The 58,795-nt window shown below is 38.6% G+C and overlaps 2 protein-coding genes across 2 annotated transcripts; one reads left to right on the forward strand and one right to left on the reverse strand.

Moving 5' to 3' along the window:
- The first annotated feature begins 24,789 nt into the window (after positions 1 to 24,789).
- Positions 24,790 to 42,061, forward strand: LOC107770005 (uncharacterized). Its single transcript, XM_075251557.1, has 20 exons — positions 24,790 to 25,078; positions 25,190 to 25,259; positions 26,794 to 26,836; positions 27,352 to 27,429; positions 27,556 to 27,640; positions 27,826 to 27,908; positions 28,267 to 28,324; positions 28,461 to 28,570; positions 29,588 to 29,646; positions 29,799 to 29,895; positions 31,099 to 31,134; positions 32,087 to 32,223; positions 34,087 to 34,157; positions 34,253 to 34,306; positions 35,817 to 35,959; positions 38,125 to 38,265; positions 39,397 to 39,621; positions 40,632 to 40,691; positions 41,149 to 41,466; positions 41,619 to 42,061. Exons 1-20 carry the CDS (start codon positions 24,916 to 24,918, stop codon positions 41,736 to 41,738), a joined length of 2,151 nt encoding a protein of 716 aa, XP_075107658.1. The 5' UTR covers positions 24,790 to 24,915; the 3' UTR covers positions 41,739 to 42,061.
- An 833-nt stretch (positions 42,062 to 42,894) lies between these two features.
- On the reverse strand, positions 42,895 to 45,165 carry LOC107831471 (galactoside 2-alpha-L-fucosyltransferase-like). The gene is made up of 2 exons (XM_016659234.2): positions 44,572 to 45,165; positions 42,895 to 44,470 (listed from the first exon to the last, which is right to left on the reverse strand). Exons 1-2 carry the CDS (start codon positions 44,813 to 44,815, stop codon positions 43,011 to 43,013), a joined length of 1,704 nt encoding a protein of 567 aa, XP_016514720.1. The 5' UTR covers positions 44,816 to 45,165; the 3' UTR covers positions 42,895 to 43,010.
- Between the last annotated feature and the right edge of the window lie 13,630 nt (positions 45,166 to 58,795).

Genomic DNA, 58,795 nt, shown 5'->3' on the forward strand with positions numbered 1-58,795 from the left:
TTTTCATCATTAAATGATTATTCTTTGTTCTTTAAATGTACAGGAAAGCTAATATCTATTCTAGCTGTGTATGTAGATGACATTCTACTTACTGGAGATGATTTGGAAGCAATTCAGCATATCAAAGGTTTTCTAAATACTGAATTCAAGGTCAAAAATCTAGAAAATATACATTATTTTCTAGGGATGGAAATTCTGTGAGAAAAAGAAGGTTTCATTGTGAGTCAAAGAAAATTTACCTTGGACATGCTGCAAGAATTTGATGTCTCTCACTTGACTCGAGTTAGTTCTCCTCTTGATCCTTCTTCTAAGCTTCAAGCTGATGATGGTCAACCTTTGTAAAATCCCACAGTGTTTCGCCACCTAGTTGGGAAACTGAACTATTTGACTAACACTCGTCCAGACCTCTCCTTTGCAATTCTTACTCTCAGCCAATACATGCAGAGATCATGTCTCTCTCATTCCACTGTTGCATTGCGAGTGTTGAAATATTTGAGCTCAGATCCGGGACAAGGGATTCTTCTCTCAGCAGCACCGTCATTTTCCTTGCTTGCATTCTGCGATGCCGATTGGGCCTCTTATAAGGAATCCAGAAGATCTGTTAGTGGATTTTTTTATCACACTTGGAGGAGCACCCATTTCCTGAAAATCAAAGAAACAAGTGTCAATTTCTTTATCATCTGCAGAGGCAGAATACAAATCTATGAGAAGAGTCACTGCAGAACTTACTTGGCTTGTTCGACTTCTTGAAGTTCTCTTTGCACTAGTAAATCTTCATATTCCTCTTCACTCTGATAGCAAAGCAGCTATTCATATCGCACGTAACCCCGTCTTTCATGAACGCACAAAACATGTGGAGATTGACTGCCATTTTGTGCATCAACAGTTCCTTTCCGGCCTAATTACCCTATCTGTTATTCCTTCTAAAGACCAATTGGCGGATCTCTTCACAAAGCCACTTTCAAGGGTTTCTCATTCAGAGATTTTGAGCAAGTTGGGGGTCACAAGGTTACCCTCCAACTTGAGGGGGATGTTGAGAAGAAGAAACCCCATTCTAATTCTAGGATTCATGGACTTGTGATCAAAGACAAAGAAGAAGAGTGAAGGAGTAAGGAAAAGAAGAGGAAGTGTAAAGTGGTCTTCTGAAGAAGTTTCGATACATTTGATGTCTGAATGTCTGAACATCTTTTGTTAAAGACTCACAATTGGGCCTACAAAGTTATTGGGCCTCTGCATTACTTTTGGGCTCACTAGAGTAATTTGTTCTTTGGGCTAGCTGAAGATAAGATTATATTTTTATTTTATACTTTTCTTATTTTTGTAAATAGCATGTGAGTTTGTTATAGGATGGATAATAGAATAGGATACAAGTGTATAGGTAGTTATAACTTAGATTCTTTTGCTGTAAAAAAATAGTGCACAGTACCAACATGAATTCAATTGGAAATACACAAAAATATTCTCAAAATTATATTTTCTTCCCTCAAAATCTGACATTCAGAAAAAAAAAAAAATAATATTTTTATATTTGTGTCGTATTTTCTTCATACAAGGGATATAAGTGTTTGATTTTAAAATATGAAAAACTATCTGTTATTGAGTCATATTACAAGCAGGGGCGGAATTCTTTTACCCAATGTCATACATATAATACGACAATTTTAACAAATACAATATATAGCACAGGAGTGACACCACTTAATGCAGTACTCCTCTTGGTCTAGTGGTGTAGTGCTTGCCTCATTTCCTTGAAGATCAAGTGTTCGATCCTCCTTGATAGCTATTTTTTGCCAAATTTTGAAGCTTATTTTGTTTGAAAAAAAAAGTAGGTTGAGCAAGATTTGAACTCCTGACCTAAAATTCTATAACCACCGGGATATCACGTAATCTTTTTTTTTTTTAGTTATGGAGAAAATAAATAATAAGTAATTAGTGTCACATTTTTTTTTAAATATGACACTGCCTGCAACAAGTTCTGCGTACCCCCGTGACTACAAGGATGTTTAGAGTAATTTAGTAAAAGTCAATTAGTTGCACTTTGCAAGTCCAATTGTCAACTCGATTGTTTAAACATGAATCTCCAACTCATGTCTGGTTTTCCAATCTTGGCAATACGAGTAGCATAACTTATTTCTTATAAATAGGAATTTTGGAAGAAATCAAAGGTGAACATAGAAGTAAATAATGACGGCTCGATAAGCTCTTATTCATACATGACATACTTGTACACTCTTCTCTTATTGGGTATAAAAGATACTACGAGATGTCTTGGGTATCTCTGAGGACTTGAGCTAAAGGATTGTTTATTGTACATCCTATACTTTACCCAAAAAAATAAGAGTATTATTTAATCTTTTTCTTTGTAAATGTATATTCTATTATCAATTAAAACTTCGAAGTGACATTGTAAAAATATGTGTGCTAAACATTGAAAGAATTATTTAATAGTGTTGACAGACAAACTTGGCTTTATATTAGTTAAGTTGGTAGTGAAAACTTCGAGAATATTTTTGGTTATTTTAGAAGTTATAGAAGGCCAAGAAAAAAAGTTTGGGTTTTGAGGTTTCACAACACAATGGGTAGAAAGTGAGAACAAGCATTCTAACAATTGACCACGAAAAAGAATAATAACAATCACGTATTGAATAAAAAATTATATATTTCTTGAAAATTTGATAGCTGAATCAAAGATAAAGATAAAGATAAATAAATCAAGTTAAACCCAAACTAAAAAGTAAGAGTGATGGAAGAAGAACTATCATCTTTACAATATACTACGTAGTAGTAGAAGATTCTAAATAAAGAGATATTTATATAAAATACACATATAACAAAGTGTATACGGTTAAAACCGAGCCCACCCAAATTTTCTATCTGACCGGGACCAGGGAGCTGCATCGGAGGTCGGCCCCATAGTGGATCAGATCGAGGTACGAGGACAAAGTATCAAGTTTGGGATTCGAGGTACCTATCGAGATCGAGGCCAGCAGCAATCGAGACCGAATAAGACAGGCATCGAGCAAGATCGAAGATAACATAATAACGGAAAGGCGAAATATCCGTGAATGATTGAAGATCATGGCGAAAATCTCTGAACGAATCAAATTAGGAACGGTTAATTAGCTAACCATGAGATTTTCTTCTGTAATTAGAGTTATACCATAAGTAGAATTCCTCTACTATATAAAGGGGAGTATTAACCATTTGTAAGATAGATTGTTCTCGCATAAAAAAGCCAATATAACGCTCTCTCGTTAGTTTATACTCTCTTGTTCATCAGCTTGCTTTATTTTTAACTGCTTTGGTATCAATCAGTTCGAGGGCACCCTAACTCGAGGGTTGAATTCCATTTCAACACTGGTTCGCTTTACTTTATAGTTCATTTCCGTTATTAATCTTCATATTTATCAATTAGTATTAAGTGAAATCACGTGTCCTTGGAACCATATTATAAGTTTAATTGTTATCCAATTTTAAGGATAAATAGTTTGGCATCCACCGTGGGACCAAGGATAATAGTGATTGCTTAATAATGATTCCGATAACACACACTGCTTTATACTTGTTCTCGTAAGAATCTTTGTTTTCAGGATAAACATATCAAATTCACAAGCAGCGCCTACACACGGTGACAACAACCTCGAATTTCACGGAAAAAATGACAATATAGCCGCCTCAGGGATCGAGGCGCCTCAGGTTAACCTCGAGGGAGCACCAATTGCAAATCCCATTGATGCCTGTTCACATGTCAACCTAAATGCAAATTTGGGCATTGATCCCGAAGGTAGCGTACGCAGGGAAGTTCGATTAGGTGGTCGAGGTACGCAGGGCGGAGAAGATGGTGGAGTTAACCTCCAATTGATATTCGAACTATTACAGGCTTAACAAGCCGCTATAGTACAACTACAAAATCAGCACCAAACACCGAGTAGGATTGAACTAGAAGTCGTCCACAGGACCGAGCCTGTGCGGAAAGGTCGAACGCCAACGAATTGGGGATTGACCCCGCCATTATGAAAATGCTTGAGGAGCTCACTAAACGGATTGAATCGGTAGAAAAGAAAATCAAGGCAAATGACAAGAAAGTAGAGACATACAACTCCTGAGTTGACCAAATATCAGGGGCACCGCCGATTCTAAAGGGTATGGATTCAAAGAAATTCGTACAGAAGCCTTTCCCTCCAAGTGCGGCTCCGAAACCCATTCCGAAAAAATTCCGAATGCCAAAAATTCCTAAGTATAATGGGACCATCGACCCTAATGAGCATGTCACTTCTTATACGTGTGCAATAAAAGGAATGCCTTGGAAGACGATGAGTTTGAATCTGTTTTACCAAAGAAATTTTGAGAAATCTTGTTGAAAGGAGCAATGATATGGTACCACAATTTGCCGCCTAATTCTATCGATTCCTTTGCCATGCTTGCATACTCCTTCGTAAAGGCACATGATAGAGCAATAAAGGTTGCAACTAGGAAGTCAGACCTCTTCAAGGTGAAACAAAAAGATAACGAAATGCTGAGGGAATTCGTATCTCGGTTCCAGATGGAATACATGGAACTACCACCGGTCACAGACGATTGGGTTGTTCAAGCCTTTACTTAGGATTTGAACGAACGAAGTTCAGTGGCATCACGATAGCTAAAGCATAATTTAATTGAATATCCAGTGGTAACCTGGACCGATGTACATAATCGATACCAGTCAAAGATCAGGGTCGAGGATGATCAATTAAGGACCCCTTCTAGTTCCGTTTATCCAAACATGCCCGTCAGCAGAACTCAAAGGGATATCGACAGAGAACCTCGGTCGAATAGAGATCGGTATCAACCATACAACACAGATCATAGGAACAACAACCTAGGACACAATCTCATCCAAAATGATCCAAAGAACGATCGAGGACAGATCTCTCGAGGGCTCATGAGAAAAAGTGGCTTCGATAAACATGTTGATCCCACAGAAGCACCACGATTATCAGAATACAACTTCACCATCGACGCATCAGGTATTGTGTCAGCCATTGGGAGAATAAAAGATACTAGATGGCCCAGACCCCTACAAACCGATCCATCCCAAAGAAACCCCAATCAAATATGCAAATACTATGGTACACGTGGTCATAGAACCGAAGACTACAGACAACTAAGGGAGGAGGTGGCTTTTCTATTCAATGAGGGTCACCTTCGAAAATACTTGAGCGACCGAGCTAAGAACCATTTTAAAGACAGGGATGCGAACAAGAAAAATGAGCAGGAAGAACCACAACACGTGATTCACATGATCGTTGGTGGGGTCGATATTCCACTAGGGCCCATGTTCAAACGCACTAAAGTATCAATCACTAGGGAAAAACGAACTCGAGACTATGTGTCAGAAGGCACTTTATCATTCAATGATGAGGAAGTAGAAGGGATCTCACAACCCCACAATGATGCTTTGGTAATCTCTATCCTTATGAATAAAATTCAGGTTAAACGTGTTTTAATTGATCCAGGAAGCTCGACCAATATTATTCGATCGAGGGTCATGGAGCAGCTCGGCCCGAATGATGTGCAAGATTAAGATATCCTCAGGCCATGGCATGGTGTCTCCCAGCTATGAGGATGATGCATTCGGACTATGACGCCTTCGGACAAATTGGCTATGTATCAGCCCATGAGATGCAGAGATATGATGCTTGAGATAAAACAAGACAGAGCTTAGTCCTATGTAGAATCGGGAGCAGAGCTTAGTCCCGAGAGAAGAGAATAATGCAAGGTTTGGAGCAGAGAAACATTTGTGGTTATGAAAGAAAAGACAATGTTTAGTCTCATGCAATGAGAAGGCAATGCTTAGCCTTGTGCAGTTGAGGAGGCATGGCTTAGCCTCATGCAAGATGGAGACAGTGCTTGGTCTCATGCAAGGGGAAGGCAATGCTTAGCCTTATGCAGTTGAGGAGGCATGGCTTAGCCTCATGCAAGATTTGAGACAATGCTTAGTCTTATGCAAATGGAAGGCAATTCTTAGCCTTATGCAGTTGAGGAGGCAGGGCTTAGCCTCATGCAGGATGGAGGCAGTGCTTAGTCTCATGCAAATGGAAGGCAATGGTTAGCCTTATGCAGTTGAGGAGGTAGGGCTTAGCCTCATGCAGGATGGAGACAGTGCTTAGTCTCATGCAAATGGAAGGCAATGCTTAGCCTTATGCAGTTGAGGAGGCAGGGCTTAGCCTCATGCAGGATGGAGACAATGCTTAGTCTCATGCAAATGGAAGGCAATGCTTAGCCTTATGCAGTTGAGGAGGCAGGGCTTAGCCTCATGCAGGATGGAGACAGTGCTTAGTCTCATGCAAATGGAAGGCAATGGTTAGCCTTATGCAGTTGAGGAGGTAGGGCTTAGCCTCATGCAGGATGGAGACAGTGCTTAGTCTCATGCAAATGGAAGGCAATGCTTAGCCTTATGCATTTGAGGAGGCAGGGCTTAGCCTCATGCAAGATTTGAGACAATGCTTAGTCTCATGCAACGAATAAATAATAAGTGATAGTGGAGTATTTCTTAGTTGTGGATGAGTTCGGTAGCCTTGTTGTTGTGAAGACAGTGATTCTAAGGTGCGCACGTACTGGCGACTATCTCTTGTTCCTGCATTCAAAGAAAAATCGTGAGTTTTGCAAGGAAGGTTGGTTCGTGCCTTTGTCTGCTCCGCTCCGTGTTGGAATCTTATTCAAGTTACCATGGGTAGCATCTGGCTAAAAATAAAGTTTTTGAAAAATATGCATGCATAGTTATTCAAAACACAGCAATGTGTAATTTAAAAATTGATTAGATGAACAAATAACTGCGACATTGTTAGAGACATTACGACCCTTTGCCATAGAATTTTGAGGGTCCTCCTCAAAATTCTGCCCTAGTTACCTAAACAAATCTTTGGTTGTTCCGCATACAGTGTCGTTGGCTTAACTTCCTTCGAAATTTTGAGGGTCCTCCTTACAATTCTGCCCCAGTTTCCGATTATGGGGAAAATGGAAATTTTATTGAATTGTGACTGAACCCACAAGGCTGCCTACATATCCCCTCTTAAACGGGAATCAGGTCAAGCGTAGTTCAGTTACATTATAAGAAGAAATATAAATAGTTTAAACATAGTATCTTTTGACTGCATCTGAGTTGATAGGCTTTGGCCAAATTTCTCCATCCATTTCTGCGAGTATGAGTGCTCCTCCTGTTAGTACCCTGTGAACCATATAAGGCCCTCGCCAGTTGGGTGAGAATTTTCCTTTGGCTTCATCCTGATGTGGAAAGATCCGTTTCAGCACCAGCTGCCCTGGTGCAAACTGTCTAGGTTTGACCCTTTTGTTGAAAGCTCTGGACATTCTATTCTGATAAAGCTTACCATGACACACTGCATTCATTCTTTTCCCATCTATGAGGTCTAATTGTTCATAGCGACTTCTTACCCACTCTGAATCACTGAGTTCAGCTTCCTGTATAATTCTTAGGGAGGGAATTTCTACCTCGGCAGGAATGACGGCTTCAGTACCGTAGACCAATAGGTAAGGAGTTGCCCCAGTTGACGTGCGGACTGTGGTCCAGTACCCCAATAAGGCAAATGGTAACCACTCGTGCCATTGCTTGTGGTTGTCTACCATCTTCCTCAGTATTTTCTTGATATTCTTGTTTGCGACCTCCACGGCTCCATTCATTTGAGGCATGTATGCTGTGTAATTCTTGTGCTTGATTTTGAAGGTCTCGCACATAGCTTTCATTAGGTCACTATTGAGATTGGCAGCGTTGTCGGTGACGATGGACTCTGGAACCCCAAATCGACAAACAATACGATCTCTGACAAAATCTGCGACGACTTTCTTGGTTACAGCTTTGTTGGATGCAGCTTCAACCCACTTTGTGAAGTATTCTATGGCCACTAAAATGAACATGTGCCTGTTTGAAGCGGCGGGCTCGATTGGTCCAATGACATCCATTCCCCAAGCGGCAAAAGGCTAAGGTGCACTCATTGCATTGAGTTCATTTGGCGGCATCCGTATCATATCTGCTTGTATTTGGCACCGATGACATTTCTAGACATACCTGATGCAGTCTATTTCCATAGTCATCCAAAAATAACCTGCGCTCGGTATCTTCTTGGCTAAAACAAAACTATTCATGTGTGCTCCGCAAATTCCATAGTGTATCTCTTCGAGCAGTTTGGAAGCTTCCTTGGCGTCAACACACAGCAATAATCCTAAGTCTGGAGTCCTTTTGTACATAATCCCTCCACTTTGTAAGAAATGGTTGGACAATCTTCGGAGCATGCATTTTTTAGTATGATTTGCATGCTTCGGGTACTCTCATTTTGCCAAGTACTCCTTGATATCATGGAACCATGGATTCCCGTCTGCTTCTTCTTCAACATGAGCACAGTAAGCCGGCTGATTATGAATCCTTACCGGAATGGGGTCGATGAAATTCTTGTGTGGATATTGTATCATGGAGGACAAAGTGGCCAATGCGTCTGCGAACTCATTCTGGATTCTCGGGACATGTCTAAACTCTCTCTTCATGAACCTCTTCATCTTCTCTTGCACATGATATAGATATGGTAATATCTTGGTATTCTTTGGAGCCCATTCTCCCTACACCTGATGTACCAACAGATCTGAATCGCCAATTACCAGTAATTTCTGGATATTCATGTCAACGGCCAAATTGAGCCCCAATATGCAAGCCTCATATTTTGCCATATTATTGGTGCATGAAAATCTAAGTTTCGCAGATACCGGATAATGTTGACCTGTTTCTCACACCAAAACGGCTCCAATACCCACTCCTTTGAAGTTTGTGGCTCCATCGAAAAACATTCTCCACCCGTCGTAGGCTTCGGCGATATCTTCTTCTACGAATGATACTTCTTCATCAGGAAAATACGTTTTTAGTGGTTCGTATTCTCCTCCTACATGATTTTCCGCAAGATGATCCGCTAATGCTTGTCCCTTAACCATCTTCTGAGTCACATAGACAATGTCGAATTCACTCAACAATATCTGCCATTTTTCCAGCTTCCCTATAGGCATGGGTTTCTGGAAGATGTACTTCAGAGGGTCCCTCCTTGATATGAGATATGTGGTATAGGCATAGAAGTAGTGCCTCAGTTTCTGGGCTATCCAGGTCAAAGCACAGCAGGTGCGTTCCAGCAAAGAATATCGTGATTCGTAGGGTGTGAACTTCTTACACAAATAGCATATGGCATGTTCTTTACTTCCCGTCTCGTCGTGTTGTCCCAAGACACAACTGAAAGCCCCATCTAATACAGAGAGATAGAGTAGCAGTAATCTACCATGTTCTGGCGGGACCAGGACTGGCAGTGTGGACAAATATTCTTTGATTCTCTCAAAATCTTTCTGGTAGTCTTCAGTCCAATTGGTTGCGACATCCTTCTTTAACATTTTGAAAATCGTCTCACATATCATGGTTGATTGTGCTATGAAGCGGATGATGTAATTAAGACGTCCCAAGAAGCTCATCACGTCTTTCTTGTTCTTTGGAGGCGGCAAATCCTGGATAGTCCTGACCTTTGATGGGTATAGCTCAATTCCCCGGTGGCTGATGATGAACCCTAATAAATTTCCAGCAGGAACTCCAAAGACACATTTTGCAGGATTCAATTTCAATTGTACCTCTGAAGCCGATCAAAAAATTTCCTCAAGTCTGCTATGTGATATGTACTCTTCTTGGATTTGATGATGACGTCATCCACATATACCTTTATCTCCTTGTGTATCATGTCGTGGAATATAGTTGTCATGGCCCTTATATAAGTGGCCCAGCATTCTTCAGACCGAACAGTATCATTTTATAGCAGTACACCCCTATGGTGTGATAAAAGATGTATTTTTGGCATCCTCTTCATCCATCCAGATCTGATGATATCCCGCGAAGCAATCCACAAAGTATTAGAGTTCATGCTTGGCGCAATTGTCGATCAGTATGTGTATGTTGGGTACCTGGAAATCATCTTTGGGACTTGCTCTGTTTAGGTCCCGATAATCGACGCATACGCTAATTTTCCCATCCTTCTTCGGAATTGGAACGGTGTTAGCCAACCAAGTTGGATATTCAACCACTCAGAGAACCTTAGCTTTGATATGTTTGGTGACTTCTTCTTTGATTGTCAAACTCATATCTGGCTTGAACTTTCTAAGCTTCTGCTTTACTGGCGGACACATTGGGTTGGTAGGTAGTTTATGAGCTACTATGGATGTGCTCAAACCGGCCATATCATCATAGGACCATGCAAAAATATCCTCATATTCCTTCAGGAAATGAGTGTATTCTTCTTTCTCTGATGGTGACAGGTGAATGCTTACACGTGTTTCCTTGACTGTTTCGGAGTCTTCTAGATTAACTGTTTCAGTCTCATCCAAATTGGACTTAGGCTTGTTTTCAAAGTTTTCCACTTCTCTGACAATTTCCTCGGACATTATATCCTCTTCCAGATCCTCTAAGTCATTATCCTTATATTGCGTTGTCTCATTACATGTCACAGTCGTAAGTTCATCGGGGTAGGTAATAATAATGTTGTAGAAAAAAATAAGGTAAGAATAATAATAAATACTAAAAACATCAATGCATTTAGATAAATCTTGAAAACGTCAAACAGGTGTGGCTCGATGACCCGAGCAATTATTTCAAAACAAAACATGCTTAAAACAAAATGCTGAAAACGTCTAAAATGCTCATAAAAATTACTTTTAAAAATAAATGATGCTAATTGCCAGGCTACCCAGGAACTCGATGGGCCCTTGATGGTGCAGCAGTCCAGTTCTTGAGAATAACTCCCTTCTCCAAGGTCCGAATAATGAGGCCTTCATCCTCTTCCTCCTCAAATATCGCACTGCAATCCATGTCTCCATCATCCAGAAACAGATTCCTTATACCAGTTAGAACTTCATCTTCTTCGGACTCCCACATCATGTCAGCTTGGTGAAATGACTGGCTCAAATGTGGTACTGGTTGCTCTAGAGGGTAACAAGTATAACGCCGTGGTGGCGACCAATTCTAATACTCGTGCCAGGTATATTTATACCCAAGCCCAAAAGTTGTGCCGTGACGCTTTAGCTGTATTGGTTTGGTGATCCCCTGGAGATTCTTGCCGAGACCTTTGCCAGGCTCATACCTTGTCCATGCCAATATTCCTTCTATCTTACTGCTCTACCATTTGTCCTTTTCAATTGCGTTGACGCGCTCGATGCGATGGTATGTTTCTCCACCCAACTTCCTTCTATTCCCGATGACCGGAATAGTTTGACTGGTGTAAATGGGATTACTTCTGTCCCCATGGATGATCACTTCCTGATGGTTCCACTCAAACTTCACGACCTGATGTAGAGTAGAAGCTACCACCCCAATGGCATGTATCCAAGGTCGTCCTAACAATAGGTTGTAGGTAGCAGATATGTCCAACACTTGAAACTCAACATCAAACCAGGTTGGGCCCATATGTAGGCTGAGGTTGATTTCCCCAATTGTGGCCCTTTGAGACCCATCAAATGCTTTCACATTCATACTTCCTGCTCGTATCTCGTGCAGGCTTTTACCCAATCTTTTCAGAGTAGTTAGTGGATATATGTTAAGACTCGAACCCCCATCTATCAGGACTCTAGCAATGAACTTATCCTCAAATTGTACTGTGATATGCAGTGCCCTGTTGTGACTTAGTCCTTCCGGTGTTAGCTAGTCTTCATGAAAAGTGATCTAGTGGATTTCCAACACTTGTCCCACCATATTGGCTATCTCTCCACTGGTAATGTTGTTGGGTACACAAGCCTCATTCAACACTTTCATCAACGTATTCCTGTGTGCCTCAGAATTCTGCAGTAGTGATATAATGGATATCTGAGTCGGGGTTTTGTTCAAAAGATCAACCACAGAATACTCCTTTGCTTGCACATTTCTCCAAAGATCATTCGGGCCAGTTTCAATAATGGGCTGCTTGGAAGCATCTTCTTTATTTGTTCCCCCCAAATGCTCGGGCGTGTAAACCTTACCAGTTCTGGTCATACCTTGTGTTGCACCAGTTTCTTCCATTTCCTCCTTTCCTTCTTGCTTCGTAACATAATTCCATGGTATAGCTTTAGACTTATAAGACGGTGTAGGTGCTACCATCACGGTGAAGGGTGTTGTTACTTCAACCTCAAACGGAGTTGGTGTAGCTACCTCAACTTCAATTGGTGCCTGAGTTTGTACCATGATATGAGTGAGAGTGACCGCAGGTTTCTTTGGGTCATCACCTTCTCAAATAAGCCCAATTGACCCTTGCAGGTCCCATTCTTCATCGGTTTCTATCACATTCACACCCTCGCCCCTATGATCTGGGAGGGGATTATTGCGGATGTTAGGTGTAGCCTCCTTTCCTTGTATGACCTTGGTATCAATTAATGTATGTATCTTGTCTTTCAAAGTGCGACATTCGTCAATGGTGTGACCTTTCATGCTGGAGTGGTAGGCACATATTTTATTTGGATTGACCCATTGAGAAGAGTTTTCCATGGCAACAACGGGAATAGGGGTGACATATCCAGCAGCTTTCAGTCTCTTATATAACTGATCGATAGGTTCAGCAATAGGGGTATATTATCTGGGCGGCCTGCGATCGAAATTTGGTCTAGGTTTCTGATAGTTTTGGCGGGCTGGCAGGGAGTAATAGTATGCGGGTTAGGTGTTATAGGTATGGTAAGTGGTGGCAGGTTGTTAGTATCTGGGAGGTGAAGGCTGATATGTGGGTGGAGGTGTTTGGTATGTGAGAGGAGATTTTGGACCTTAGGCTACCATCACGGCCCCTACTTCTTTATTCTTGGATATACCCCCTGACTGCAAAGCTTTATTCATAGCATATAATGCCTCAAAATTAGTTACCATTCCGCTCTTGATCCCTTCTTTAATCCTTTCCCCCAATTTGATTATGTCTGAGAATTTGTGATTCTCGATAACCATTAACCTTTCGTAGTATTATGGATCCTGAGCTCTGACGAAGAACTTATTCATTTGTTCCTCTTCCAGCACTGCCCTTACTTTTGTAGCTTCAGACCTTCACCGAGTAGCATACTCGCAAAATGTTACCGTTGGCTTCTTCTTGAGATTTTGAATATAGATAACGTCTGGTGCGTTTTCTGTGTTAAACCTGAACTGATCCATGAAATCTGATGCCATGCCTACCCAATTAACCCATTTATTTGGGTTCTGACTGATGTACCAAGACAGGGCATCTCCAGTGAGGCTTCTCATGAACAACTTCACGCGGATTCTTTCATCCCTGCCAACTCCTACAAGCTTGTCACAATATGTTCTCAAATGTAACTTCGGATCACCTGTTCTTTCAAACATCTCAAACTTGGGAGGTTTGTAACCCTCCGGCAGTTCTACACCTGGCTGAATACACAGATCTTCATAGTTCAAACCCTCAATGCCTTTACCCCCTTCGACACCCTGGACTCGGCTTGTGAGCTTCTTAAGTTCCTCTGCCATATTCTTGATAAGCAGGTCCTTCTCGGCGGATTCTGGTATGTATGGGGTTTGTTGAGTGGGGTGAGGTAGAGTTTCTACGTATATGGGGTTATTTTGGTGGATACCGGAGATTTGGGTGTAGTAATGATCATTGGTTGAGTTCTGCGGATAGGGAGTAGGTTGTAGTGTATTTTGAGGAGTATGGTAGGTAGTAGCTTGTGGATACTGAGTCGGAAGATATCGGTGTTGAGGAGGAATTGGCACTGGTGGAGGGTTAGGATTTTGAGGAGGTATGGCGTATTGATGAGGTGCGGGAGGGTTTTGTGGATGTTGGTTTGGTGTGTTTTGAGGAGGTGCTGGGTTTTGGGCGTTCTGTTGGTTAATATCCGGGACGTTTAAGGTAAGGGAGAGGTATGCCAAGTTGCAGACCTGCTCAAGTTTCCCTTGCAATTCCAGTTTTTTCTGCTCCAACTGTAGAACTAAATCATTCTGTGCCGGAGTACTCCGACCATCTGAAGTTTTAACATTTTTAGCATGCGCAGCGTTATCTTTCCCGATACTACTCATGTCATCCATCTTAGCCTTTCCCTTACTTTTAGGATCGCTTGGAGGAGGAGTGGGCGGAGGGCCTCTGGGTCCGGTATGATACGCTGACGATGCCATTATGTAAGAACCAACCTTAGGGGATGGGAATAATCAAAACAAAGAAAAGCAAAAAGGTAAACAAGTCAGTAGGGGATTTTGGAAGGATATTTGCAATATTTAAACATACATTGCGGAATTATAAATTCGCGTCCTAATTTGGGGACCTCATTGTGCTTGGGGTAGGCCTAGCGACACATAGATTTGGAGAAACTTGATGCCGATAACTACCCCATTTCATTAATGTAATAAATAGATCAAACCTCTAAAATGACAATAATTAAAAGAGTTGCTAGTGGCATTTGCCTTATTATAATAAATTTCTAAAACGACTCTAGAAAAGAAAATAAACAACAATTCTATTCTATTTGGTCCAGGAGGGACCCTCTCCAAGCTTGTCCTTCTTGGCCCCATCGATCAGATTCTCCAGGTCGCGCATGTCCAGCAGCAGATACGCACTTGCTAGGTGTCCTCCTTCATTGCCCTCTGCGTTCTGACAATCCACAATCTTTTTCCTCATCTTCCCTTCAAGTTCCATCAAACCCTGCTCTAAGTACTCCAACCTCTCTGTTGATTTTGTAGTAACTTCCCTCCATTCATTGATTGATTCCATGTCTATCTTGTGTTGTTCTAAATGTCTGGCTTCAGACTCAAGGATTCTCTTGCGCAACCTCTTGTATTTTACTTGTGCTTCAGCAGCATCGTCTATGAGCTTGTTTTCTCGATCGATCCCTGGCTCGACTTCTCCTGCTATATCACCATCCAACCATGATAGGTAGAAATACACATGACCGGCGTGGTACCGATCTAGTTCGATGGTATCCTTTTCCACAATAATCTTCAGATGCCACATGTGTTGGGCCACACACTTGAATGAAATGGCATCACCCTGAAAGTCTGCTTTGTAGTGAACCATCTTAGAAACTCGCGGTATGACTTATTTTCTCCCAGCCTGTCTCATGACCCTGATAGGAGGATAAGGATAGATACTCCTCAACCCGATCAGCACTAATTGAGGAACATCCCTGGACATGATGATGAACTCGCTAGTAGGGAACCACTCGACCATCCAATGGACCTTGTCATCAGTCAAATTGCTAAAGAAGTGTACCCAATCCACGACGTTTTTCGGTTGTGCAAACCTGTCTGGGATAAAAGTCATTCTTTTTGGATGGTGAAAGGCTATGTGGTCATTCCATGGTCGCCGCGGGAATTCCTGACGGTACTATCCTCTTTGAAGATGCTCCAACAACCATATTTTCAGTAACAAATTACAACCCTCAAAATGTCTGAATCCCTTCTTACATCGGTCCAAAGCTCGGTATATCTCTGCCATGATCATTGGGACAATAGTGTAAGTCTGTCCCTCAATCCCTTCCATTAAGGTCTTGGTAACCATAGCCAAACGAGTGTGAATCTTGTCTCCTTGAATTGGAAATACTATCATACCCAGAAAACAGACGATGAACACAAAAACTCGACGATGAATCCAGCCTAGGGAAGTGATGGCAAACTCATCATGATAGATACGGTAGGATGTGATGTGCCAATAACGCTCGTAGAGGAAGTCGAAGGGTATGTAGGACTTCTTTAGGCAGACTAACTCGTCATTCTTTTTCAAACCCATCATTTTCAGAAATTCCCTAGAAGTACGATTTTCCGGTACCAGCAGACAAGGGCTATCCCAGGGTAGCCCGGCAAAACCTCTTATTTCCTCAAGAAGGGGAGTCATCTCTATATTACCAAAACGGAAAACAGCCCTCTTTTCATCCCAGAACATAGTAGCGGCCTCGATCAGTACATGGTTTGGCTGAATGTCCAGCAAATAAGGTAAATTTCCAAGAATTCTTTTCACATGGTTCTTGTCGCTTGGCGAGAGATTTTCCCACCAGTCTAGCAATAGAGGTGAGATACTTCGGACTATGCCGAACCTGGGGACGTCGTGCCTCATTTCTGCAAAACAAATAAAGTTAGCCCTTTCCCCCTCCAGGTTTGACTACTTACACATTAATGATTAGCATATCATCACGTTTTCTCCAAATAATGCACATATCATGATCGTGCCCGTTGGGATTATGGAAATCCCGATGGACTTTGGACAAGGCATTCCTTAGAGAGTTATTATGCGGACAACATTCTAACGCATCCTAGGTTTGGACATGATGCATACACAGTTAACATCAGAGTAGGGTTTTCTATAGAAGTCTAGACCGGTACCCTCAAGCGAACAACTTGAGAGGGAAAGGCACGGAACCGTCGACTGCATCGCTGATCGACTAGTTTTACCGCAAATAAGTCTTTCCAAATTTAAAAAGGGTAATATAGGAAGAGTGCGGACACTCATCAAGTGCCGCTATGGTATTAATTGCGCACGAGTGGAATATTATGCAGAGCATGTAATTATGCAAAAAATAAAACAACACCTCGTCAAGTATTTTGCATGATGAAAGCGATAAATGTGGTATTTAATAAATGTAAAGACAGGAAAGAAAGAAAAACAAAGAAGGAGTTAGTTCGCATAATGGAAAAATTATAATAAAGCGGTAAAAAGGATAGTGATTGGGAAAGACATAAAGATTGAAGCCAACGAACAAGGTTAAACGAAAAGTTGCATGTAAATTCATGTAAAAAGGGAAAATATGGAAGGGGTGTGCATGTAGCAAATAAACGGTGAATTTGAGAATAAAATAATAATGACACGCTTATCGAGGGAGACTAATTCACATTGACCAAGTTCATTATGGTAAGAGCCTAAGGATATCCCCAGCAAAGTCGCCATGCTGTCGCGCCCCTTTCTTTCTCGCGAAATCGTGTTTCGACGTTTGACAACTCTTTTAAAAGAAAGGGTTATTAAAAGAGAGAGTCGCCACCTAACAGATTAAGGTGTGTTAGGGCACCTATTTGCAAATGACTCAGGTTTACTAGTTTGCGCCACCAAAGATCGGGTAAGGGCTCAAATTACCTCGAGGAGAAGGTATTAGGCACTCCTCGAGGTCCACAACGGTGGGTCCCGGCCGAACTCAAATCATGTGAATTAGTCTAAGAGGAAAACAAATAATTTAGACAAAGAAAGAACTATTTTAACAGGAATGGGGGGGGGGGTTCCTATGTTTTTTTAGCCTAAAGGATCATTCCGTGCAACATAAATAATACTTCATAACTCTCTCAAGACGGGGTGTTACTCACATTATTCAGCGGGCACAGACTATCATCTCCTGCTACCCGATTACTATCTTTAAGTTGTTTACCTAAAGCGCTCTATTTGATTCTAAGTCGTACCCTATGTGTGCACTACCCGTCCCATACCTATGGTCCAGGAGGCATTTGGACCTCTATTTCAGGGTAGTTCTAGACCTTAACTTAGGTTGCTCAAAAGGAGAAAACTAGGCGACATACAAAAATAGTTAGGACTTTCAAATAGAAACAAGTATGGGCTTAAGTTACCCTCTGCATTTATACATCAAATGCATGCCAAACTGATTAGCATTAACAGGTTTTATTAATTGCAAAATCCTATAGGCAGGATATCTATGTGATATTGACAAACGAGCAGACAGTCGTATACAAAGTCAATTTCTTAATGTGATTATTAGGACCTACAAAGTTTGCCTACTGATTTTAGCATGATATAATTAAGCCTACCAGCATGGTATCTAGGTGTTTTGTGCGATAGTAAATAGTAGCCAGTCACAGAAACAGACCTAAAATTATTCGTTTTAATCCTACAGGCATGTTTTCTAGTGAGGATAGCAGCACAGTAAACAAGCATAAATAACAATTAAACAGATTCAGGCGTGCATTCTATAACTTGATCCAGTTTCAGCATTATAGGCATGATTTCTATAATCTGAGCAGTTTTGAATCCTATAGACATGATTTCTACAATCTGAACAGTTTTTGAATCCTATAGACATGATTTCTATAATCTGAATGAAACAGTATGCAAGCAGGAATTCACACACACATTGGACCATACCATTTCTATAGGCATGGTTTGTAACGGAACATAATTGGAGCCAAACATCGAGCCTATGGACATGGTTGCTAACACATAATGATCGAACACAATAAGACACTTAGAAGCATGACTTATAACATATAACATCCAACATTACATCATTAACCCTATAGGCAGGATTTCTATCCCCCCCACCCACTTTATAGCAAGTATAAAATAAGAACCCTTTCCCATTTTTACTAATACCCCAGAATTGTTATTACAAATAATTATTACCGACCAGAATTTAATGAATGAATTACAAGGTAAGTAAAACTATAAGGAGCCTACAGTAGGCCCAAATACACCTGGACAGGCCAGGCCTTCAACTCACAGTAGTTCCAAAAACCCATATTCATAGATACACAATAACCAGTAGTGAATGATTCACCCATATTTCAAGGATAAGCATACAGAACCCAAATCTCTAGTGTGTCAGAGTTCCCAAGGGCTTCAGGAACCCAGGGCAGTGCTCACACTAGAGAAAATGATCAGAAACAGTTCAAGGAAGACTAGGGACCAAATCCTAGTGTGTTAGAGTTCACAAGGGTCTCACATGAATCCTGAGCAGTGGCTCACACTAGGGAGGCCAGAGGACAGAACCTAAATAGCTTTGGCTTTCAGCCAGCAAAGAATGAGGATTCAGGAGAGTAGGATGGGATTAGGGGATACACTTAAGGACAGAATCACATATAGAGCATGTATAAATAAATAGCAAACATATTTGATCCTAAGCATACTTAATTAAGTTTTTTAAGAATTAACAAAGTCACATGCTAATAAGGCCAGTTCATAAACATATTCATAGTGATAACAGAGACTTCAGATCAGGCTAAGTCCTAGAAAGAAAATACATTGATTAGCAGTAGGAACTGATTAAGACAATCTAGTAGAGGTATCATAACATAGTGTGAATAGAACTAAACATGCCGTAACAAGTTCAACAAACAAACATTATAAATCTATTAAGGCACACATCTATACATGGCTAAAGACATATGAAAGCATGTTTAACTCTAAAAGATAGTCCTCAATAACACAGAATTAGGCAGATTTCATTAATCAATTCAAACTAAGTTCGACATATCGTAACTACAAGTAAAGAGCAGAAGATTCAATAACTCACCGGTTATGATGAAACAGGGAAGAAAAGAATCCAACAGTGTAGCAAATATCACCAAACATAAGTAGAACTTAGAAATTTCTGGCCTTGGCTTTCAGCCGGCCAGGAATCAAAGCACAGAGTAAAATTACTCTAGAGAATAGGAGTATACAGCTTTTGTTTATAGTAGTGAAAGGATCTTTCGAACTTAGAACCTCTCTCTTTTTTTTCAAAGGGGAGTGGGGAGGGGTTTAAATAGTGCAGAGGTTAGAGCATAGAAATAGCTAATTTAAATACTAAAGGCAAGTACTTAAATCAGTAAAATTGAACCCTAAATTTTAGGTGAAGATACACAAAATCAGTAGGAAATAAGGTAAAGAATCATATAGGCATATAATGAACAAACAAAAGATTATTATAAAAAAGGAATACTGAATCGAACCAGATTTGGTTCAAGTAAAAGGGTCTGAAACCCTAAGTTAGGTAAATCACAAAATAGGCAGAAAATAAAGGCAAGAATCACATATTAACATAAAAATAAACATAGGTAAGAAATTATTCAAAAAGAAACCTAGAATCGAACCAGATTTGGTTCAAGTAAAAGGGTCTGAAACCCTAAATTAGGTAAGTGAAGGGAATCGACAAAAATAAGCAGATTCATAAGTAATAGAATGAATATATGCGAAAAAATACTAGAAATCAGAGTTTGAACCAGTTTAGGTTCGAATCAAAGAAAAATATGGAACCCTAACCTTTAGGGTTTAATGTGAATCAATGAGATATGAGAGAATCGTTACAAAATAACGTGCTTGGACTCAAGGTTGTCGAGATTCAAGAGAAAAATATAGATTTGAACAGAATCAAAGCGGGGTACTTGCCATATTTAGGCAAGTACCTAAGTTACTCTGTGACATAGCACCAAATAAGGGAAAACACCGAAATGGCAAGGGAATAGGGAAAGAATCCCATTAGGAACGGGATTTGGGGGGATTTGGGTGAGGCGGCAGAATTAGGGTTCATCAGTAGAGGGGAAATAAGGGCGGTGGGTTTAGGGAAATGAGGGTTAGGGTAGAGAAGAGGGAGATATAAGGAAAGAGGGTGGTTATTTGTGGGCCGTTGATCATCTTTGATCAACGACCGAGATTTAAACGGACTGGGGTCGGGTTTTAATGAATGGTTAAGGGTAATTGGGTTAGGAGTATTGGGCTTGGGCTGGTTTGGTAATTTTGGATAGTCTTAGGTCCGAAATTAATTTAAAAAATGGGGCCAGATTTTAAATACCCAAATTTAACCAATAAAATAATTTGTAAAAATAATAGATAAATAATAAAAATATCATTTGTGCATAAAAATGATTGAAAATAAATATTCAACATTATAAAAATATAAAAAGGTTATGTTTGCATAAATAAAGTAATTATAAGTACATATAGGCTATTATTGTAAAAATATGTAATTTTAGCCTTTAAAATGCAAATATAATTATAACAAATATACTAAAAATATTTAAAACCTAATATGGGTGTAAATTATGGGTTTAGATGATAAAATAATCATAAAAATTATTTGTAAGATAGTTAATGGGTATTTATATAATAAAAATGCGGAAATAAATTGATTTAAAGTCTTTAAAAATTATGAAAAATACTTGTATATGCTTGTAAATCAAATGATGATGCATATGCACTATTTTAAAAGTATATATATATATATATATATATATATATATATATATATATAATTTGAGAGAAAAATTGGGTATCAACAATAGTTGAGGATGAGGAGAAGTATATGGAGACCTTGGTGAAGGTGGAGAGAAAATGTCAGATACCTCAGGCTCTAAAGAAGTAGATGAGGAATGATCATTTGATGGAGGTGAATATATAGATTATGTGGTGAAGGTTGAACTTGTGAGGTTTTGTTCTCAACAAAAGGAAAATAGGATTCATGAAACTTCACATACCTTGACACAAATACTCTTCCCGTTTCTAATTCCAGTAACTTATATCCCTTCCGATGAAGGGGATACAAGCAAGACACAAGTTGTTGCCCTTTCATCAAATTTCCCTCTTCCTTGAGCTAGTGTTGAAGCATAACAAAGACATTCAAAATTCCTTAAGTAATCATAGTTAGGCTTCTTTTGAAACAAAACCTCATATGATATTTTTCCTTTGAGAACACTGGAGGGCATCCTATTAATAAGGTGTGTAGCAGTTAGGATAGACTCCCCCCAATATGATATAGGTAGTTTAGATTGGAACATTAACCCCCTTGCAATCTCTAAGAGGTGTCTATGTTTCCTTTCAACAATCCCATTTTGTTGAGGAGTTGCTACACAAAACAATTGATGCAAAATTCCTTGAGAAGCTAGGAAAGTAGCCTCTTGTGTACCTTTTCCCAATTCCATTGCATTGCCAAATCTTATTACCTTGACGTGTACATATTAAATTACCTCTCAACCATAGACAGAAAGGATTTAAGCATAGGAAAGGCATTGCTTTTTGCACTTAACAAGAATAGCCATGTTCTTTTACTATAGTCATCCACTATAGTAAGGAAATACCTGAAACCATTATAAGTATTTGACCTATAAGGTCCCCATGTGTCAATATGAATGAGTTCAAATTTATGTTTGGACCTTATGCTACCAACAGGAAAATGATTTCTGGTATGTTTCGCCTTAGGAATAACATCACAGATAAAATCAGAATTTGGCTTACAATGAAGAAAATCTAAATGTTTCATTGCTGAAAATGGGAGGTATCCCAATCTTACATGCCAAAGATTAAAATCAGTAACAACATTAACTTGAACTGGACTAGAAAAGGAAACTGACTTTGAAATGGAATTTCTTCCTTTTGGAATTGAAAATACATCACTATTAAACACACCCTTAGACTTGACACTATTTGGCTCCAATAAATAAAGCCCCTCTCTAACTTCACCAAAATCTTGAGGACTCTTCATTGAAAGGTACTGTAACACACACTCAACAGATGTGAATAAGACATCATACTTGAACTGAGCACAAAACCTATGAACTGACAATAAATTGTATTTGAATTCTGGAACATGTAGCACATTGTTCAGAATATGACCAAGCATAGTAGAGATACTCCCTATATGAGTAACAATCACCTTGAAAGAGTTAGGTAAAGTGATATTTAAAGGTACATGGAGTGGAGTCAAAAACAAGAAAGAGTTTGGATCAAAACACATATGCTCTGAGGCACCTGAATCAATGATCCAGGTGTCTGATTTTAGACTGGTAAATACTGAACCTGAGTATTTTAGAATAGTACAAGCAACTGCATTAGCATTGATTCCTGCATTTCATGCCTGTGCTAGCTTTGCTTTCTTATACTATCGTATCATTTCTGCTACATGTTCCTTGATGAGTTGCTGTCCAAAATTGTTGTTGTTGAGGTCAGTGTTTTGTCCTGCTGAATTTCCATGCTCCTCGTGTGTCAGCACTACATTTGCCTGAACTTGATTCTGATAGCCTTTGTGGTTTGTGAACTCAAAATCTTCCGGGAATCTAATAATCCTGTAGTAGTCTTCTTGTGTGTGTCTTGTTTTTTCACAATAAGTGCAAGACACATTTGGATTGTACTTCTTCCTCCCTTTGAACTTCTGCTGAGGCTTAGCAAGCCTCTGTCCTAAATTGTTGAAATTGGGTGCCATGGTTGTTCCCTTTTGTGTTTGGTTTCTGAGTCTTTGATAATTCTTCCCCTGTCATGTGATCATGAAAGCTGGAAAATCAGTTAGAAGTTGTGCATTAGGTTGCTTGCCCTCTCCTGCTGCCATGAATGATATTGACTGAGAATTATGAGCATTTGCATAAACTTCTCTTTGATTTTTATCTTGTAAGAGAAGTGAACAAGCAACATCCATGCTAGGTAAAGGATTTATCATAAGAATGTTTCCTCTTGCTTGTGCATATATGTCATTTAGTCCCATTAGAAATTGGATCAATCTCTGATCTTCTACGGACTTAGTTAGTTTTGCCTTTCCTTCACAAACACAAACACAAGAGCAACATATGATAACATTCAAAGCATCTAATTCATCTCATAGTCGTTTGAGCTTAGTAAAGTATCCTGTAATATCACTGTTTTTCTGTGCTAATCCTGATAACTCTTTCTGCAGATGATAAAGCTTAGCTCCATTGGACCTCCCAAATCTCTGCTCCAGGCTGTCCCAAAGCTCCTTTGCAGTTTTGGAGTAGATTACGCTATCTGCAATATCCTTTGAAAGAGCATTTAGGATCCAAGAGATGACCATGTCATTCACACAACTCCAGTGCTCATATTCTGGGGATTTCAGATCTGGAGATTGACAAGCTCCATTGATGAAACTAAGTTTCTTCTTGGCTGACAAGGACAATAGGATGGATCTTCTTCAGCCTGGATATCCTCTTCCGTCAAATACAGTATTGATTAGTGTCATACTAGGGGAATCAAAATTGTTGAGGTGATAAGGATGATTGACATTATAGATTACTGATTTAGCAACATTGCTCGCATCACCAGTAAATGTTATGGTTGTTTCAGCCATTTTAGATTACTGATTTTGAGAATGAATGTGATGTAATTTTTTTGTTGATGAATGAACTGTTGGATCGAGTTCGCTGCTCTGATACCATGTTAGATTTTTTAGGGAAGAAAATATGATTTTGAGAATTTTTTTTGTATTTCCAATTGAATTCATGCTGGTACTGTACAATGCACTATTTATTTACAGCAAAAGAATCTAAGTTATAACTACCTATACACTTGTCTTCTATTCTATGGGCTATCCTATAACAAACTCACATGCTATTTACAAAAATAAGAAAAGTGTAAAATAAAAATATAATCTTATCTTCAGCTGGCCCAAAGAACAAATTACTCTAGTGAGCCCAAAAGTAATGCAGAGGCCCAATAACTTTGTAAGCCCAATTGTGAGTCTTTAACAAAAGATGTTCAGACATTTAGACATTGAGACATCAAATGTATCGAAACTTCTTCAGAAGACCACTTTACTCTTCCTCTTCTTCTCATTTACTCCTTCATTCTTCTTCTTTGTCTTTGATCACAAGTCCATAAATCCTAGAATTAGAATGGGGTTTCTTCTTCTCAACAAATATTATAATTCCTTATGTAATGAAAATTTTACAGAAAGAAGAGTTGATCTAATTAAGTAAATTTAAGATAATTTGAATCGAAACAATAAATATATAAAATATAATAAAAGCTAAAAATTCTTATATGATAAAATATTATTTAATTGTAATAATTTCAAAAGAATTGTATAATTTGTTTAAAGAAATACAAATAGCTTATATTTTAAAAGTGGAAGAAAGTTATTATTATTAATAATCAAAACTAAACACATAACACATCCTAGTAAAATGAAAGTAGTACTCCAGCTAATATTTGTATATGATTTCTACAATAAAAGGGGTCTAAGTGTGTGATTTTAAAATATAAAGAATTATAAGTAATTTTGCGATATTATAAGGATGTTTAGTATAAGAAAACCCCGAACTCGAACTCCGAATATGATACGGAAAATACTTGGCCCGACAATATAAAACTCGAATCAAACCGTGTCCTGATCCGAGACATCATTGTACCAGTAGTCAGTCGGCCACTGCTTTTAATCACATTCCCAAGCCCCAAACAATTCCTCCGGTTGTCCGAAAAGCAGAGTTCGATAATGGCGACGTCCTCTGCTTCTAGGGTTCCTGCAAAACCAGCGGGCACTTCTTCAATACTGTCGATGCTTAAGGCATACTCTATCCCTTTTATACTTTTCTGTGCTTCACTCTTCTATCAGTTAGTCGTAATTCCTCGTGCCTTTCCCCGTTCGCATTATGATGGTGAGTCCACACTCTAATTACTTCATTATGAATCCTGTAGATTCTTTCTTTTAGTTCTTTTTCTTACTGTATGCTGAGTTGCTTTTTTGAATTATGGCATGATTCTTGTAGCATTGGGTATCAAATCGCAAAGTTCAATTGAGGAAGTTAATCAGGCGTACGAGAAACTCTCTTCAAAGTGGTACGTCCTTTTCACAGGCATTCCATTGTTACATATTTATATAGTTCTTGATTACCTTTTGTTATACCTGTCAACATATATTGGACACTTTGACTTAGTCGCGGGACCGGATATCAGTGTCATATTAAAAAATATATACAGTAGATATACTTTTTATTCCAACATTGCTTCCTCTATCCTTTGTATGAAATTACTTCTTTTTTGGTTAATTCCACAAACACAATAAAGGATGGAGTTTAGACCCTATGGCCCCTAAAGGTTTCAATTGGACATAGGTACCCTGAAAGTAGAACACAAATATTTCCTGCTTGAAATTTTTTCTGGTAATTTGAGTGATTAGTCAACCTCATTAAGGGGTGTTTATGTCTCATTAGAACCTTCAGGGGTGTCGGTGTCTCCAAAACCCATACCTTAAGGGTGTGTGTGTCTGTGTGTGAAATTAACCTCATACTTTATACAATATTCATCACATAGGTTTACTGATTTTGCTGTCGTGAAACTTATAGATGCTCAAATCTTATCTTAGTCTAGACGTCTTGTCACTCTCCGAAGAATTCCTTGAAATTCGTCAATGGCCTTGTTGTTAAATAGCTGCTCTTGTTTGGATTTGCCTTTGTGTTATACTTAAACTTGTTCTAGTGGAAATGGTAGTCTTAATACCAACTACAAGGTTGTTCTTGTCCTTTGCCACATTATCATTTTCATTGCTAGTGGTTGTTCCCTCCATTCCTGGAGCTTATTGAAATGGGCCTCTTTATCAGTCTTTTGAAAGCACTTCTTTCTATGAAAGAGGAGTATTTCAATCTCTATCTCTCTGAAACATGTCACAATCTTCGCTTTTAATAGAATCTTATGGATGTAACATAACCACTACTCATAGAATCTTGTGCAAATTTTGCTTTTACTCCGTATTAGTGCATTTTACACAATCAGCAACTTTAGTATTTTCTGCTAATGGGTCACCATAATCTTTAAAAAAATTAATCCCCGCTAGATGCCCTTATGTAACCCGAGTGTGTTCTGCTCAGTGAAAAAGCCAGTTAATCGATAAAACATAGCTCCACTATGCCACTTCTTAAAAAGTGAACGAATGGAAAGAGAAAGAAGAGACTCTGTTATGCTTGTAAATTTATCCCTTAATCTAAGCGAAATGTTAAGTTATCGATGCTTGGTTTAAAAATTGTAACTTGAGAATCCTACTTCATTCGTACTTACAAAAAAAAAATTGTAAGTTGACGTTTATTTTTGGAAAATTTTATTTCCATTTTTTGCCAATGAACTGATAAGGTCCACCAACGTGATAATGTTTATAATATCCTTTTGCTGGGATGAGGTGAAGTAGATATGACTCGTGAACATTATATAATTGTTTTCCGTGAGATATGTGCCGAATGTGCTTCGAGTTTATTGCACTTTCACTTTTCAGCTATTCCACATCATTGCTGTCAAATCTAGTAATTGAACACCAAGGAAAATTGATTTGGATTTGTTTGTTGGATTTGATTTGCTGGAAATAAAATGGTATTATTTACAGGAATTTAGGCGTTGAGGTTCCTTCTACCATCGATTTTATCAAGGTTAGTTGTCTCATCACTTGCTAATTTAGTTTGCTCCATTACTGTATCTTCATGCTGACGTCCTCTCCCTAGTCTTTTCACATTTTCTTTTTGATCCGAACATGGTTTTGTTTGTTTTGTTTTTTAAAATATTATTTTCTTTTGACATAAAAGATTTGCTCATACCAACCGTCCAAATATTGCCAGATGCTTTATCCAACAGCTTCTTTATCATTATGGTTGTTTCTCTTATTGCTAGCTTGTACACATTCAATGCCTTAACCATGGTATTGCATGCATTTAGATCTGCAAGACACATCTTAGCATTTTTCCTAGTGCCATGGTATGTTCATAGCTGTTGCCTTTCCTGTGATTATAGGTCTTGATGTTTCTATTTTAGACAGCTGTTAAGTGGTCGATTTTACTTACCTGTTGCCTGGCTTTCTTGCACCACTTATCATTACCAATTTTCTTCACTTTTTCCTCCATACCATGAATTTTTCCCATGGCATGATTGCTGCATAATTATTTCACAGGCTCGTTATGCTTTTGAATTGCTGACAAATCAAATTTGGAAGGGAGATTATGACTTATTCGGTATTGATGAGCAGTTCGTAAGTTTTCTTTTCTAGTTTGTACAGATAATTTAGTACCAAAAATGGGAATCTGTAGATTCTTTCACGTTTCCTATTAATCTGTTCTGTTTTATTTTTTAATATATCTTTTCTTTGGCAATTCAGCATGTTATTGAAAAGGCTAAAGAGCAGTATGCCGGGAGAAGTATTTCAGAAATCAGCTTTCCTCTCCTGGAGACATTTTCTTTTGGTTTGTAACACCTCTTTAGATAAACTTTTGCTAGGCAAGCACTTCCCCCGCTGCCATCCCCCAACCCCCCAGAAAGATAAATCAGAGATAATGTGATACTACCAGTGATTTTAGTTTAGTTTTGTTCTTTCTAGATTCACTATCTATGCTTGTCTGATGCAGATTTCTCTATCTTTGTATGTTAGATCATGAAGACCATGCTTTTGATGTTATAAGCTCTGAGAATTTTCGATCCAAGCTTGAAACTGACAAGGCATTGTTAATTCAGGTTTAATATATGTGCTAAACTGGAATATTTCTTACTCTTTTGAATTCTTATGCATCTACAAGTTTGTGTCTTCATTATTCATCCTCTGTGTATATAGAGTTACACTGATTTACCTAGGCATACTATTTTATCAACCAAAATATACTCCCTCGTTTATATATCCGGGTGTTATGAAGGGTTAATTGCATCATTTGATAATATTGTTCAATAACATTCCATGAAACTCTTTTTGGCATGACGAGCATGTATTACTTCTATATGTATAGTTTCTCACAACTATATACTCTTTCATTAGTTAATTTTTATTTTTTCCATTTATTTACTCCTATGATGAACGTTGACCAAAATTCTTCTCTAGATTTTTTCTCCGGGGAGTGTGCGATGTGCTCAATTTTCAAACAAATGGAAGAGAATTGGTAAGAGTTTGAATATTTTTGTAGACATTTATTTCCCATCTATAATTTGCTGATGTTATTTGGTGTATTTCTTTTGTACCCTGCTAATGTTATTTGGTGTGTTTTTCCCATTATTTCTTCTATCTTGTCTCTTCAGTTACTTTGCTGGATGGGGTCGCAGATACTGGAGTTATTGATCTTGCTGATGTTCAACTTGCCACATATCTAGCTGAGAAAGGACCTGGCGGACTACCATTTTTTAGACATGGAAAGTATTTTAATAAACAAATGTCAATTTTACTTTGTCATTCCTCAAAAATGCTTCTACAGAATACTGCAGTTGTTAGATCATATTCTGCTAAAATACAAGCTTGGAACGCATTTCACGGAGTTCATATTTATGGCTGATATTTTATTCTTCCAGTGAAATAATCTACAGAAATGTGAGATTCAATTGGTAACTTAATAATGAAATAAATATATATTTTAGGGACTGAATGAGATGAGAATTAGATAACTGTTATGTTCGGACTGACATAAGCCTGGTATTTAAGTGGAGAAAGGTAGAGGGGCGGGCCCGTTATCCTCCGAGTTTCAAACCGTGCCTCTGGCCCTTGGGATTTTTGGTTGTCTTTTGCAAAAAAAGAAAAAAAAGGAATTAGATAGCTTTATGTGGTGTTCAGCAATTTAACTGCAGCACTTGACCAGTAATGGCTGCTAGTAGGTTCTGAATCATGTCTGCTATAATTTCATTATAGGAGGGATGTGATGGACTTGAAGTACTGAGCTCATCGAATTTGGAAAAGAGTACATATGAAGTGGCAATGCAAAATGCCTTTGCAGTAGTAAGAAGATCTGGAGATATGAAACTGAATAGTCGGTGGAGTGGCCTTATCATGATTAACTCTTCCCTAGATGCTATATTGTGTAAATTATACATTTGCGCCCAGTGAGCTATGATTTCTATTTTTGCATTAAGCGAAAACGGTAGGAGAAGATTTCAGATACACTAATCTTCTGCAGCACTCAGCTCACTAGGTCTAATATTCGGTCACTAAGAACAAGGAACCGAGATTGAGGAAAATATGATAAATTTTGATTATATACATGTTTATCTAGGACTTGCCTCTGTTTTTCCTTAGCTTACGATTTTGATAGGGGTTATCTCGTCCACCAAAATCAATTTGAATTGCAGTTCATTATGCTTTGACAGATTAACTGACACTGATGCATGAATTCCCCATCTCTTCACCCTTTTTAACTTGACTTATTGGTTTACTTACAGGAATTCCAGCATTTGTGGCTTTCCCCCCAGGTTGTAGAGGTTTAAGGTGCATGTCTAGGTGAGTTTCCTTTTCTCACCATTCTTCATGTTATTTTCTTGTCATCCGGACATGTATTCTTGGTTGGAGCTCAAAGCTAGAGTGTGGACTTACTTTGCTTTGAACACAATTTCCTGCTAATTGTATTTTGCTAATGATACTTGATAATCTAGGTATGAAGGAGAACTTTCCATTGATTCAGTTACTGATTGGGTTGCGACGACCATTCTAAGTTTGCCACGTATTCGGTACTACTCAAAGGAGTCAATGGTACCATGAGATTTAGCTTTCATCTTTTGTTTTATTCTGCTGTCATTGCATAATTTGGCTGATGGGGTGGGTTAATGTGTGAAAAAACTGAAAATGGCAGTTTCGTCGGATCTTAGGAACAAAGATTTTAGCGAGCTTGTTTTTTAGGAGTGGGCTGGTTTGGTCAAACTTCCAAAATTTGCTTATTTTGAGAAGAATTTGTCAAAGTAGATTTATCAGAGAAGCAAGTGTGAGAGAGTAGCAGTTTGGGTTTGTCAATCATTTGAGAACTGTCAGTAACCCATAAAAAAAGTGTTTTTGTCAGTATTAGAGAAACAATTTATATTTGACCAATCTTTCAATAAAGTGTTTTTGAGCCTCATATTACGAAAAAGCGACAGAATAGGTTCACTTTTTACAATCCATATTACTTAAACCGATAAACAATTTTGGATATTTATTATGAAAAGACTTTGTTATCATCTCAAAAAAAAATATTTATTATGAAAAGACTTTAGTTAAATCTCAATTTTATTTAATTAAATGTAAAATATTAATAAAAAATACAAATCAATATAAATATAGTTATTTCAAAGTCATAATTGCAATACTTTTAGTCATTTAATATTCATTTGATTGGTAAAGCGTATGTCTGTATAATTGTTATTATAACTGAGATACATACAGGTAAAATAAAGAGGGATAGTTTGGCAAATGTTAATTTTTGGTAAGGGTATTTTTGTCCTGTAAATTAATTTTCTATGCTGCTTGTGCTTTCAAGGAGAGGTTACAAATTTTTATTTCCAGTCTGCTGCAGAAAAATTAGTTTAAGCTACTACCTAGAATACTTTCTTAAAGTTTGGCCAAACTCCTTAATTCTTTGAAATAATAATCAAGTCCTTAATATTTCAAAACTCCTTAATTCGTCAAAATAGTTGAGTACCTTTTTTTTTTTTTGAAAATAAACCATTTCTTGTCAGGGAAAAAAAAACTATTTCCTGTCTCCCAAAAGCTTGGCCAAGCAGGCTATTAGACAACTGTGTTTCTTCTCTAGTTGTATATCGCGAGTTTTTCCACATTCACATCACTTGTGTCTGGCAACTTCTAGATGGATCAGTATGCATGCAAATTTTGTGCTTAGCTTGTTGATGATGGACAAGTTTTGCAAGCTTTAATACTTGACTAGCTTTATATATTCTGATTCACAGCTTCTTTTAATTTCAGGCACAGGATTTTCTGCTGAAAAGCAAACCTCACAAGGTACAACTTTTGACAGTCTTCCCAACTACTTTAGTTTAAAAAAAGAAAGAAAACTAAGTGATGAGAGATGGGCAGTTGCTGCAACTTATGATTGACTAGCTTGATTAACATGCACACTAAAGTATCTGTTAAGGTTGCCCTTTTTTTTTACCAGTTCTACTGCATGTATACTGATCATATTTAACAGGTCAATTACAATGCAATTATCAAAGGTCATAATCACGTACTCCTCTATCTGTGTAAAACCATCTTGAAGAATGAAGGGCATCCCATCATTAACTTTTTTTTCTAGTTATAAGATGCTAGTGGTATTTTTTGAGCAAAATAATGGGATGATGCTCAAACATCCTCCTTAAAAGGCGATCAATAAGTTTTTTGAAGTATTGCCATAACAAATCACCTTCACTATGCCGTATCTTCTTTTAGAAAGTGATCACTGTTAAAAAATAAAGATCCCAAACAGCACTTTTCAAAGTGTCCTCTTAGTGTTTAAAATTAAAGTTAAATTAAATCCCAGTCCCTGAAAGGAAGAATATGCTTTATGCCTTTACCATTGTTTCCTAGAAAGTGAGGGAATGTTATGCTGTGCAGCTTCTTTTTAACTAATACTACATGGTTTAAATAACTGCTGTAGCTGGCATTGACTAAGTTGTCATGTTCTTTGATTTGTTCAAAGTCTCTGTCACAGGTTTTAGTATTTTGTATGGACTGGCTGCACACACACATTGCTTTGCATATAGCTTTACTAGCTTCTTCTTCTTCTTTTTTTTTTTTTTTGATGAAGTGTAGCTTGACTAGTTGTATTCTATGCAAGAATATACGCCCTGCTTGAAAATGTGAGGATATATTTCCATTTACACTAACATGTTTAGTACCCTGGTTCTGCCATGTGTACTTGTTTTAGGCCGCTTGCTTAGAATTTGACAGGTTTCTTATATTTCTTAATAATAAGGTCAAGGTCATTTTCTTCTCTCAAACTGGTGAACGGGCAACTCCATTTATTCGTCAAGCTGCTAAGAATTACTCAGCCTATGCTACATTCGCATTCGTGCTATGGCAGGAAGGAGAATCTTCATTGTGGTGGAATATGTAATGTACACTATTTTTGCAGTTTCATTTCCCGCTAATTTCTGCACTAGTTTTGCTGTTTCATTTTCCCGCTAATTTCTGCATTTTTCCTTTCCCGTCTCATGTTAATTTGTCTTTCTTTTTTTTTTTGGAGGGAGAGGGGTTGGTGAATAAGTTCTTGATTTCTGCTTCCCTTTTCTCCTCAAATCTCCTTCCTCTCCCTCCCTTATCGTCTCTCTTAGCTTTGTTGGTTTCCATTTTCTTTTGACTTTTCCTCACTGGGTGAATTTGAACAGTTTGGAAGTTAACTGGAAGGGATCAATAACTGCCAAATCATTTGACAACTGTCAAATCATTCTAAATTTTAGCCTTTTTTGGGTACATGTGTTACAGTGTTAGCACATGTTAATAACATGGAATTTTTTTTTTTTAATTTACATCCAAAAGTTGAGTATAATAGTTTTTGGATATAATAAGGTGAAGTTCAAACTTGCTAAAAGTTACTCTATTTTGAACACCAACACATTTACTTTTTGGAAAAAGGGCAAGAAAGACATATTCAGGAACTACAAAAATTTCTATAAACCACGGTTGTTTTATGGATTTGAACTCTATTTTTTTTTTGGTTGAAAATTGTAGTCAAGGATAAAAGTTGCTCGAGTACCCCAATCTTAATCATTTCATAAAAATGACATGAAGAGAGTACAATGTTTCTTAATTTTCATATGTTATTGAATTTGTTTGATTTTTTAACTTTTTAAAAGTTTCTTAATTTTTATAAGTTGAAATACCTAAATGATGATATCCTCATATTTCTTTATGTGGTAATGATTTAAAATGGTTCTAAGTAAGAGTTTACAAAAAGAATAAAGTATAGTTTATTTTCTTTTTGTTGACTTCAACCTTTAGAAGTTTTTCTTTAGCTGTAATTGTAAACCATACACAGGTTAATACTTCTATTTACATCTTCCACATTCTTTCAGAATGAGTCTCATTTTGGATTTATGTTAGAGTAGGTAACTTGGTTCTACTATCTTTGAAGGATGTTCATATCTACTTCTTTATTCCTAACAAACAATCAACTTGGCTTAAATCTCAAACTAATTGGGGGATTGACATGGATCCTCTATCCTTATGCTATATAGCCGATCATTTATTAACTTTCTTTTAAAATTTCACAAAAATATTCGAAATCTGTTCTGAATCTTTTTTCAGTTAGCAATCTGGTTGGCTTTTTATTACAGTTCAACTTGTGAGTGGGGTTGTTTTGTCGAATACAGAGTAATGCTATAAATAACAACTTTTGTTGTGGAGATCCAAGTTTCTCCACATGATATATGAAACCTGAAAATCTTGTTGTTTATAGTTCTGTACTGTATCTATCCATATGAAATAACAGAATTCCTACCTATTAAAGTGCAGCAACAGAATTTGAGCATTGATTGCTGTGGACAGGGGTGGTTAAATAGTACCTTGAGGTACTTTTTGTTTTTTTGGGATAAGTTACCTTGAGGTACTTCGTAATTGATGTACGTAGCTTAATAAAAGAGGAAGACATTATGTTCATTGGATAAGTCAGCCAATATGCAGCATCCCATAAAAGACTATTTGTACACTAATGTGTGGAACTTCCACGACGTGATTTGAGCTAGCTAATTCATGTTCTCCAGGCAATATTCTTTTCTTGTAGGATTGATTCCTCTTCCATGCCTAAGAGAAAAAGGAAAAAAAATAAAAATAAAAAACAATGGTGAAGCAAATAGAGCTCTTTGTTGTGAAATGCTGAACTTTTACTCGGTTATTCTTTTGTACTTCTATGCTCTGCTCCCTTGATAATTTTCACTTAATGATGATGTAAGATAACCTATTGTCCTATCTATACAGGTTAGGGGTCGAATCTGCCCCTGCCATCGTATTTCTAAAAGAAACAGGTGTCAAACCTGTTGTTCATCATGGCAAGTTCATTTTTCTCCTCATTTCTTATTGTATATTCTCTAATAACTTCTGGTGGCTGTGATAAGTTACGTGTCTAAGATGTTTATGATTGTAGGCTATGTCAACAGTTCATTGTTTGTGGATATTATGGAGAAGAATAAAAATCAAGGTACTTATCTTTTCTCCCTTTTACCATTGTATTTGGCTATTTCGTCAGTTTCATAGTTAGTGTACTGCATAAGTGAATTGAACACGTATTTTTTCATAAACTGCTTTATCTGATATTATTTGTGCTGTGGCTAATCAATTTGAGATTTTAGCAAATACATTCAAGTCAGCCAGGTTTATTTTGTTCATGTTACTCTAGTGTCAGCAATTATTATGTTTGAGCATTGACACTCATTTTAGATTGACTTAGCAAATTTCCGTCTGGAGTTATCCTTTTTATTCTTGTTGAATGTTATGGTTAGTGTTTCCAGTATCAATAGAGGAGAATACTGCTTCAAATATAAGTGTTTTTCACTCATTAATTTCAAGTATATTTCCTCCAAGTGATAAGCCACTTTACCAAGAATTCTTTTTGGTAATTAATGCTTATTATTAGAAAAATCATTTTGGCTAGAGCTGCCAGTAGTAGAGTGAAGATAGAAGACAATATAGAAATTGAAGTTTTAAAATCATTGTTATATCCTGCTTTGTGCCTTTGTGTGTGCTAATTTAGAGTGTCATGTTATGGCTTTAGATGGATGGTTAGTGTAATTTACCCAGATGCGAACAAGGAACTATATTTTATTACTAGTTCATTGAAGTGTAGTTTTTCATGTGACCATAGTAGTTATTGCAGTTATTCTGTACATATTGTATGCATAGTTGTGGCAATATAGCTGCTTCAAGTTTTACCAACATGCAAATTGGCGTAGGCACTCACAGCAGTATGAGGCATAAGTGGGCATTTTCAGTCTAAGTTGCTCCGACATGGTAGTTTAGGTGCCGCACCCATGTCGACACGACACTAATATGGGTGTGGGTATGGCATCCGTACCGGATCTGATCAAACAATTTTGGGTACTTTGACCACGACGGAAGGAAAAATTCGAGACGAGATACAATTTGATTCCCGAAATCAGAACCAAAAATAGGGTAAATTTGAAGAAAATAGCATACCTTATCTAGGAAATCAATCCTTTACTTATCTACAACTTGAGAATAAAAACGAAATCCACACTTTATAAGCTATACGTAAGTATTCCACAAAAATTCTCATAATTTAGAGATATTTTTATATTTTTGAATTATTTTTAGCCGTATCCGGCACCCGTATCCGTACTAGGATCCATATCCCCGAATCTTAGAATTTACATCTCGAATGATCCCGACCTCTAGATCCGCACCCGTGTCAGAGCAACTTAGTTTTCAGTTGACAATATGCGGAAAGACGAATTCCAGAATTTGTGTTGTGATCACAATTCAAGGATGGTTGTATTTGTTTTTATATGTCTCGAGATCTCGGATTTAGCTGGAGCAAGAAATTAAGATGCCAGGTTCTTGTGCTGTAGAATGCAATATTGAAACATGGCAAAAGACTTCAAAATATTGTGCCTCTACTAGTTGCGTCTTACATTCTTTTCTGAAATAGTATTAACATGGATCTTGCTGGTCTTTGTTTCATACTTCATCAGTGCTTCCACAATTGAGGAGTGTAACTTCGACGGAATTGGGTTGTGATGCGCGGGGCTTTTCACGTGCTGGAAAGGATACGAGGGTATGGTATTGTGTTGTTTTAGCTGGGAGGTATAGCCAGGAGCTCAATGAAATGCGTGAAGTAAGCTCTTTTTCCTAGTTCATTTTTCTTAATTAAAGCTTTAGACTGTCATTTGGCTTCAGCCTTTTTACTTTCTGTCTTTCTCAAGGTAGGGGTAAGGATTGCGTACACACTATCCTCCCCAGAACCCACATGTAGGATTACACTAGGTTTGTTGTTGTTGTACTATCATTTGGCTTATCCGTCTTATAGCCTGTTTGGCCAAGCTTCAAAAATCAGCTTATTTGAGAAGTGCTTTTCTCAAAAGTACTTTTGGTGAGAAGCAGTTTATGTTTGACTAATTAATTTGAAAAACACTTCTGAGCAGCAATTAGTATTTGGCCAAGCTTTTAAAAAGTACTTCTAATATCCTGTTTGGCCAAGCTTCTAAAATCTGCTTATTTTGAGAAGTGCTTTTTTCAAAAAAATACTTTTGGTGAGAATCGGTTTGTGTTTGGCTAATTAATTTGAAAAGCATTTTTGAGCAGTAATTAGTGTTTGGCCAAGCTTTTGAAAATTATTTCTAAGTGTATTTTTCTCAAAAGTGCTTCTCATAAAAGTGCTTTTGGAGAGAAGCTACATTTTTCTGCTTCTCAAAAACCTAAGTTGCTCGAACTCTTCACTTTCAGTGCCGCACCCGTGTCGACACGACGTGGGTGTGGGTATGGGTGTGGGATCCGTGTCGGATCTGGTCAACCGATTTTGGGTACTTTGACCAAAATCAACGGAAAAATTTGGGACAGATACAATGATTTTTGAAAACAAATCAAAAGCTAGGGTGATATGGAAGAAAATGGAATACCCTGTATATATAAATTTCTATGTCAGTCCTTTTCCTTTTATCTCCTTCTAAAATTCTACTCTTGTTCAATATTTTCTCCTTCTCAGAATACCTTGTAAGTTTTCCACATAATGTCTCATAATTTAGACATATTTTTATAACTCTATTTTTAAATAATTGAATTATTTTTTAGCCGAATCTTCACACCCGTATCCGTACCTGGATCCGTACCCCCGAATCTTTAAATTTGGATCATGAAGGATCTGACCTCTAGATCCGCACCCGAATCCGAGCAACTTAGTCAAAAACTGCTTCTGCTTCTCCTCAAAAGCACTTTTTTTCCTTCTAAAAGCTTGGTCAAACACCTCAAACATTTAGCCAAAAGCACTTTTGGCCCAAAAAAAAAGCTTGGCCAAACAGGCTATAATTGTATTCTTCTCAAAAGTGCTTTTCAAAAAAGTGCTTTTGGGGAGAAGCTATTTTTTTCTGCTTCTCCTCAAAAGCACTTTTTTTTCTTCCAAAAGCTTGGCTAAACACTTCAACTTTGAAAAAAAAGTACCTTTGCTTTTGGATTTTGAGAAGCTTGGCCAATCAGGCTATTAGTTTTTAGTTGGTTTATCTTTTCATCTGGTTTTAGAAAATCTGAACAGAGATTAACCGCAGATGCTGTGGGATAATGTGATAGAGGAGGAAGAGGGGGGTGGGGGTAGACTTTCTCCGTGTGAGAAAGAGATGGAGAGAGATTTTGGCACTAGTAATATCAGAGAAATCTGATGAAGCCCCTCTCTATTTCAGCAGTTTTGCCACTGGACTCATATACTTGCACTTTGGTCCACAGGGTGCCCGAATACGGCCCGAATGAAAGACCCAAGCCTGACATAACCAAGTCCTAGTCAGCATATGCACTTTTATGAAGTTGATGCCATGCCAGGCTACCTGGAATCCTGGGTCATACCAAATCTGAATTGGCTTGCTATGGATCACCTCATAAGACATAGAGCATGTGCATCTCCAATGATTAGCTCTTCCTTAACATTTCTATCTAATAACTTTGAGATGAAAAATTAATTAGAATTGATAACACTTCATATACAACACCTACAATAATCTATCAACAATGACATCTACTTGTCTGCATCTGCATATTACATATGCCTTCTCTTTTTAGTTGTCCTATATAAAAGCTTAAGATGTATTCGTTGGGATGCATTTTTCTGGTAAATTGCTCCAGCCCTCCAGGGCAGGAAGAGACTTTCCTCGGGCCTGAAAGACTTCTCATTATTACCACATACATTGATTGATATGGCTTCAAATCTTTTTTCACATTAAGCTACATGCATAAAATGTTAGATTGCTATGAATGTATGTTGCATTAGCTGATGGTGTGAATTACCTATCACATAAGACTGTTCGCAGGGTTCAAAAAACTCTTTCAAATGATGGAGAATTGACTGCAGTGGATCAAGATCCATCATCTGCACCAGCTCTGCTTGCACTAAAACAGAAACGACTGACATTTACCTGGCTTGATGGGGAAGCACAGAAAGTGAGCACCTCTTCTTGAATTTTGGCATTGCTTTGGTTAAATAGTGGTGTAATTACATTTTCTGTACCGCCAATAGTTTTTTGCACAATAAATAGCATCCCTTTTTTATTTTATAAATCAATCTATTAATAGCATACCTATTTCGTGGTGAACACGACCAGTAGTTGTCGTTTGACAGACTGTCAGAGTCCATGAAAAACTACAGAAAAGCATGCATGTAGAGCTTTTTTAGAATTTATTGTCTAGAGGGACATTGGCTTAGTGGCATACCCATTTCGTGGTGAATATGACCAGTAGGAGTTGTCTTTTGGCAGACTGACAGAGTCCATCAAAAACTACAGAAAAGCATGCATGCAGAGCTTTTTTAGAATTTATTGTCTAGAGGGAAGATCAAACTCCTACAACCTGACAAGTGTGGGTTGCTCTAGTGGTGAGCACCCTCCACTTCCAACCAAGAGGTTGTGAGTTCGAGTCACCCCAAGAGCAAGGTGGGGAGCTCTTGGAGGGAGGTAATAAAAAAAAAAAAAACTCCTACAACCTCTCATCTTAGATAACTTAACTAGGCATCTTTAGTTACTTGTTTGTGCCGATTCAACCTTCCATCTCAGATTCTTTACACCTTTTCCTGAAAATTCCAGCTCTAGTGGCACTTCTGTAGATTTACAAATTCTTGTGCACAATTTTGGAGAAGTTGCAGTAACGATGGTTTCATTTTATTTAGCTATTAAAGCATAATGGATATAGAGGATTCATGTAGCTCGGCTCCAACTAATTTGAGATCGAGTCTTAGTTAATTCATTAGCTGGTACGCTCTAATTCTAGTTGGTTTTGGGATCCAAACCTTGGTAAAGCTTGAAGAATCCTTGTGGTTTGAAAAACCTTTTGTTCCTTAATCTAGTTGAGAGATGCTCCCTGAACTTGATGTGATTCATATAACTGTCTTTCTTTCCCTTGTATGCTATTATTCTTCTAATTATAGACTTTAGTTATATTATCTAAGCATGTAAGATTTGGCTGATTATTTTGTTACTTTGTGGAACCCATGAGGTCCATCATGTTGGATGATTGTTCTTTGAGCAAAACTATGATTTGCTGTCACGTTGAATGCTAATAGCTTCTCCTTTTGTACAGAGTTTCTGTTTCTTCTACATTAATTCAGAAAATAGTTATGAGACCTGCGGGCCGAGGAGGGATATAACAGACATAGCACAATTGTTTATTGTACGCTATGAGAGGAATGGTACAGAGGATGTCGAAAAGCAGCCAACCAGCAGATACTCAGCATTGTACAATGTTGAAGCTGATCCTGCATCTCAGCTCGTGGCAAAATACAATGGTTCTAATAAAATTGAAGAGGTGAGTAGACTGACAGGCTCCATTAAATTTTGATAGCAAGTCACATGATGGATCTATTTCCACATTCTTCTGTAATCGAGTATAAACTCGTTAGTTTATCTATTAAATGTTCCATGACAGCAACACCAAATTATGTAAACAAAACATCGTCTCCCCTGTTCTGTGGTGCAATTTATTTTTCTGTTGAATACAGCCTTTATATTGGACAATCTATGACAGCCTTCGCTTGTGCACAAGCGGGTGGTTCGTCCCTCCAAATTGTAAGAATTTCAGTTCAATCCATTGCAAAAACACAAGTAGAACGAGAAAGATAGGAGATGGAAGCAAAACCACTTCTGGTTGCAATTTCTAAATCTCCTTCCATGGTTCTCTTCGGTCCACACAGTGACGGGCAGTCCTTTGATATTTGCTTCTAATTGAGCATTTATCTTTCTATTTTTTCCCTCCTAAACTATCCCTTTCCCAGTGGTTTTCTTTCTTTGAACAAAAAGTACATGGTTATGTAGACACGTTTAGGAGACGAATTAATTTTGGAAGTTGGAGCTAAAGGGTCGTTTCCTTTCCCTCATTGATGATATTGATCACATGTTTGATTCATGATACCACTTTTAGATAGTTAAGCAAGGTCCCTCATCAGGGAAAATACGTGTTGTGAAGCCGGATTAACTTGTTGGAAGTTCTGTTCTTGCACAACTCTTTATTACTAGGACATGCAAACACAATTCACTCATTTCCATCTACTAAGACTGCCTCATTTATGGTCAAAACCCTCCTTGTAGAACATGCAAGTAATATGCTAGATTAGCAAATAACGCTTGGCTCTCGAAACATTTGCCCTGTCTGTATTTGACTCAATTATCAGCATACATGGGAAATAACCTAGATAGGAAAATATAGCCTATCCTGAGATTTGTTGGACCTTTCATTCTTGTATTGAGCCAGCTACTTGTATGAGAATGTTCATGATCATTATACCTGAATATCTAATGTATTGTATATTGGAATTACAGATTGTACAATGGATTTCTGAGATAATCAAAGATGGCGACTCCAAGAGTCTTCCTTCATTTGTAAGTTAATTTCCAAAATTCTCTCTGTTGAAACCTATTTGCTTTAATTGACAAAGGTAGTTTAGAGGTTCTAAAAATGGATCTTATAAATGATGACCCCTCCTTCAAGATTTTAAGCCCTATTCATGACAGCAGTTGCCAGTTGGTTGAAGATGGTTCACCCGAACTTGTGCTTGCACAATTTCTTTTACTCTTTGCAACTAATCTCTATGTAATATTGATCTATCGCTCACTTGAATGGAATTATGGATACTAGTCTGGAAGGTACTTAATCAACGAGGGATGAGTGGTAGCTTTTAATATGTATTAGATATCGATATCATTATGAGATAATGGTTTCTCATGTTATTCAAGTATTCATATGTTGATTGCAAGGATGTATAACTGCAGAAAGCTGTCTTTAGCCCTTTTCTAGATTCCATCTCTAATTCTGTATCTTTATACCATTTTGTTACAGAAAACAAGGACTCCTGAATTGGTTCCGGAGGATGCAGATTCCAGTTGGTCATCTTGGTCTCAAGGAACCGTTGGCCCTAGTGGAGGATTTAATCATAGGATCAAAAGTTTCCTAAATAGAATTCACGATTACAGTGGTGATCCAAGGGTTGGACCCTTTCTGCTCCTGGCAGCATTAATCTCATTTGGTAGTGTTTGGCTGAGGAGAAGTAAGGTAGCTCAGTCAAGCGAACCAGATCATTCGAGCGAGAGATCCAATGAGCCAGAACATTTGAGCCGGCAGACCAGGGAGTCTGATCACACTCAGCCAAGCGCAAAGGTAGTGATACAATGTACCTAAAACTTGCTCTGGGCTAGCCCATGCAAGCACTCGGCCCTAGGCTATTTCAGTTTCTTCCGTAAGCGATCTTCTTTTTGACCTCTTTGAAAATTACGTAACATCGATCCTTTCCACGTTCTATCTCTTTGCAGGACGCAACCACACGAAAGCGAAGAAATCGCCCAAGAAACGATCTTGTTCCACCTTCTATGACTGACGTGGAACCGAAAGATGCTTGCGAAGTGGAATTTTCAGATTCTGATACTGGCTAGTTGGATTCAAATAACTGCTGGCTGTTTTATTAGCACAGGGTAGAAGCTGAAATTTGTTGCGAGCAGGCGGATGACTAACAACAACCTCCCTTACATAACTGGTTGCCTTGCAGGCATCAATACCATATACATTGAGATCGATAAAGTTTCTTGATGTGTAAACATATCGGTAGTTTAGTTTTAATTTATGAACAGAGAATTGATAAAATAGTGACCAAGATCATATGTCACGACTGAAAAACATTACTGCAAAAATATATCACGATTCTGATAGAGTAAAGTTCATTATAATATTTAGAATCTTCCATTTTCTTGCTTACAAATTGTTTTGTTACGTACATTGTTTCAATACTAATGCAGCAAAGTGTCTACAAAACTATAAGGACGTAAATCCTGATAATATTGAGTGTAATCCATTGTCTGTCGTACAGTAAAGAGTTTGCTAATAACCTTATTATTTAAATTCCATTGATGGAGGTCCTCCTATATCATTTGCTTAATTTAGAATTTAAGGTAATAGTGATATTATTTATTTGTGTTGAGCCTCGCTTTTTCCATCCATTCGTATTCAAGAAAAAAGAAAGACATTTAGGCCTAATCCCTTGATAAGCCCAGGCCGCGCGCAAGTAGTAGGAGTGCCTTGGCAATCGATCATCTCTCCAATCGGTTGGTAAGGTAGATTTTCATAGCTCGAGTTGATGACTGCTTCTGTGATGTTGAGCTCATCTATTTTATTTCAATTTTGTTTGTTTTCCGAGTTCTGGTTCTGGGGGTGAAGATCCTGTTTATAACCATTTCCAGATCCTAGTTTTACCAAATAAGGATCTGGCTTTATTTCAAATAAAAACATCATCTTCTAAGTCCAAGGCTTGGTAAACTAAGCATGCTTGTTTGCAATTCTTGATGTCTTATACTAATTAAAGGGGAGTGCAATTGGGAGTTGAGGAGTATTATGGTTTGTGTGTTGCTGTATGTTGGATTTGGAATTAACAGTTATGTTATGTTTTTGCCAGTTGCTCAGAGAAATGCAAAGTATACAAAGATGCAGAAAAAAGTACGAATACTTACCATTAAATAAAATATAAAAGTCCACACATAAACAGAAATTTATGGTTTAACTTTCATTAAACACTGAAAAGTATGATTTTATCTCTTCTGCTCTCTAAGTTGCATCATTGCCTGTCATCAAAAGAATCGTATCAATGAAAGAATCTTGTAATAAAGTTATAATTATTAGTCCTGCAACAATTGTGTTTCCCTTATTCTACCATGTTACAATTCACCATTCTGATCAAATAGCTTCAAACCCCAGCTCATATCCTTACAATGTCTCACATGAGGAACAGCATTACCTGTGTTATAACTTCCTGTTTTCTTTTTGCAGTCATAATTCGGAGGGGAATGATAACATGGCTCCAAAGACATATCGCGAAAACAAGGCGGATTATGTACTGTCCCATTCTCAAACTTGTACAAAATCCAGGGCTTCAAACCTCCAAGACCCTGAGCTACATATCCAAAAGTAGACCATGCACTTGTAACCAATTTGTCAGTTAAGCTCAGCAAATACATCTCCGCCCACGCCTTCCTATCGTGCATCAGCTTCTCAGTTTGTTGATGCTCCTCATGACTTGGCTGGCAAACACTAACAATCTCTCCTGTTACAGTAGGATTTTCCCAATACATGTTCCTAATCTCCTCGAAATATCTTGGACTAAGAGATGTCATCAATACGCTTATAGTCTTCGTCTTGCCAGATGAATTGACTATAGGCTCATTCAGGTTAACCCGTGGCAGTAGATTCTCCTTTGTTGTACAAGCTAAAATCTGATCCAATACATACTTAAAATTACCTACACCTAAATCAAAAACTCTAATTTGAATCCCTAATTTTTCATCTGCATTGGCCAAATAAGCTTGATAGTACCCAGTAATAAGCCCCCATACAGAATTTGTGGGATGAAAAAGGTACCTACCTAAAAAGTGGAACACAGTTCCTTTCTCTGGAAAAAGATTGTTTAACTCTTGCTCAAAAGATGGGATCAAGAAAAGAGCAGGGACATAATAGTTATTTGACTTCACAAATAGCCAAGGGATTTTCTTGAGAAAAGTTTGGTCAGTGTCACAGAAAAATAATTTATCTTGAGCATCATAGTCATGATTTAAATGAAGGTACATGAAGGGATGTATTCTAGACTTATTATTTCTCACCATATAACCATAAGAAAGTGGAGATTTCTGATTAAAGGTACTAAACTGATCAAGTATGGGAAAATCTGAGGGAAGCAACCAAGAAACTTGAGGAAAAGGTTCACAGAATAAGTCAGGTAAATTAACTCGGGGATCAACAAGAAGGACTCTATTTGTGAGAAGAGCGTAAAGGAAAGCAGAAGTTAAGGTTAGTATTCTGTTCCCTAAACCACTAAAGGATACCCAAATCACATAATTACAAACTGAAGAACCAGTACTGTATTGATCACCAGATTTTATAAGGTCAACAGTTTTGTTATATAATTCTGTATAAGGTCCGCATTGCTTGTGAAGTGCTTCATATCTTCTTAACCTCGAGATAAGATAAGACGAAGGCTTATGGCGCAGACCTTTGATATATAAGAGTGATTCATACCTACTCAGACAAGATGTTTCATCAAATCCAGAAGGAAGAAGGCCACCTAGTAGTTTATCTTTTTGCACTATCACTGGCCGAGGAATATCATCTTCAGAAACTGTGGCTGGAAAAAAGAAGAAGAATAGAGTAAGTTTATTTACTACTAGTAATATAAGTGAATCAAAAAGGTAAGGATGATGGAAAAATAAAGAGGAAACGAAGTACCTTTTGAAGGTTTAACATCAAAAAATCTTGCTTCAGCCAAAGTCCACAAGCAATCAGAAGGTAAGTTCCCAAAAACTATGGCAACTGATAATACAAGAGTCAGAACCATCAAACAAACGACGAAAAAAGCCATAAGAGTCATAGGATTGAGACCCCATTTCGATTCTGCAATCTTTAGAACGACACTGGATTCTCGATCAGAAGAAACTAGCTGATCATTGGAGGTTTTCTTGAATCTCTTCATAGTTACTCTGAATCCTGAACCAAGGGTATCAATCAAAACTGAAATACAAAGTTGCAAATGTGCAGAAAAACAAAATTGGCATGTAGTATAATGTGTTTTTTCTAAAAATAGAGTAAGAAACAAGGTATTGGTTGCAGTTCCTGCTCATGTCTTGGTTGATATGCAAATGCAAATTAAGACGTTGGTGGATACATTATGTGCCAAATTAATCATTCTTTCTTAATTACTAGTATTAATTACTGAGGATTGCTTTCCTTTGTGTGCAGAGTGCAGTTCATCTTGCCTCTTATCGGTATCATTGTAATTGCTATTTCCTTATTTGCGAGACATAGGCTTTCCTATGCTGGTGCCTTTTCATTTTGGCTATTAAATTTTTTGCTGCTTTTGATCATCCAAAAAATGAGGGTCAAATTTGGACAAACATAACATATGTGGCCTTCGTCTTTGACCTTTTATATTCGTTATGCCATTCAATGCATTACTATTCCAGACACATTTAACTCTGAATGAATATTTGGTGATCAATAAATTATAATTCGAACTACGTCCATGAGAAATTATAAATTATCTATATTTATCTTTCTATTTATTTATATATTATATTAAAAGTGGTAAGCTCTAAACTAAAAAATTAAATTACCAATTTACTCTTCTAAAAATTAAATACCATAATTACAAAAAACTATGAGTATAAACCGCCCACCCAACGTTTGGTACTCTTTTGCTAAAAGTCACAACCATTCATTCAAAAGCTATCTTTTCAAGTCTTTTTTTTAAGCTACTGTCTTCTCAAGTCTGATTTATATTTTATAATCACTATACATGGAGTAAACCGTGTCTTCTTAAGAGAGCTATGTCTCAACTTTAATTGTTAATCTGACGTTGATTGGAAGGAGACGCCAACGCCAGAGGTAAATGTTTTAAAAGCCAATCGTTCGAGGCTGAGAAGGAAGAAGTGAAAGTGGACATCAAAAGATCAAAGACGACACATGAATAAAAATATCATGAAAAACAAAGCCATGAAATTGTTTCTAAAGTATTCATAAAAATACGTGTGTTGATTAGACTAACCACTAAGAGATAGATAGGCTCTTAGCTCTTTAGTTCTCAAATCTTCACCGGTGCATCCGTATATTAATGGTCAAGGGACATGGCTAAAAAGCATATGGCATAAATGACAGCATCAAAGTAATGGATTAAGAAGAAGAAGAAGAAAGTGAAAAATCAGGTTCTACTTAATTCCTTTACTTATTCTTTAATTATCAATTGTTTCTGATTTATACAATTCAATATTTATAAATGTTAGAATTATGGTCATGGTCTCATAATTATTTTGTGTCTTGCATGCATGTTATAATTAAAAATAACTTTGTTAGTATAACAAGACAATTCTAATAAAGTATAGAAAAGTTTTATAGTAAATCTTTCGTAACATAAATAGCTCTAGATTATGGACGTGCGACGAAAGATATTCTCATATTACTTATCACTCTGCTATTATCTTCTCCTTGCTCTTGCTGATAAGATCTTCTATATATCTGAGAAAAATAAAATCACATCTATTTTCAAACTGTTCTTTGAATCCCCATTCACTATTTTAGTTTGTTGCAGCCCTGATATTGCACGGGCAATATACTTTTTACAAATTGGGATAATATATTTTTACTATCCACACCAATCCATCCTGAACGTGGTGGTTAAACTCTATTGTGATAGTTGAATCATTTCAGAAAAGTAGAGGGATAAAGCAACACTAAAATTCATCTTTTTGGTAAATGTATCAATTTCTTCTATACTTTTCTCTTTATCCAAATCCTATTTTATATTTTCAGATCTTATAAATATTTTTAATTGAGTTTTTGGTGCCTTTATCTAGATCCCATTAATTAGTTAAATAGGGAGAGAAATGAGAGCTCCTGGCTGCGATAAGGTTATTTTAAAGAAAGAACCATGACCATTGAAAGTAGATATCAACCTCTAAGATTTTTTTTTGTAAAACAAGACATTGAATAATTCTGACATATAGTTCAGGAGATATATGAACCTTTTCTTTAATATTATCTTACATGATTTTCTACTTTTTTCCAGTAGATATAATCAGTGGCGGAGCCACATTGAAGCAAAGGGTGTCAAGCGACACCCCTTCACCGGAAATTAAACTATTTTGCTAGATAAATTTTCTTATTTTATGTATATTTATTATACGTTGACTCCCCTTGACTTTTCGATGTATCTAATTATTTATATTTTGACACCCCTTGATGAAAATTTTGAATCCGCCACTAGATATAATGAATATGATTCATTATGCAATTCAACATTTCATATTCACTAATAAGTTTAAACTCTAATACTTTTTAATGTAGAAAAATAATTACTTATAGGTCTATATATGATGAAGCTAAAAAAATTGTGCCATGACATCTACATTAAAATAAGAAAGCGAAGTTTGAATATTCCAGAAAAGAGCGAACAACCTTGAGATCTAATTAATACCAAGGCGTAATTTGATATTGTTATGACCGAACAATATTAAGAACATATAATTGATCAAAGAATGCTACTTCCGATAACGTCAATTGGATTGATAAATATGATGGCTAGAAGAACGAAGATAAAGTTGGTCGTATAGTATTTTTTTTTCCTTCTTTATTCGTGAAAGTTCTTAAGTTTCCGCGAAAATATTAGATTTTGACATATTTAAATTTGTAAATATAATTTATATCTAACAAAATTAAATATTTCTTGAGTATGTGCACATTAACTAAAAAATAATATGATATACACGTGCAACGCACGTGCAGAGAAACTAGTAAATTATAAACGAGTTCATATTTTACAATTTGAACCACATCAACGTACACATTTATGTTGGGTCATTTTGAAAAAAAAAAAAGAGACCGGCAAGTGAGGCTTACTCAGTTGGTAAAAGCACCTTCACTCATGATCGTTAGATTCTGGGTTCGAGTTACGTTGAAGGGGAACCGTGAAAACACTATAAATCCTATTTTTCGGAATTTGTCGATATCCACATTGGAGAGATTTGTCTGCGTGTGTGTGTGACTGTGTCAGTGTGAGTTCAGACTACACATATAAATTACTTCTAAAAATAATGATCTAAAAACCAATCACCAGCTGTACAAAAAAGGTAAAAAAAAGTTATCTACTTACAACAAATTAATAGTGCATATGCGTTTGTAAATAGACGCATCTTACTGCAAAAAAAAAAAAAAAAAAAATAGATGCATCTCGCTTGATCATAGTCAATTAATACTATATATGTTTACAATTAATACTATATATGTTTACTTAATAAAATCACATAACCATAATTATAAATTGATAGTACCATTTAACGTACACATTCAATAAGAAAAATATTTTATATTAAAAAAAGTTCCTAATTTAAGTTTGTCATCGTTAGGAATAAGTTTTAGATATCCAAACTTCAGTATGATTATTAATTTCTTGTATTCCAACAATCTTAAGCGAGTAAAACTAGTCCAAAACAAGAAGAAAATCATCTACGTTAAGTGGAAGAAAATCATTATTGGATATTTATCCTTCGACTTTCTATTACGGTGAGGTTTGACTTTTAAGGAGCTGGCCATATAAAATTAAACGAATACCAAATGTAAGATGCATTTGTCTAATAGTTTTGCTTTTAAATTAATATTTTATTCATCAGCTATCACCAACTCATTGGTAAGAGTCCAAGATAGTAAAATCTAAAGACAATTTTGTTATGTTAAATCTTGGAGTAATTTTCGTTTTCCTTCAGTATATTATATACGGTATACAGAGTAGTATTATAAAGTTTTGAGTTTAACTTATGTACCATGATAACTGTGTACGGTCAAAACCGATTCTCGATCATAATGACCGGTCGAGACAATGACGTTTCAATCGAAGGGTATCCACATGACAAGCTCGGACGAATTCCGAAGTTGGGACGTTGAGCTTCGCGCTATAAACGGCAAAACTCGATATCATTATCGAGCCCGTATTCAAATCGAACTATGGGGCAACACCAATCGATACGGGCCCCAAATATCGATGCCCCAAGGCAGAACCGAGCTCGAACCAAGACTGGGGGTTCGACCTAACACCGAGCTCGAGCCAGTGCCAAGCTCGCAGACAAGAGCCGTTACAACCGCACCGAGGAAGAGAATCTTGGCGAGAATCAAGGAAGAGATAAACCATCATGAGTCCTCCACTATATGTATTATTTTATTATGTTGTTATAGATAAAGCGGTGATCCTCTACTATAAAAAGGGGGATAGACTGCAGTAGAGGCAAGTTCTCCAAGATACATTAAGATTTCATTGTGCTTGTTTTTCTAACTCATTTCAGTCTTCCCACCCATCATTCCCATTTTATAGCAAAAATACATGTATTGTCATTTTGTATTAAAGAGATTCGCATACCCTTAGAACCATATCTAAATTTAACGTTATCCGATTTTTCGAGTAAATAGTTTGGCGCCCACCGTGGGGCTAAGAGTAACAGTGATTGTTTGATATAAATCTACAGTACACTCCAGCTTACAACTTCAAAATGGCTCTACCTATCGACCTAGAAGCCGGCCTTCAAGATGAAACCAACAACTTGGTGCCCGGGGCCGGAAGGCTACCTGACGACGGCAACGAGGCTCGAATCAAAGAACCCGAAATTCGAGCCGAAGTACCATTGGATATCAATTTACAAATAGCTCTAGAAGCGAATCAGCGTTCTGAACCGGAAAGAAGCGTTCAGGGCGGTGCTCGACCCATAGCCCGAGACACCTACAGCATGGGAGAAATCGGGGTCAGCTTGCGTATAATTTTTGAAATGTTACAAGCCCAACAAACAGCGATAGCTCAGTTGCAGAGCCGAACTCATATGCAAAGCGGGCCGAACTCTAATCCACTTCTTCGAGAAGTCACCCCCAGAACATAGCCCGACGTAGTGAAATCAAACGAGCAGGAATCGGGAACCGCTCCTGAAATTGCTAAATTGCTCGAGGAACTCACAAAACGAGTCGAAGACAACGACAAAAAAGTGAAAACGTATAACGCTAGGGTCGATCAAATCCCGGGGGCTCCGCCAATGATAAAAGGGCTCGATTCGAAAAAATTCATACAAAAGCCTTTTCCCTCGAGCGCGGCCCCAAAACCAATCCCCAAAAAATTTTCTATGCCCGAAATTCCCAAATATAACGGTACGACCGATCCTAACGAATACGTTACCTCCTACACATATGCCATCAAAGGCAACGATTTGGAGGATGATGAGATCGAATCCGTGTTGTTGAAAAAGTTTGGAGAGACCCTCGCAAAGGGAGCAATGATCTGGTATCACAACTTACCACCGAATTCCATCGATTCTTTTGCCATGTTTGCAGATTCGTTCGTAAAAGCACATGCTGGTGCCATAAAGGTTGCAACAAGGAAATCAGATCTCTTCAAAGTAAAACAAAGGGGGTAACGAAATGCTGAGGGAATTCGTATCCCGATTTCAAATGGAACGTATGAACTTGCCACCGGTCGCAGACGATTGGGTCGTACAAGCTTTCACCCAAGGACTGAACGAGCTAAGTTCGACAGCATCACGTCGGCTGAAACAAAATTTGATCGAGTACCCAGCAATAACTTGGGCAGATATACACAACCGGTACCAATCAAAAATCAGGGTTGAAGATGATCAATTGGGAGCTCCGTATGGGCCCGTACGTCAGAACCACACAACCACTAAAAATCAGAGGGAAATCAACAGAGAACAAAGGTCGAATAGAGACCGATACCAACCATACGGCATAGATCGGATGAACAACGGTTCAGCATATGATGTGGTTCGAAACAACCGAAGGACTGATCAGGGACAAAATTCTCGGGGACTTATGAGCAAGAACAGCTTTGATAAATATTCTGATCCTATAAATGTCCCTCGATTATCGGAGTATAACTTCAACATTGGTACATCCGCCATCGTATCGGCCATCGGACACATCAAAGACAATCGAAGGTGATATGAGATATAACGCCCTTTTCGGAAGGCCGTGGATCCACAACATGAGAGCCGTACCCTCGACCCTACACCAGGTCCTCAAATTCCCAACATCGGGAGGTGTCAAAATAGTGTACGGAGAACAACCGGCCGCAAAGGAAATGTTCTCCTTTGAAGAAGCAATATCAATATCCTCGTCTTCGCCGATAAAAGGATCAGGTTCAGAAGGAGACACAATCGGAGAGCATAGCGCCAAATAGCAATCACAAACATCGGCTTCGACCCAGCCAGGTAAGCAGAACATTGAAGAAGATGATAACGACCGATGGATCCCTATCCTTCATAATCCCCGATGATTTCGATGCCACCAAATCAACAATTGAGGAACTGGAGCAAATCATACTGATCGAACACTGGCCCGAACGAAAGGTATACCTGGGAACGGGTTTGAGCCCCGAACTCAGGAAGAAACTCATTCAATTTCTTATCAATAGCATCGACTGTTTTGCCTGGTCCCATTTAGATATAATAGGGATCCCGCCGGACATAACAGCGCACCAGCTAAGCTTGAACCCTAGGTTCAGACCGGTGAAGCAAAAAAGAAGGCCTTAGTCCGAGGAAAAGCCGCATTCATAAAGGACGAGGTAACCAAACTTCTCAAGATAGGGTCCATTCAGGAGATAAAATACCCCGAATGGTTAGCCAATGTAGTTGTAGTACCTAAAAAAGGAAACAAACTTAGAATGTGTGTGGACTATAAGGATTTGAACAAAGCATGCCCTAAAGATTCCTTTCCACTGCCCAACATCGATCACATGATCGATGCCACGGCCGGTCACGAGATCCTCACCTTTCTCGACGCCTATTCCGGGTATAATCAAATTCAGATGAACCCGGACGACCGGGAAAAGACTTCATTTGTGACCCGACATGGAACATATTGTTATAACGTAATGCCCTTCAGGCTAAAAAATGCAGGAGCTACGTATCAATGCCTAGTAAACAGAATGTTCGAAGAACAAATAGGTAAAACAATGGAAGTTTAAATTGATGACATGCTAGTTAAGTCCCTGCGCGCAGAGGACCATTTGGCCCATTTGCAGGAAACGTTCGAGATTCTGCGAAAATACAACATGAAGCTCAACCCCGAAAAATGTGCTTTCGGGGTCGGTTCGGGCAAGTTCCTCGGCTTCATGGTGTCAAATCGGGGAATTGAGATCAACCCCGACAAAATCAAGGCCATCGAAGACATCACCATCGTGGACAGCATGAAAGCTGTACAAAGGTTAACGGGAAGAATTGCAGCCTTAGGCCGGTTCATTTCAAGATCATCAGATCGAATTCACAAATTTTTCTCCCTACTCAAAAAGAAGAATGACTTCACCTGGACACCGGAATGCCAACAAACGTTACAGGATTTGAAACGATATCTATCGAGCCCACCACTGCTTCATACTCCAAAAACTGACGAAAAACTATACTTGTACTTGGCGGTATCGGAAGTCGCTGTAAGCAGTGTCCTAGTTCGAGAAGATCAAGGTATGCAATTTCCCATTTATTACGTAAGTCGGACCTTAGGAGAAGCGGAAACTAGGTATCCGCACTTAGAAAAATTGGCACTTGCGTTGGTAAGCGCATCTAGAAAGTTAAGGCCGTACTTTCAATGTCACCCCATAAGTGTATTAACCACCTGCCCACTCCGTAATATTTTACATAGGCCCGAACTATCAGGCCGATTGGCCAAATGGGCCATCGAACTCAGTGGGTACGATATCGAATATCAACCCCATACGGCCATCAAGTCTCAAATTTTGGCAAACTTCGTGGCCGACTTCACGCCAACCCTCATACCCGAAGTCGAAAAGGAACTCCTTTTGAAATCGGGTATATCATCCGGGGTATGGATCCTTTTTATGGACGGTGCTTCGAATATAAAGAGGTCCGGGTTAGGCATAGTTTTGAAACCTCCCACGGGTAACATTATTAGGAAAGCTATTAAAACTATTAGATTAACTAACAACGAGGCCGAGTATGAAGCTATGATTGCAGGTCTCGAACTAGCTAGAAACCTGGGAGCAGAAATCATTGAGGCGCATTGTGACTCTTTGCTGGTGGTGAGTCAAGTAAACAAAACCTTCGAAGTCCGAGAAGGTAGGATGCAAAGGTATTTGGACAAACTGCTTATCACTTTACACCATTTCAAACAATGGACCCTACGGCATGTTCCACGAGAACGGAATAATGAGGCCGATGCTCTTGCAAATTTAGGATCGTCGGTCGAGGTAGATGATTTGAGCTCGGGGACTGTCGTTCAACTTTCAAGATCGGTAATAGAAGATGGGCATGCAGAAATAAATTCTACTAGCTTAACCTGGGATTGGGGAAACAAGTATATTGAATACTTAAGAAACGGAAAGCTCCCTTCAGACCCTAAAGATTCCAGGGCCCTACGGACTAAAGATGCTCGATTCACGTTGGCTGCGGACGGAACACTATATCGAAAAACATTCGATGAACCGATGGCAGTATGCATGGGTCCGGGAGATACCAATTACATCCTCCGGGAAGTACACGAGGGTACTTGTGGCAATCACTCCGGTGCCGACACATTAGTTCGAAAAGTGATCACAGCGGGGTATTATTGGATCGATATGGGCAAGGATGCGAAAGAATTTGTTCGTAAATGTGACAAATGTCAAAGGTTTGCGCCAATGATCCATCAACACAGAGAGCAACTTCACTCGGTCCTATCCCCATGGCCATTCATGAAATGGGGAATGGATATCGTCAGCCCTCTGCCATCGACCCCAGGTAAAGCTAAATTTATTTTATTTATGACTGACTATTTTTCTAAATGGGTTGAAGCGCAACCGTTCGAGAAAATAAGAGAGAAAGAAGTTATAGACTTTATTTGGGATCATATCATATGCCGATTCGGGGTACCCCACCGAAATAGTGTGCGACAATGGGAAGCAATTTGTTGGCAGCAAAATCATAAAATTCTTCGAAGATCACAAAATAAGGAGGATATTATCAACACCATACCACCCTAGTGGGAACGGTCAGGACGAATCAACGAACAAGACTATTCTTCAAAACATGAAGAAGAGATTGAACGACGCAAAGGGAAAATGGAAAGAAATCCTGCCCGAAGTCCTTTGGGCATACCGAACAACGTCAAAATCCAGTACGGGGGTGACTCCATTCTCCTTAATATATGGTTCCGAAGCATTAATACCAGTCGAAGTCAGTGAACCTAGTCGTAGATTTCGATTCATGACGGAAGAATAAAAAAACGAGGCTATGAACACCAGCCTTGAATTATCGGACGAAGGACGAGAAACTGCCCTCATCCGATTGGCCGCCCAAAAGCAACGAATCGAAAGGTATTATAATCGAAGAACTAAACTTTGCCATTTCTAGCCCGGGGACTTAGTATTAAGAAAAGTCACCATCAATACTCGAAATCCAAACGAAGGAAAATTAGGACCAAATTGGGAAGGACCATACCAGGTGCTCGAGAATGTTGGAAAAGGATCATACAGGCTCGGCATCATAAACGGCAAACAATTATCAAGCAGTTGGAATGTATCGCATCTAAAACGGTACTACTGCAAAGGTACGACCTTTCCATATTCATCTAACTGACCCATGCAGAAGTCCGAACAAGAGCTGAAGAAGATCTTTCGCTTAAAAGCACGCGTTGCACTCTTTTTCCCTTAGACTGGTTTTCTCCCAAATGAGTTTTTCGGCAAGGTTTTTAATGAGGCAACCATCGATCGTGCTGCACTTTTGACAATATCCGAGGCCTCTTTCCAACCGACCTCGAATACCGGGGGGGCATCAAGGCCCTCAAATACATCGAGTTCAGATGCAAGAAAGTCATCTCACAACAATAGGATTCCAAAAGGAAAAATTATAAGAGCCAAATGGTCAAAATGAACCATGCTCATATAGATTGGCCCAAACATAAACACATGTGCAATGACTTGAGATTTATTGTGCAACCAGAATTAAGCCTATGGGCTACTTTCATTTCGAGTTCGAAATAATCACTCGAATATTAAGCCTACGGGATACTTATATTACTTTGAGTTTAAATCATTCACTCGACTAAGCCTACGGGCTATCTTTATTTCGAGTTCGAGCAAACACTCACTCGACCATTGCACCTACGGGCCACATTATCTCGAGCTCAAAACATTCACTCGACCATTACGCCTACGGGCTACTTACATTACTTCGAATTCAAATCAGTCACTTGACTATTAAGACTACGGTCTACTATTATTTCGAGTTCGAGCAAACACTCACTCGACCATTACGCCTACGGGCTACTTACATTACTTCGAGTTCGAATCATTCACTCGACTATTAAGCCTACAGGATACTGTTATTTCGAGTTCGAGCAAACACTCACTCGACCATTGCGCCTACGGGCCACATTACTTCGAGTTCGAATCATTCACTTGACTAAGCCTACGGGCTATCTTTATTTCGAGTTCGAGCAAACACTCACTCGACCATTGCGCCTACGGGCTAACTATCTCGAGTTCGAAATATTCACTCAACTATTAAGCATACGGGCTACTGTTATTCCGAGTTCGAACAAGCACTCACCCGACCATTACGCCTACAGGCTACAATATTTCAAGTTCAAAACATTCACTCAACGGCTAATAAGCTACTCTTACTCTGAGTTTACATTAACTCAACCAGTACATTACACCTACGGATTATGTTCCTTCAAAGTTTGAATCATCGACTCAACAAGAAAACCCAGGGGCTACAAATCTGATCGATCAGAGAGATTACAAGGTCAACATTCGATCAAAAATCTTCACAAAACAAAAACAAGTCGACCTAGTTATACATATATATAGAAAAATTACCTACGTGATTAAATTGCAAACATGAAGAATTAGAAATTAAGCTTCCTGGTCGAGCTCTTCCCCGTCCTCAGATCCCCTTTTGCTACCATCATCATCATCATCATCAGAGGCTAAGGCTTCGGCTTCCGCTTCGAGCTCTTTTGCCTTTTTTACATCTTCGGTAAGGTCGAAACCTCGAGCGTGTATCTCCTCGAGGGTCTCCCTCCGAGACCTACACTTGGCAAGTTCGGCAACCCAATGATCTCGAGTATCGGCGGTCTTTGCCGCTTCCCGGGCCTCCATCTAAGCAGCCTCAGCATCAGCCCGATATACAGCAATGGACTTATCCTCCAAGACTTTCGACGACTCAACCTCCGCCTTAGCCTCAGCAAGTCGTGTTTCAATCTCCTCGATCTTCTTATCTTGAACCGACCCCTTTTTCTTGGCACTTCGAAGTTGAACGTCGGCCGATAATAATTTTGTTAAGATGGTTTCTTTTTTCGCTGCCAGACGGTCGAGGGTCTCCTTCCACCGATTGCATTCAGCTCGGATTTGATCGACTTCTTCTCGAAGTAACCCGATCTTTTTGATCTTTTGTTGCAACTGAGACAACGAAGGGTTAAATTCCACGGTTGAGTCAGACCCATACTTTAACAGAACGAGTCTCACCTGCTTATCGAGCTCGACCCCTTCTTCACGGACCTTAGCCAAATCCGCTTGGAGGTCCTTCATAGCCTCGTCCTTTTGGCTGCAAAGAAGTCGCAGGGCATCTCTCTCACCTGAGACTTTCCAGAGCTCGACCTCACACTGGCTAAGATCGACTCGAAACCTACTAATGGCCTGCACAGTAAGAAACACGAGTCAAGTATGGAAAGGAACAAAGAAACCGAGTATGGAAGAATCATTACCCGAGTAATGAAATGCTGAGCCTCCTCTAATAAAAGAGAAGTGCCACAATATCGGAACCATCGTCGACTCCAGTAAAACAATCCCTAAAAGGATCCCCTACACCAGAGCCTTCGTCGATATCAGGAGCCTTCAACTCTCGAGCTTCCTTCAACACCTCCTCAGAAAAAGATGGAAGAGAAGGCGAATGACCCATTGTCATAACCCCGAGAAAATCACTTGGAGTACTCCGGTCGAGACTCAGGTCTTCGAAAACAACCCCGACAGTTACAGCCTCCATCAGCTCGGGAGCTCTCGCAACCTCGATGACCTCCGTAGATCGGACTACCAAAGCCGAGGAGCTATTTTCTTCTTCTTCTTCTTCTCTCAGTCGATGGACCGTGTCAATCGAAATGGCAATTACTTTTCTCCTCACCCTTCGAGTTTAAGGCTTGGGGTCCTTTGACCGAGAGGAAACTCTTCGCTTCTTATCTTCCCCATGTTTAGGGACTTGGGACTTGTTTCCTTCTTCACCGCTCGAAGGCCTCAAAGCGGCATCCCTGGTTACGCCTGCACAAAAGGAAATCGGTAACGAATATAACACAAAGAATACTTCGAAGGAAACAAAAAGCAAACCTCACCATGGTTCTTGGCCTCCCATCTGCCTTTTGCCAAATCGCGCCAAGTGCGCTCGGCGTAAGAGGAGGTTGAGGCTAACTTCCGAACCCAATCCTCGAGGTCAGGCACCGCTTGTGGCATCCAAGGGGCAGCTGAACATCAGGGAAGGACATAAAAAAAAAATCGAAAAAGGACATGAAAAGTGAACAAAAATCACTTACGGTCAAAATTCCATTCTTCAGGAAACGACATCTTCTCCTCCGGAATGAGATCACGGGTCCTCACTCGAATATAACGACCCATCCAACCCCGATCCTTGTCTTCATCGATGCTCGACATCAAATCCTTCGATGCCCGACCATGGAGTCTGATTAGTCCTCGAAAGATCTGAGGCCGATACAGTCGTATGAGGTGGTTCAGAGAAAAATCCAACCCCCCGGCTTTGATAGAGAAGAAATGCAACAAGATCACCATACGCCATAGATATGGATGAATTTGGCCAAGGGTGACTTGATACCTTTTGCAGAAATCAATAATCACCGGGTCGACGGGTCCCAGTATGAAGGGATAAGTATAAACAGTTAAAAAACCCTCCACGTAAGTGGTAACACTCTCATCGGAAGATGGAATTTGCAACACGACCTCGGAACCCCAGTTGCAGTCTTTTTGGACGGCCTCGAGGTGATCCTCCGTTATGGAGCACGTATACATCGATACGTGTTCACATCGACCCGGAACGGAGGAAGGATTCTCCACCTTAAAATTGGTCTTCAAAGTGTACGGGCCAGGAATATAGTCATGAACTGACGGCTCCACCGACGCCTTATCATCAGACGGCCGTGAGGAATAAGCTTTCTCCTTATGAGGTATGATTTTGGAAGTTTTCGCCATTGATATGAAAGGAAAGAGTGCAAAAGAAGGTAAAGAAATAGACAGCACCAAAATTCTGGTATGGGCGGCCCCGTAGCAGCGAAATAGAGAGGATAGATAAGAAAATTTGGAAGAAGAGAAGGCGCAAAAGTGGTAAAGGTTGTATGGAAAGACTATTTATAGACTAAGGCATGACGGTTCGGTATCAGCGGTGGCCGACCACCGTCTGACACACATTAAATTCTTCGGTAAAACCGAGTCGATGGGACATCTATCACATACGTCAAGATCGGATTCGATAGAAACGTCAGCATAAATTTGATCGAGCCGCAGGGAAATCATATCGTTCCTCGCCACATCCTTTCCGAGAAATGAGGGGACTATCTGTGTAAGGTCAAAACCGATTCTCAGTCATAATGACCGGTCGATACAATGACGTTTCAATCGAAGGGTATCCACATGACAAGCTCGGATGAATTCCGAAGTAGGGACGTTGAGCTTCACTCTATAAACGGCAAAACTCGATATCATTATCGAGCCCGTGTTCGAATCGAACTACGGGGCAACACCGATCGATACGGGCCCCAAATATCGATGCCCCAAGGCAGAACTGAGCTTGAACCAAGACTGGGGGTTCGACCTAACACTGAGCTCGAGCCAGTGCCAAGCTCGCAGATAAGAGCCGTTACAACCGCACCGAGGGAGAGAATCTTGGCGAGAATCAAGGAAGAGACAAATCATCATGAGTCC

This window comes from Nicotiana tabacum, chromosome 4, assembly GCF_000715075.1.
Source record: "Nicotiana tabacum cultivar K326 chromosome 4, ASM71507v2, whole genome shotgun sequence".
Lineage (NCBI taxonomy): Eukaryota > Viridiplantae > Streptophyta > Magnoliopsida > Solanales > Solanaceae > Nicotiana > Nicotiana tabacum.

Bases quoted from the DNA above. Each gene is read 5' to 3' on its own strand.
- LOC107770005 (XM_075251557.1), top strand. From the start codon at position 24,916: ATGGCGACGTCCTCTGCTTCTAGGGTTCCTGCAAAACCAGCGGGCACT. The intron at 25,260-26,793 runs GTACGTCCTTTT...TATTATTTACAG, and splicing joins GAGAAACTCTCTTCAAAGTG to GAATTTAGGCGTTGAGGTTC. The intron at 38,266-39,396 runs GTGAGCACCTCT...CCTTTTGTACAG, and splicing joins TTGATGGGGAAGCACAGAAA to AGTTTCTGTTTCTTCTACAT.
- LOC107831471 (XM_016659234.2), bottom strand. From the start codon at position 44,815: ATGAAGAGATTCAAGAAAACCTCCAATGATCAGCTAGTTTCTTCTGAT. The intron at 44,471-44,571 runs GTACTTCGTTTC...TCTTTTTTCCAG, and splicing joins TGATGTTAAACCTTCAAAAG to CCACAGTTTCTGAAGATGAT.